This window comes from Schistocerca piceifrons, chromosome 5, assembly GCF_021461385.2.
Source record: "Schistocerca piceifrons isolate TAMUIC-IGC-003096 chromosome 5, iqSchPice1.1, whole genome shotgun sequence".
Taxonomy (NCBI): domain Eukaryota; kingdom Metazoa; phylum Arthropoda; class Insecta; order Orthoptera; family Acrididae; genus Schistocerca; species Schistocerca piceifrons.
Window position 1 is genome coordinate 228,034,858 of NC_060142.1, and position 60,948 is coordinate 228,095,805.

General features: G+C 40.6%; 1 protein-coding gene across 4 annotated transcripts; it reads left to right on the forward strand.

Annotated features, from left to right (window-relative positions):
- The first annotated feature begins 5,366 nt into the window (after positions 1–5,366).
- Positions 5,367–56,983, forward strand: LOC124798350 (pathogenesis-related protein 5-like). 4 transcript variants are annotated; one of them, XM_047261708.1, is made up of 5 exons: positions 5,367–5,483; positions 10,453–10,690; positions 46,114–46,284; positions 46,720–46,953; positions 56,550–56,983. In XM_047261708.1, the coding sequence occupies exons 2-5, from the start codon at positions 10,577–10,579 to the stop codon at positions 56,868–56,870; spliced, it is 840 nt and encodes a 279-aa protein (XP_047117664.1). In that variant the 5' UTR covers positions 5,367–5,483; positions 10,453–10,576; the 3' UTR covers positions 56,871–56,983. The 4 variants fall into 4 exon arrangements, with proteins under 4 accessions (XP_047117664.1, XP_047117668.1, XP_047117666.1 ...); XM_047261710.1 differs by having other exon boundaries at positions 5,379–5,483; positions 10,499–10,690; XM_047261711.1 differs by having other exon boundaries at positions 5,425–5,483; positions 10,486–10,690.
- Positions 56,984–60,948: the final 3,965 nt, after the last annotated feature.

Here is a 60,948-nt window from a genome sequence, read left to right on the forward strand (position 1 = left end):
GCTGAAGCCGTTTCAACTGTAGGAGAACAGAAAAACTTGTTACATTACCAGACCACTGCACAATTTATTAAAATTATGCTTACATGGTGGAAAATTGTAAATGTTAAGACAGTTCACAAAGGTGTTCGACTAAATTCTCTCTTCCAGTGCCCTCTGTCTTTAAGTAATAATGAAGAAAACTTAGTTTTTTTGGAAAAGTTTCTTGTGTGGCTCAATAAGTGGAAGGACTTAAGCCTGAAAAATAATACCCTTTCAAAAGATACACATACAGCTCTGACACACACAACCTATGGTTTGATTGAGATGGCAAGGTACTGTACTAAAGAGCTCGGTTTCACTTATTTTTTGCCTGGAAAAATTCAAACTGATTCTCTGGAAGCAAGGTTTAGCAGTTACCGATCAATGGCTGGCTCTCAGTATCTCATATCTGTGAGACAGATTTTTGAAGTGGAAGCGAAGATGAGGATGCAGAACATGTTACCACTCATGTTGAATTGAAGTACTTTTGGTAAACTGCCTGTTGCAGAAGGGTTCATCTTTAATTGTAATGACGACACAAAAGAGACTATACAAACAGACTCTGAGTTTATGGTTGACATATGTATTTGGAGGAAGATTTCAGGCAGGCAGAAACATACCTTCCAATATTAACATATTTAGCAGGGTATTGTGTTCGCAGTGTAATGAAGAAACAGCAGTGTGAGGTGTGCAGCAAATACCTTCTCTTAGACAAAGAAATGTGTCTGCATGGTGAACAACATCTTAGTTTAATCAAAAATTTGGACAGGAGTGGTCTGTTTTTCCCTCAGCCTGATGTTGTGAATGTTATTTACAATTACATTACTGTACAGAAATTAATATCTGCCCCTAATGAAAAAAAAAATTTGTCATCCAACAGTCAAAGGGTGCTTGTTCAAAATGTAACCATAAATGCTGTTCAGAAGAAAAGTTTCTTCTTAACAGACTTTATTTGCAGTAATGGTCATTTGGCAGATAAAATACTGAAGTTGTTAGTCAAAGCATCCACCAACGCATTGTTAAATAATTACATTAAGAAAAAGAATGACACCTTTACTGCTTCTTTTAAGAAACGGAAGCTTAGCACATTTTAATTTGTGTACAGTTTACATGTTAGGACATTTATCAGGTGTCACAGGAAATTTCTGTTATGTCTCACACATTCAGTTACACTGTATTTGGCCCACTGAAAGCAGAGGCAGGTTCCATAATCCATATTGGTGTAGTACCTTCAACTGAATGCACACTAATAGTCATTTGGTCCATATAGCCTGTAAGTTTTGGATAATTTGCTTCCAACAGTTTCAAATGTCAGAAGGTCACAACTGTTTCCATGCAGACTATTCAGCTGAAGTACATACTTTGTCCAGCACTAATGGCTAGTTTCAAGCTCATCATTGTAAAATTTTATCAGTTTGTGTACACATCCATCTGTGCACCTGATTCTGGCCTAAGGTTGAAACTGGGCCAGTTTTTCCTAGTAAAGTTTTTATGTCTTTCAGCTATTCTGTGCAGAAATATTTACACCTTCCTTTCAATTTGTTGAGCCTGTGCTGCCCAACAAGAGGAAATCTGTTAAAGTAATTCTGTATTAAACCTCATGTAATTCATTATAACTATGTATGTAATTAGAGGCTATTATTTTGGCATGGAGGCATATAAAACTTAAAGTAGAATATTACAATACTACAAAAGGGAAAACCAAAAATGGATTTCTCCCATTTTCCTGAATCAGAATGACACCAGGGTGTTTCCTAATGTAGTTAATTCTCATAACAACTGTTCATCTAAATTTTGATACAAGCTGTCAGTATTGTTGCATATGGGTAACAATTATTGCTTTCCATATATTATTTTACTGAGACATAGTTACATTCTAGTAGTTGCTTATTCCACTCACAGTTTGGAATAGTTTAATATCATCAGACACAGTAGTTGGTCTCCATTCCCAAATTTGCATCTCATCCGGACTGTGACCCTTAATTTGTTACTAATCTTATATATAAACCCTTGTTAGCGTGACGCTGTGTGTCAGGCTTGGACCGCACATGTGTTTAATATGCTAGAAAATTTCATAACAGCACACACTTTGGTACTGAGTGAAAAGTGTGTTCTTGAACTGTTTTTGCCAGTAGCTGTAGAATCTTGTGTTACAGAAAATCACTTCACAGCATTAAAATACAGCTTTTGTGTTCCATACAGTCAGTTTAATTGAAACAGTTTATTCTAAAAGGAATAATGTGAAAGGTGGTGTCTATATAGCAATTAAGGAAAAGTTCTTCCCACCTATATAGATGGAGAGTATCCTCACAAACATTAAGGAGTGTCATGTTGCTGCATTTTATTTGAATGTATAGGACATTATATGCTACACCATTCAGTTTAATTTGGAATCAGTGTAAAATTGTTACAGTTTTGATTTATGTTGTACATCTTTAGTTAATCCCAGAGTTAGTTCCTCTGATTTATTTTGTTTACACTTAAGTTCATTACAAGGAAATTGGCCTACTTCTAGCTTATGGCAGGGTTTTCAACAAATGTTGCATAGCTGTGCAGTAACAATATAAAAGAGTTCTTTCAGTTGTGGATCAGGTATTCAACTGTAATGTGAGGTTGGTCTGATATGTTGTCGTACTCACTATTACTATTACTTATTAGTTTCCAACGACTAGCTACATTTTCACTTCGTTGAATGTCCTTCAGTAGTGCCTCATCCCAGTACACCTTTATATCATGGTGCATACATTCCAACAAATGTTTGTTGCTCTATTACTCTGTCTGAGTTAATACTTTCGTCAGCAACATAAGTCATTGTTAGTCACAATTATTAAATTTTATAGACAGTAAGACTGGTAATGTAACCTGTTATACGCATCTGACATGTTTTGCAACTGTCATTTTTCACAAAATACAATATATCAAATGTGTACAACTAATCAATCGTTCTGAAAGTAGAAAAGGCTTGCTGCCATTTAAGATGGAAATCGTGATCTATTTCTGTAATGGAACCATGTTGTGCCCTGGATTTTGTAACAGCATTTTCAGGAAGTAGATGTACATATGACTGACTTAAATAAATTATAGTTCATTACTTCTAGTGTTTTATAATCCTACATTAACATAAACTATTAATAATTACATTATTTTAAGCATGCTGAGTGCTACCGTTCTCATGTTACAGTAATCTGTCTACATATTACAAAGAGTATAACTTGCTGTAGTCACCAGCAGTGATTTCTGATCTATCCCTGGAGTTACTAAAGTGCTAATGTGAATTGTAGTGTCCCTTGTACTGAAGTTTAATACAATTCTTAGTATTGTATACAGCATTACTTCCCCCCCCCCCCCCCCCCCCTTAATGAGTCACTGTCCCCTGCAGTCACGTAGGTAGACACTTAATGAAATTCTATTACGAAATACAGCTTCAAACAATGGAACAAATTAATCTAGAAGTAGGTTAAATTTATTATTGACATTTTTAGCGTGACACATTGTCTCATTCCAACTGCTGCTGAAGGTTTGTAGATTTTCACTGTAGACTTATATAAAGGTCCTGTTGATAAAACTACTGTCGTTTGCAGGGCTTACAGCATACATTTTGAACAGCTGACCATTATGGTCAGGGATACATCTAAAATTTCACTTAAACATATGTTGCTAATTCTTTTATCTGCAGAGTATTGTCAATCAGGCTAGTAAAGTTCTTTGCAACTCTTGTGAGAAAGTAAACACCTGCACACAGGTCATCAAATGCTCAAAATCTGCCATATTTTTACAGGAAAGAAAATTTACATTACAATAACAACGCATAATTGTTATTGTTTCTGAGAAAAGGTGAGTTAAAAGTGATTGTTTGCTTGGGGAATGTACTCAGCTTTCCTGAGGGCGCTCTATAAACAGTTACAGAATATTTATTTAGGATACTGAAGGAAGAGGAATTTAATATTATAGACTGTATTAGTGCAGAATTTTTCGAGTGAGTGCAAATAATAGTCGTATGGTCCAGAAAATCACAGTGCATTTTTCACAAATGTACCTTGTTTTATCATGTATATCGCAATATTATTTACATCCCGCACTCGTACGTTTTCACTGGCTATTTATAAAGTCTTAAGCAATTACATTACCGGTAAAAAAGAATTATAAACTATAGCTTCTGCTATATCGCGATTGATAAAGTTATGTATTTTAACCATACGGCAAAGTACTCTCCTCTTTGCGTGGTATCATTTGCCAAGATCTCGTTTCGTTATCTCCAGCGGTTTACGAGATATGAGAGGCGTTGTGAATATTTCATTCCCGCGCGTTGCGATCGGAAGTGGAGTTGCTGCAGATGCTCAATTTTTTCGAGATTGGAAGCAGATATTGATCCAAAGTTTTACGAAAATTTCCAAACCTCATCTGTATTTCACACTCAGCAATAGAATGTATAATATGCATCAAACACAAATTCATAGCGCCACCTATTTTTGATGCCAACGTTCTCAAATTTGATACTCATCTGTGAAATACCACAATAGTTACGAACATTATCGAAATGATTGGCACTTCATCGTGAAGCTGCCATATAAAGCTAGAAGTATTTCAGAAATTAATTATTTTTTACGGAACGGGTTCTGTAAAACCGTTTGACAAAGATTTGCAGGCCGTGCGTCTCGAATCCTTAAGCGCAGCGCCAAGCCAACCCTGGTCCGCTTTGCGTGCGTCACAAGAGCGCGCCGCGGCCTTCTCTTTAGGTGGTGGTGGTGGTTGAATCCCCTGCTAAACTAGACCCGCAAAAACTCACAATGATTAGAAAACTAAAAAAACAGAGAAGTAACTAAAACTAGGAGACTCTATAGTCTTACGGCAAAGATAAAAACACATGACCAAAAAAAAACTCTCGCGCACTTTTGATAGCTTTGCACCAGACATGGAAAAATATCACTGCCACAGGGCGGATGGAGCTTAGTTGGGAACGTGGTACCGTCGAACTTCATGCAGGGATGATGTGACCATTAATGATCACAGTATACACAAGCACCTGGACGAAGATTGACAAAAACTTAATTTTTTCGACAGCTAACTGACTACTGTTGTTTTAAATCGCATGTATACGCCGTAGAAAATCTTGGAGCGGTAGGCGTTTGAATTTATCACTGAAGGTTATTTTTGTGCGCACAAGATTTAAACACAATAATAATATTGCGACACGAAAATGGCCAAGCGATACTTCTTGCTTTCATTTCTACAACCATTTTTTGAACAAATAGAGCTAAAAATTAAAATAAGGTAAGGTAAAGCTGTGCTCAACCTCAATGTTTTCTCTTCTGCTAGAATATCCTTGCACCCAATAATTTCCAGGCGCCATATTTGTTTACGTAATATGACAGCGACACGAGGCCAACGAGAAACTCGTTGGCCTCGACAGTGACAGTATACATGTGATGTGTTACTACAGTGAAAGGAACCTTTGACCACTGGAGGTAGTTTTACTTATTTTATGTTTACCGTGAGACATACGTTTAATTTTTGTCAAAAGAAACACAAAGCCATGTTCTGAAATAGTGTTTTCTTTCTCCACGAGACAGTGTCACAAATTCCTCCAAGAACTCGTAACACAACACACATACAAATGTCATACTAACAAATGTAAATCCACCTGATGATGAAGATTTAAACCTTTGAAAAGCGCCGTGGAGATAAATAAACAATGACAGGCAACAGTAAACTTGTTGTTTCATTTAATCTCAAAGACTGGTTTTAACTTAGCTGTGTTTTATTAGGTATGGCCCTACAGCTTAACATAGAATTAGTCACGGTGAAACATGGATTTTACTCATATACACATGGATAACACAAGTGCAATAAGCAATGTGTGAAATCTAAGGACCAACTGAGAAATGAAACCTGAACCTTTAGATTTATAGTTTAACACCCGCACACACAATGAACCCGCAATGTGAAGCATTATAATTCAAAATAATGAAAGATACTTTCTTAAAATCAAATTATTTGTAAATATTTGAATTCAAGATCTAAATCTCAAGATAAATAGCCGAGGTTGAGCAGTTTGTTTTTTGTAGTGAGTTGTCAGCTTCTTTTTTAATCCCTGCACTGGCATGGTATCGTTCATTAGAATGTGAGTACAAATTTCTCAACATCGCAGTAAGAAGACTGTATTATCGGGTCAAGGGTGCTTTTATTGTACAGCATAGTTCTTTCAGGTGAGTAGATTTTATGCACACATTTTTGTGATGAATATATTTCTACCCTTGAAAAGCAAATTTGTGGTCTATTGCGCCGATAAAAAAAAAATGTGTCAACGGAAGCGTCCGATTCCACTCGTCTGCTTTGACCCATGACGTAAGGGTGTTGTGACGTCATTACGACGCGGAATTTATGAGTTGTTTGTTGTTGTAGGTGTCGTCTTGTGTTTGATAGTGCCTCCCTCTCTCCCCCCCCCTCTCTCCCCCCACCCCCCCTCTCTCTCCCCCCACCCTCTCTCTCTCTCTCTCTCTCTCTCTCTCTCTCTCTCTCTCTCTCTCTCTCTCTCTCTCTCTCTCTCTCTCTCTCTGTATTGTGCAAATCCAGATTTCGGCTAGACATAGTATTCAAGTAACTGTGACTGACATTGCATTGAGAATGGCTAGCTACTTGCCGAAATCTGAATTTGTGTTGTGGTGTCACCGCGAGACACCACACTTGCTGGGTGGTAGCCTTTAAATCGGCCGCGGTCCGTTAGTATACGTCGGACCCGCGTGTCGTCACTATCAGTGATTGCAGACCGAGCGCCGCCACACGGCATGTCTAGATAGACTTCCTAGCACTCGCCCCAGTTGTACAGCCGACTTTGCTAGCGATGGTTCACTGACAAATAACGCTCTCATTTACCGAGACGATAGTTAGCGTAGCATTCAGCTACGTCATTTGCTGCGACCTAGCAAGGCGCCATTACCAGTTACTATTGATTGTAAAACATGTACCATCAAGAGCGATGTTCACCAATTGTGGATTAAAGTTAAGTATTCCAGCAGCTACGTACTTTATTTGCTAGTCTCCATTACTTGACCTGTTCCAGACCTCACGCCAGCCTGCGTGAGCTTAACGCGTGCCTTTCGGCTTCTTGTCATAGTGGATTGGCTGTCTTGCCAGTCCACAACATGTGTAATAAAATCTAAAAAAAGGACGACTGATTCCTGAACTCTATAAGTCACATAACAGTCGCTGAGTGCACACTCTTTCCGAGTATAGGGTAACTTGATAATTTTTTTTTGTCTAGTTTTGTCGAGTTGTAATGCTTTTTGTATTTATTGTGTTTTAATTTACGTAGGGGTGTTTGACTTTTGATTTTTTGAGGTGTTGTTTTTCGTAGGTGTTGGTTTTGTTGTATCAATAGTTATGTTTGACCTATATAGGTCAAGGGAAATGACAAGATTCCAATTTTCATAGTTTTATATGTAGGTATTGGTGTTCCGGTATCGTCAGCTGTGGTCAAGGGGAGTGTCTGATTCCAATTTTCGTAGTTTTCGCTGTAGACGTTGGTGTCGTACCGTCAGCTGCGGTAGACCTATATAGGTCAAGGGAAGTGTCCGATTCACGTAGATTTTTGTAATTTTTTTTTTTTGTTCATTTTGTGTGTTTTGGGATCATGGCGTGGTTTTTGTTTTTACTCTTATATTTAGCTTTCCCCCCTCCCTAAACTCTCCAATTTCCCGCGGTTGCCCCATTCTTTGATTGTATTTTTGGAGGGGGTCGTTATTGTGTTATTTATACGTATTTTCGTCTTTGTTGCCGTGTGTATGTAGTGAGATCATGGGCGCCATATTGGAGACGCTTAGAATAGCCATTTCCACCATATTTATGACGTCATGCAGGGTGTATACGACCCGGGACAACCGGGAAATCCGGGAAAAACCCGGGAATTTTTTCATCCGGGAGAAAACCAGGAAAAACCCAGGAATTTTTCGGAATTCCGGGAATTTTTCGTTGTTTTAGCTTTCAGTTAAATTTTTGTAATTTTGACTGCAGAATTGATTCTATAGCAATGAATGTTGTTGTATTCTGCTACTGGAGAGTGATACTGCAGCAATAAAATATAAACGAGAGGGAAAAAATAAAACTTCAGTGGCAAAGGAAATGTGCAATTTACAACAGCAAAACACCGTGCACGCACAAGGGTCTGCAAATAGCAAAAATATGTCAAAGGCCGTAGGGCGCAGACTGTAATGCTTCGTAACAATAAACTGCTTGCTATGAGCATGACGTCACAACTGTTCACGTTAGGTTCCTTTGACCAGTTTCCAGCGGTCTGTTGCGTATCCGCATTTGACTCGCATATAGGCAGGACCTTCTCCCGCTACTTGAAGTTTGGCTGTTAGCTGTATTGGTAGTCGCAGCAAGCAGCCAGATGCAAACGAGAAAAAATTTTCTCCCGCGCCCTAGCTGCCCGATTCACGCTTGCACAGAGTTGTCTAGTGGGGAGGGGGTTAACCTCCACGTGACCCGTGTTTACGTTAAGTGATTTCGCTACTTCTCGTCGTGTACAGCTCCCACGTCAAATAAAAACAAAACGGATTTCTGTGGCCGGGAGCTATCAAGTGAATTAAAATACATTCACATAATTATGGAGGGCAAAAATATATTATTAATTTCAGTTTTCTGATTTTATTTTATTTCCAAGTTAGTAGCAGTCAAGCATTAATCGCCTTACAGAACGGTGAAGCTTTTTTTGCAAGTTTGCTAAAGAAATTTGGCTTTATTAATCTTTCTGCTGAGGCAATCATTTTATTTGAAACGAAGTATTTCCTTCTACAGTATGCCTAGTTCCAACTGTTCGCTGAATTTCAAGTGCAATTTCAAGTCCACGTTATCATCTTCTGCCATAATAAAGAACCAAAAATTAGATCGCAGAGTACTGGTACTCCAACAAAATTTACATCCCAAAAACCACACTGAAAGGCGGGACCTACTTCATTGTGAATCTGGAAAAAGCCAATTTGCACTTCAAGCCGAATTATGCATTTTAGTATGGTTTACGAAATTCCGATGCTCTTTGGAGTATCCTCTGATGCCCTGTTTCCTTTATGGTGTAGTGTAACCTTTGTTAGTGCTTCATACACACGAACATGCGGGCTTCCTACACCACTACAGTTGCACACGCACAATAATGCCAGTTTTCTGGCGCTCTCTGGCAACTGGTAAATCGAACATATTTCTAACAGTCTCCGGATAGTACTGCGAACGGTGGTTAGAAAAGCGTTACTTTCAAAGTAAATTTCTTTTTACGCAAGATGAATTAGGTTACGTGTGAGAAAGTGGGATGGATATCTAAATCACAGAGCGTTCGAAACTGAACAGTTTGAGGACCAGCCACTTACAAGAATTTCGAGCCGAGACATTTGTCAGAATTTTAAATTTACTGGCACATTTGTGTGTATCTTAAAGTATAACACACGCAAAAAAAATTAAAAAAGACCAATATTACATGTGAAAGCTTAGCTTCTGTTGTAGCGTGTTAACCTTAGAGACCAAAATTACATGTGAAAGCTTAGCTTTTCTTGTAGATATACGGTACTGTGTACATTAATGTAAACCGTTAACATTTCCTCTTGCGTGTTCGCGCTATGTAACCAGTGAATTTGCTGTTGGCTGACTATAACACGTGTCCTATGCTCTGAATAGCTGCTGTCATCGTCTGGCGAGATCTCGTGGCTTGAGATATGACTCGCTTACAAAAGGACATCGCAACCTCAGTTTCAACGCTCCGGAAACTAACGCGCTGTGTTTGGTGCAATTCGAATTTATACTTTCGTAATACGAAAATATGCAGCGTATATATTGCTGCAAATCAAAGGTCTTTCCAAAAGTTCTCTCCTTTTTTTTTTATTTATTTATTAAAAGTCTCTCCAAAACTTCTCTGCCCCGTCTTTTCTTTTTTTCCGGGAAGTTCTACGCGATTGTATAAAACGTTAACCATTCAAAGGATTGATAAGTTTTACAGTTCCGATGGAAAATCTACGGAAAACCTACTGTCACTTAGCACAGAAAAAATTGTATTTTCGCACGGGAAAAAGCATATTTTTTAAACGGGATATCCGGGAATAATCCGGGAATTTTTTTCCTTGTCCCCGTATACACCCTGTCATGGGTCAAAGGAGACGGGTGGAATCGGACACTTCTGCAATCCCACTCTTTCCACCTTCAAGCCATTCGTTCTTTGTTTTGTACTGGCTTTCCACCTGACCTCTTAATATTCATACGGGCGCTCTCTTTTATGCAAGGGTCTTCAGTTTTCCACGTTCTTTAAGTTAAATAGTTATGTTATGTTCCTCGAATGACTTCGGATTACAGTATCCGTCGAAGCCATTCGTGGTGAAAATTATTAATTTACAGCTTCAAACAGTGCACAGTAATACTGGTCTCGTCAAGTTCAAGGCAGTCAAACCGGTGCAGGTGGTGGTTCTTTCTGCCCACGGGGATTCACAGCTGGGCGTTCTAGGTCGGGCCAGTTATTATCCAGGAAGAACCGTTGTGTCTCTGCACACCAGTGCAGAAGTGATCGAAAATTCTGTGGCCGATGGCGACATGGATGAGGAACTACCAGCGCTATATAACGCGCTGCGGCTCCACAGAACACCGTCGTCTTTTGGCTGATTCGGTGGCAGCAAGATATCACAGCAAAACCTCCGAGGTGAGTGCAGAGTTTGGGAAAGAAATATTCAAATGATGATCTGACATACTGTATCTCTTCTTACATTCCCTGCTTGCAAAGAATATTTGAGAGAATTTCTGCCTTCTGCATGACACAATCCATTTGTTTTTATGTATACAGCGATTTTCGTTTATTATTGCGTCTCACATAGCCCAGTCAGTTTTTCGTGTTGATATCTTGTCTTGTTTCCAATAAAGTTGTCGTCCACTGTTGTACTAGACATGTTAAAACGCTTACTTTTTCACAGACCGTGTTTTAACATTCAAACACGAACTTAGTTTTATTTTATCGCGAAAACATGGTCTGTGCCTTCAGCCTATGTAGTGTTATAGCTGTATAATGCTATATGATGCTACAGTGACAAATGAGATGGTGTCGCAATGGAATAATCATTCATTTTTTGCATTTATCGTATTTAGATTAAGGAGAGGCGTATCTTTGGTTGCTATATAAAATAACGGCACTGTCGCTTACAGTTTGGTGCAAAACTTCAATACATTTCTCTACACGGGCCAAATTTCCTGTATCTGCAGCAGTCCTGCATTTCGTATCTTGATGCAGCCGCCTTTCTTCTCACTATTGTCTCCACGTTTTCACCCTCTAACTTAAGATTCCATTCACACTACAGAAATGGTTCAAATGGCTCTGAGCACTGTGGAACTTAACATCTGAGGTCATCAGGCCCCTAGAACTTAGAACTACTTAAACCTAAATGACATTACACACATCCATGCCCAAGGCAGGATTCGAACCTGCGACCGTAGCGGTCGCGCAGTTCCAGACTGAAGCGCCTGGAACCGCTCGGTCACACCGGCCGGCTCAGTCAAATACACAAATTACTAATTTCCATTCATCTAAAAGTAATTATGTGGGCTTCTATTGGAAATTATTTTTCACAGTTGAGCTGTTTTTTTTTTATTTGTTCGTTCGCAACACACTTTTATTCTGCTACCAAACTAGCGCTACGTAAATACATATTAACGTAGCCCCTGCAGTTTGTAAAAGAAGTGCATCTGAAAGCAGTTTTCCACACAAAAGAAGTGGCTAATTTAGAGTATGTCACTAAAGGCCATATCCTTGTTTCTTAGAGATACTAATCGAGGTAAAACTATTGACGAAAACAATGGACATGTATTCAGCATGAGCCCGGTCGACTTCCTATATCATATGAGGTGAACACCAGGGTAGTTGGTTTAACAAGCCACAACCGATTCTGGCCCCATCCCCTCCAAAACAAACCTACTGCTTCTTCCCTAATGAATTCGTTCAGGATGGCACGTTAAACAGTAACTTGAGTGTCAGCATACCTTTCGCCCAGAGAATTAATAAAAAGCGTCGTTTGTCAAACATGATGTCCGAACAGTTCATTTCTTGACCAACACACGTGTTGGAATGTCACTACCCTAGTGATAGTGCTTGTAATCACACTTAACGGTCGTAATCATTTTATTCCCGCTTCACGTAGCCCGACGACAGATTATCAACGTTACTATAATAGCGACAAACCTGGTAGGTTTTGTCTAGCCAGCAGACAGAAAATGGGCTTGCTTTAGATTTCTAACGATCTATAGTGTTTCGAAGATGTCGCTAAAGTAGTTCTGAGCGAACATCTCTACAGTAGTCACCCCCTCAGATTACTTTACAAATGTTTCCGGGAAGTAACGGTTGGGAAGTGGGGAAATTTGACTGAAGAATGTCTCGCCTCGCCAGGAACAATTACCTCGACGTACAATCACCAGTGTCACATGCACCAAATGCCACACACATTCTGCAGTCTGACTCTTCAGTGATCCCCCCCTGCGGCCCCGGGGGTTAGAATAGGCCCGAGGTATTCCTGCCTGTCGTAAGAGGCGACTAAAAGGAGTCCATCCCCCTCGAGGGGGTAGTTAGCGCCTGCGTCCGGAGACAGACGGTTCCACGACCTATATTTGTGGTCTTTTTGGTTTTTCACTTCTCGTTTCTTCCTTCCTTTGGTTGGTTCCTTTCTTTGTTCTTCTCCATCTCACTGTCTTCCTTACTCTTTCCCTTGCCTCCTTCTCCTTGCCTCCTTCTCCTTGCCTTCTCCTCCTTGCCTTCTCCGGTCTCCGCCTTGGCGGTTGAGACAGTCTGTCCTCTCTCTCTTCCTTTTCCTCTTCTTCCTTCCTCCCTGTGTGTGCCTGAAGGCCGACCCACGCGTTCGCATGCGTAGCCGGTGACGGGGTAACGCGTAATTCCCCACCCTGGGTAGACAAGTAAGGCACGCATGTACCCCCTGGTAAAGGCCAGGCCCAGGGAGGGGTGATTGCCTGAGCTGATACCTTCCGACCATGCCGATTGGTCCCTCCGTCTGTTTCTCGGGAGGTGTGACTTGAGGTGTAAACATTCACCTCTGAGAGGGTCCCCACAAGGAAGGAGCGCGCCATCGGAGACGCTGGCAATCATGGGGGATTCCTCCGCAATGGATTTCTCTTCTCTCTCGACTTCTGCCCACAAACGGAAACATGACCAGCCACCAGTGACAAAAGTACTACCGCCTGCCCCACAGTTCCTCGTCGTTCCTCGATCTGAGGACGGAAAGGATTTTTCCTCTGTCAACCCTTTCGTTATCCAGAAGGGCGTAGATGCATTAGCTGGTACTGTTAAGTCTTGTACAAGGTTGCGTAATGGTACCTTGTTACTAGAAACTGAGAGCACCTTTCAGGCACAGAAACTGCTTAGAGCCACACTCCTGTACACGTTCCCTGTCAGGGTGGAGGCTCACCGAACTTTGAATTTGTCTCGTGGTGTGGTCTAACTAGATCCCTCGACGGATTGACTGACGAGGAGATTCAGTCTTTCCTCGCTGAGCAGGGCGTGACGGCTGTCCATAGGGTCATGGAAAAGGTCAACAATGACCTTGTACCGACCCGGACACTTTTCTTGACCTTTGATAGTGTTAAGCTGTCATCGCACATCAAAGCGGGCTACGAGGTTATTTCTGTTCGCCCCTATGTCCCGACACCTACGCGCTGCTACCAGTGTCAGTGTTTTAATCACACTCGCCAGTCTTGTTCCAATGCGGCTAAATGTGTCACTTGTGGCAGGGATGCCCATGAGGGTGACTGTCCACCTCCGTCTCATTGTGTGAACTGTCAGGGTGACCATGCAGCGTCCTCCCGCGACTGTCCCATCTATAAGGAAGAATGCTGTATACAGGAAATTCAGGTCAAAGAGAAAGTGTCCACCTCGGCTGCTCGCAAGCTATTAGCTAGTAGGAAGCCCACGCTGCTCCCAGCAGGGAAATACAGTACTGTCCTCGCCTCTCCTCGGACTACCAGGGAGGTGGCAACCCAGACATGCGATCTGACCTTCAGCACCACGTTCGTCCGTTTGGCCAGTGCTAAGATCGCGTGGTCGACGTCTCCTCTTCCTCCCATCACCCCACAGACACAAGCCCCTTCATCAGCTTCTGGTAAGACGAAGACCCAGAAGTCAGATGCACATGCCTTCAAGAAGGAACCGTCCCGTGCAGACTTCCTATGTACCTCGACCTCCCAGCCATCGACCAGTATTTCCACCAAACGACGTTCCAAGAAGGCTCATAGGAAGCACAGTTCTCCTTCTCCGCCACAGCGCCTTTCTTCTCCTGCGCCACCCAGCAGTTGCCGCCCCAGGCTGTCACCCGTTTCGCCTGGCCGCACTGCTGGTAGCCGAACATCTGGCCGTTCACCGGCGGAGGAAGCTCCCCCTCCCGGCCATCTTACCAAGATGGCCGATGAACCTATAGAACCAATGGACGATGACTGTCCGCCTACTGATAGTGGCGGCAGTGCTCGCTTGAAGCCAGGCCTTCAGCGGCCTTCGAGGTGACCCCTTCTTTCATCTTCCTTTTCTTCTTACGATGGCACTTATTCACTGGAATATTCGCTCCAACCGAGAGGACTTGAAGTTGCTGCTCCGCTTGCACCATCCACTCATCGTAGCCCTCCAGGAAACAAAGCTACGCCCATGCGATCAAACTGCTTTGGCACACTACACCTCTGTGCATTTTGACCTACCCCCTGTGGTAGGTACTCCGGCTCATGGAGGGGTTATGTTGCTGGTCCGGGATGATATTTACTATGTTCCCATCACGTTGCACACCGGCATGCAGGCAGTTGCCATCCGAATTACTCTCCCCACTTTTACATTTTCCATTTGTACCGTTTACACTCCATCGTCGTCTGCCGTTACCAGGGCAGACATGATGCAAATTATTGCTCAGCTACCTGCACCATTTTTGTTAACTGGAGACTTCAATGCCCACCATCCCCTTTGGGGCTCTCCAGCATCCTGCCCGAGGGGCTCCCTGTTAGCAGACCTTTTCAGCCAGCTCAATCTTGTCTGCCTCAATACTGGCGCCCCTACTTTTCTTTCGGACACATCTCACACCTATTCCCATTTAGACCTCTCTATATGTACTACCCAACTTGCACGCCGGTTTGAGTGTTATGCACTTTCTGATACATATTCGAGCGACCACTTCCCGTGTGTTATCCATCTCCTGCAGCATAGCCCCTCTCCGTGCTCATCTAGTTGGACCATCTCCAAAGCAGACTGGGGGCTCTTCTCTTCCAGGGCGACCTTTCAGGATCAAACCTTCACAAGCTGCGATTGTCAGGTCGCACACCTCACGGAAGTCATTCTCACTGCTGCTGAATTTTCCATCCCTCACCCTACTTCTTCTCCACGTCGCGTACTGATCCCCTGGTGGACCGCAGCATGTAGAGACGCTAATTGTACTCGTCGACGTGCTTTATGCACCTTTAAACGCCACCCTATGGTGGCGAATTGTATCAATTATAAACGATTACGTGCACAGTGTCGTCGTATTATTAAAGAAAGCAAGAAAGCCAGCTGGGCTGCTTTCACAAGCACCTTCAACAGTTTTACTCCTTCTTCTGTTGTCTGGGGTAGCCTGCGTCGGCTATCTGACACTAAGGTCCACTCACCAGTTTCTGGCTTGACGGTCGCGAATGACGTCCTTGTGGCCCCTGAGGATGTCTCCAATGCCTTCGGCCGCTTTTTCGCAGAGGTTTCGAGCTCCGCTCATTACCACCCTGCCTTCCTCCCCCGCAAACAGGCAGAGGAGGCTAGGCCACCTAACTTCCGCTCCTCGAATCGTGAAAGTTATAATGCCCCATTCAACATGTGGGAACTCGAAAAAGCACTTGCCCGGTCACGGTCCTCCGCTCCAGGGCCTGATTCTATTTATATTCAGATGCTGAAGAACCTTTCTCCTGCGGGTAAAGGTTTTCTTCTTCGTACTTACAATCGCATCTGGATTGAGGGACATGTTCCCGCATGCTGGCGTGAGTCTATTGTTGTCCCGATTCCTAAGCCAGGGAAGGACAAGCACTTGCCTTCCAGTTATCGACCCATCTTGCTTACCAGCTGTGTCTGTAAAGTGATGGAGCGAATGGTTAACTCCCGTTTGGTTTTGCTGCTCAAGTCTCGACGCCTACTTACCAATGTACAATGTGGATTTCGTAGGCGCCGCTCTGCTGTTGACCATCTGGTTACCTTGTCGACCTTCATTATGAATAACTTCTTGCAGAAGCGCCCGACCGCAGCTGTGTTCTTTGATTTGGAGAAGGCTTACGACACCTGTTGGAGGGCGGGCATTCTCCGCCTCCCTCTTTTTATTCATTCCTTTTTAATGGATCGACAGTTCAGGGTACGTGTGGGTTCTGTCCTGTCGGACACGTTTCGCCAGGAGAATGGGGTGCCACAGGGCTGAGTTTTGAGTGTCGCGATCTTCACCATAGCGATCAATCCAATAATGGATTGCCTCCCAGCTGATGTATCAGGCTCCCTTTTCGTGGACGATTTTACCATCTATTGCAGCACGCAGCGTACATGTTTCCTGGAGCACTGTCTTCAGTGTTCTCTTGACCGTCTTAACTCCTGGAGTGTCGCCAATGGCTTCCGTTTTTCTGCCGAGAAGACGGTCTGTATTAACTTCTGGCCCTACAAAGAGTTTCTCCCACCGTCCTTACGACTCGGTCCCGTTGCTCTCCCATTCGTGGAGACAACAAAATTTATAGGTCTTACATTTGACAGGAAACTTAGCTGGTCTCCACATGTGTCATATTTGGCTGCCCGTTGTACCCATTCTCTAAATGTCCTCCGTGTTCTCAGTGGTACGTCGTGGGGAGCGGATCGAACTGTTCTACTTCGTCTATATCGGTCGATCATCCGCTCCAAGCTGGATTATGGGAGCTTCGTATACTCCTCTGCACGGCCATCCATCTTATGCCGCCACAACTCCATACAACATCGGGGTTTACGACTTGTGATCAGAGCGTTTTATACTAGTCCTGTCGAGAGTCTTTATGCTGATGCTGAGTTGCCACTCACCTACCAGTGCGATATACTGCTTTGTCAGTATGCCTGTCGGCTACTGTCAATGCCTGACCACCCGTCTTATCGTTCCTTTTTTGACGACTCTCTCGACCGTCAATACGGGTTGTATGTCTCTGCTCTGCTACCCCCTGGAGTTCGCTTTCGTCGCCTCCTTCAACACCTTAATTTTTCACTTCCTGCAACCTTTCGAGTGGGCGAGAGCCACACACCACCTTGGCTCCAGGCTCAGGTTCGCGTTCACCTTGTAACCTCCCCGCAGAAATGATAATGAAAAGAATTGAATAGAATTGCAAATGGTGCCAAATGTTAGCTTCCCACAGTAATAAAACTCAATGATAATAAAAATGTGCAAAAAATGTTAAGTCCCCACAAAATTAACGTTAAGATCAACCTGATAAATTTTATAAGGGCAGCTGCGCTGACCTTAGGCCCTGTGCAATAATTAATCTGATAAATTGATTCTGGGAGGAAAAGTATAGGAAATATTGTTTCAATTGGAATGATTCTTTTCTTAAAAATGATTGCTTTGAAAACAAAATTATTATTGGGGCATTTCTTGAACAAATTAATTACAATTAACATACATTACATTATCAGATGTGCACAATGCTGCTTCATTACCTTATTTAACAATATACCTCGTCCCGAACCTTGACCAGAGACCCATGTCAATGCCCGCCGACTCCTCACACACAACTCCGACTCAGTACAACTCGCAACTGCAACTCAACTCTCGCGCGGTCAAGCGCAGACTAGCCACGATAAATAACTCTCTGGTCAGAGATTCTGTCATGCCTCGCCATCGCTGGCACACATGAGAAGTACGCGTTTCATAACCCTCCACTGGGGGGGCAAAAATTTGGCAGAGATGGTGAGTCATTTGGACTTCTATACAGATATAGAACATGAAGTAAATATGGTGCACATGCACCAAGTACAAAACATATTAGGCAATGACAAAATGTGAGTACAAAACATATTAACAAATGATATAAGTGCACACGCACTGAAAAACTCTTTAGCATTTTCACACCAAATAAACATAATGGCAAAAAATCATGTTGACAAGTGACATAAGTGCACATGCACTGCAGTTCAGAACATATCAGCAAATCAAAATGTACATACAATGAGTAGTAATCATGTTATAAAATGACAAAAGTGCACACGCACTGAAATTCAGAATATATCACAAAATGTATATACAATAAGTAGAAATCATGTTAGAAAAATGACAAAAGTGCACACGCACTGTAGTTCAGAATATATCAGCAAATCGAAATGTACATACAATGAGTAGTAATCATGTTAGAAAATAACAAAAGTGCACTCCCACTGTAGTTCCAAAAAAAAAAAAAATGTATAGGCCATGAATACAAATGATGTTAGCAAAAAATGATTTTTACTATGTTACAAGAATTAGGATAGGAAAGGGAAGGATTGCATCATGGTTGTAGCACTTTAGGTTGCACGCAGCTGCACTGAAAGTCCATATCTTTCTACTGTAGCACAACACCAAGTCAGACTATCTGAAGTTCTTTTCCCAGAAGTATTTATCAGCGTACCCAAGACACTGAAATGTCGTAGTAATAGTCCATGTTATCATTTTAGCAGTACATTAGGTACACCAAACAGTGGGACCATAATAACGTCTCCATCGCTCACGGTGGTGGACAGCATGTCGTGTCAACACCACGCTCTTACAAGGCACACCAACGTAGAATTAGTGCAAAAACCAAATATAGTGCTCCATGATCAAGAGGATATACAGGACAAATGGATATTGCAGTAATTCAGGGTAGTTAGGTCAGAAAGTGAAGGACATTAAGTCACATACTAGTCTTCATTGGGAATTACATTAGTAGTTTGCGGCATTCATAGCTCAGTTATTAAACATTTCTGTACCATGTACGTAGTATTACAGAAAAATGTTCATTAATTGATGTACAGACAACATTGTCATTGGTCATTTCAATACCGTAATCAGTAGCGTTCATTTCCCAGTCACAAAACATAATCAGTAGCATTCATTTCTTTGTTACAAAGCATAATTAGTAGCATTCATTTCCTAGTTACAAAGCATTATTAGTAGCATTCATTTCCTAGTTACAAAGCATAATTAGTAGCATTCATTTCCTAGTTACAAAGCATTATTAATCAATCATTGGTCATTTAAATACAGTAATCATCTCAATACAGTAATCAGTAGCATTCTTTTCCCAGTTACAAAGCATAATTAGTAGCATTCATTTCCTAGTTACAAAGCATTATTAATCATTGGTCATTTCAATACCATAATCAGTAGCATTCATTATTCAACTGACATATTATTCATAGCTGATCGGCATTACTCAGAACTCTCTTAAACTGGTATCATTATTTGGGACTGGTAATACATTTTTTTGTTAGCAATGCATTGCTTTGCGTAATTATAGGGGAAAGCAAGAAAAAAAAATTTGCTTCTGGGTTGTTGCTGTAAATGAAAATGTGTAACGTCATTCGTCATGAGTCCGCTGTTGCAAGATTATGAAACAAGTAGAGTATATGTAATCACATTCATAAATGACATAGATTTAATAAACAACTGCTTATAGCACATTAATTTCATAAATAATTTCTCCTGCAAAAACATACAAAAATGGATTATTAAACTGAAAGAAGAAATGCATTTTATGCTGAAAAGTAGTGAACTTCGAATTAACAGGTAGTGAAATGTGTATAAAAATGTGTTCCATAGCTGTCCTTTCCAAAACCTTCCATCATTATACTATGCAATATGACACCTGCTGTCAAAGCAAACTGCAACAAATAATTAAATAACTACATAGCATAAATACATAACTTCAACAATATCCTCATCTGTAAAGAAAAAACTTCATTATCCATCACCTCATTATCATAACTCCATTATTATCATCACCTGTAAAGAAAAACTTCATTATCCATAGTAGCATATTCTTCATCATTATTCATCAGCATTCATTATCATCTGCAAAAAAAAATCATTTCATTACTCATTATACAACTATTCCTTATTTCTAGTATATTCCATCACTAAAACTAAGATGTGTAGTTCTGTCTGACAGCCTGCATCAATCGCGTTGTATTCTGAAAGAAAAAATTAGTTAACACTGCTATTCTACGATGTGTATAGTATATTCTTGTTAATGCTTGTTAATCCTGATCCCTTTACTCTTCATCACGAGGTTTGCATCTTCTTTCGTTCATTCCGAAGGTGAAATTCCCATTTCTGTTTAATTTATTTCTTTTACGCATCATTTCTTTCTGAAATTGATGAACAAAGATTAATGTCTTGCATTTACATCATATACTCACTAAATAATGACTGGTTTATGATGACATAATTACGCATACAGCATACCATGACAGAAAACGTAATATGTGAAAAACTTATGTAGTGTTCAGAGGCAAAAATGTACTCATTGTATCACAGTGTAACAGCAAAGTAGTCACGATGTTGAGATCTCATAAGGCAAAATGTCAAAGTCAACTGGTGTTTGCTATATCTTAACTATCTCATAGTGCATACACACAAAACATGAAACAATCGTATATACCTAAGGAAGACAAAAATGTGACGTTCGTTGTGTTCAGCTTGTATGTTGTGTAGTTAATAGAGGCGAGAATTAAAGACTTTAATGGAGAGAAAATTTAATAAAATTAATATGTCACTAGATAACATTGCATAATTATTCATAAGATACGTAAGTTTCTCTGGAAAAAATGTGCACAGTCTGATATGTAACGACAAGAAGAGCTACCTGCTAACCTTACCTTGCCGGGCACTTGCCAAGAAAAAATACGATAATCATCAGTAAAGCAGTCACGTGAATATAATTGCATAGGTGATCATAAAAATTAGCAAATGGCATTTTAGCATGTTAAATCATAAAGTGTTTTCATTCAATAAAAGGCTTGATGTTTGACCAGAGGTGAGTGCCTTTGGATTTTCTGGTTCTCAAAGTTTCGACGTGTACAACATTGGGGTGAGGAATGCTGCGAATCCGATATGGACCTGCGTATAGAAGTTCAAATTTACTGCACCTACCTTTTCCTTTGTTGGATAAATAGTGTGTACGTACTAATATTTTCTGTCCAATGTGAAAGTCACGGCGTGTACAAACCTGTTTTTGCTGTCTTCTCCGGCGCTCTGCGGCACGTTTGATGTTCAGCGTAATGTCGATTATTTCGTGGTATCGTAATCGACGAGATGTAGGAAAGTTTAATAATTTTGTTAGGTGGTTCAACATTTTTCAGTATAACAGCCAGAGATAGCATAGTGGATTCATTTGGAATGGAATTAATTACATCTTGGAATGACAATATGTGTGTGTCCCAATCAATATGTCTTTTGTGGCAGTATATTCTACACAGTTTACCAATTTCTTTCATTAATCGTTCACAAGGGTTCGAAGAAGCATGGTACTTGGATATATACGAGGCCTGTTCAGAAAGTAAGCTCCGATTGATTGCCAAATTGAAACCACAGTGAACATCAGAAATGTTTTACTTGTAACAATTAGCTACACCTTTCAGCTACTTCTCTACGTAGTTGCCGTTCTGACTTAGACTTCTGTCATAGCGTTGTACCAACTTTTCAATAGCCTCATCATAGAAGGCAGCCGCCAGTGCTTTCCGCCAATTCTCCACGCTGGCCTACACCTCGTTGTCTGTGTCAAAATGTTGTCTTCAAAGACAGCGGTTCATGTGACCAGAGATGAAACTCAGGGGGAGACAATTGCGGACTGTATTGTGGGTAATCTCACATTTCCATTTGAAAACGATGCAGGAGCATCTTCATTGCCCCTGCAGAATGCGGCTGAGAATTGTCTTGAAGAAGAAACAGCACGACAGTTATGTAATGTTAGCTGCATAGCTTCAGGCAAAATTTCTCACCAGGCCCTCGTACTTGGCGGCAGACACTATTTTCTAGACATCTTTACGCACTCACTGCGAGCTCAGAAATGAGAAGAGCGACGTGATGCTAACTGGGGTTATACTAGAGACACTACCCAACACATCTGTGCAAAGCTTTATCGGATTTTCATAGTCGTTTCCATTTCGCGACCGATCGGAGCTTACTTTCTGAACGCCCCTCGTAGATCGGAGAAATGTTTCTAGCTCGTAACATACGTGTCCATATAGCAGATCGAAATTGTGATCCATTATCGGAAATTACTTTCAACACATGCCCTTCATGAAATAGAAAATGTTTTACAAATGCTTTCGAAACAGTTTTAGCAGTAGCTTTGCGTAACGGAGTGAAGGTAACAAATTTTGAAGTGAGTTCAACAGCGACAAAGATGTAGCAAAAAGCTCTATTAGTTCTAGGAATCGGACCAAAAATGTCTACAGCGGCCATATGTCTTAAATTAACAGGTACAATGGGATACAATGGAGGAATATGTGAAGTCGTGTCTGACTTAGCTTTCTGGCAAATTTTACATGACGCTAAAACTCGTCGTATACGTTTTTCCATGTTGGTAAAATAACAGTTCTGTCTCAGTATAAGAAAACATTTTCTAGCTCCGTAATGTGCGTAACTTAAAGGAGTATACCAGATTTATTTGTTAACAAGCTCATCAGGAATGCATAATAACCAATTGTTGCTGTCAGGATCAGAGCGGCGAAGTAGAATGTCATTGCGTACAGTGTAATGGTTTCTAATCGTAACATTATTCGTATCTTGCCAGAGGTGTTTAATCTCTTTCCACACGTTGTCTTTATTCTGCTCTTGTGCTATGTCCTGTAATGACGACGAAATAAAATTTTCAAATGCAACTTGTTGAATGTACATGACGCTGAAAGTTGCTTTGCAGAAGTTGGTTGCGATGTCTTGCTGATTGTTGCTGAGAGAACGAGATAGTGCGTCTGCTACAATATTTTGTGTGCCGGGAATGTGAACTATTGTAAAATTAAATTCCTGCAAGTAAAGTTTCCATCTGCTTAATCTGTCATGAGTGAATTTAGCCGAAAGTAAGAATTGTATCGCTCTGTGGTCTGTGTATACGGTGGTATGTCTGCCATAAAGTAAGTGCCAAAATCTCGTAAAAGCCCATACTACACATAATGTTTCCAGCTCTGTAACGGAATAATTTCGTTCAGCAGGTGACAGAATGCGACTTGCAAATGCGATGTTTTTAATTACTGTTGAGCCATGTTCTTCAATTTCCTGAAAAATATGTACGCCTAAAGCGGTGTTGGAACTGTCGGTGGCAATGGAAAAATTTCTGGTAAGATCTGGGTGCGATAAAAGTGGTGCATTCAACAAAGCATGTTTCAAGTTCATAAATTCAGAACGTGCTTGCTTATCCCAGGACCAAATAGTGTTTTTACCTGTCAATTGGCATAATCTAGGTGTGTCTAAAGCAGAGTGATGAATAAATTTACGAAAAAAGTTCATTAATCCCAAAAAGCTGCGTTGTTGCTTCTTCGTTATAGGAACAGTAATGTCACGTAGAGCTTGAAGTTTTTCCGGATCAGGCACAATGCCTTCTGCTGAAATTACGTGTCCAAGAAATTTTATAGTAGTTTTGCCAAAGTGCGATTTACTGAGATTAACTGAGAGTCCTTGAGCATGAAAAGTTTGCAACAGTTGTTCTAGAATCAGATTGTGTTCAGTCCAGTTAGCTTCTGCAATAAGAACGTCACCTACGCACGTCGTGATTCTGTCTTTAAGTTCTGTCGGAAGAATTGTGTTTAAACCGCGAATAAAAGCTGCAGAAGAAATAGTTAAGCCGAACGGTAATTTACAAAATTGATAACTATCACCAAAACAGAGAAATGCTGTGTATTTTCTGCAATTCGGATGGAGCTGAATTTGCCAAAATCCCGATTTCAGATCTAATGTAGAATAAATAGCAGTACCGTGAAATTTCTGTAGAAGTTCCTCTAATGTCTGTGGTCGATCTGTTTCATTAATAATTATGTCATTGATGTGACGTGAATCAAGCACGAGGCGAAGTGAGCCATCTTTTTCCTTAACAATATGTAGCGGGTTTATGTACGGACTAACTGCCGGTTCTATAATTCCTTGGTCAAGCATATCCTGCAATTCTTTCTTAACCTGTTCTCTATGAATATACGGAATAGGATAATGCTTTGCTTTAAATGTGTCGTGCTGTTTGACTTGAAATTCATACATAAAACCGGACATAGTACCAGGAATGTTGTCAAAAACTGGAGCTTGCTGTAAAAGAATTTTGTGTAGTTGCGTCTGTTCGTCGTCTGTATTTGCACTGCTCTGTTTAACTTTATCAGAAATCATCTGTATAACGTCATAGTCAGCTTCGTCTGGAGTATTATAGTTATGTACGTACGTATCCGTGAACAATGTGGAATCACAGTCTATGCTACGTGATACGGAAATGACCTCTGTGCGATTAATTGTCTGTTCTTCTGCAGATAATGAGTGCTGAAATTCCAAAGCCAATTGTACATTCTCGTCCTTCAACATTAAATAGGAATTTTGAAAATCAATAACTGCATCGTGTTGTACCAGAAAATTAGTACCCAAAATAACGTCTGTTGTCAGTAAAGGAACAATCCAAAAATTTGAGTGAAAAGTATGACCTGCAATACAAAATGATAAATGCGTCTGTAATTTAACATCTACTCCTTTACTCGATACTGCTCCTTTCACTTTTGTTTTGCCTAATGGTAATGTAGGATAGGTATTCTCTTTGTTACATTCGTTGAAAGTTTCTTCATTTATTACTGACATAGGTGATCCGGAATCGATTACTGCTGAAAATTTCGATGAACCAATTTTAATTTCGATGACAGGATGTGAAATGGTTTTCTGAACAACTGGTCTTTCTTGCAAAAGAGTGTCTCTGATATCGTCAAAAGTAATAACATTTTCGTGAACAACATTCTGCGTGTCAAAACTAGTGCTTGTGTTATTGGAAGATGCGACCTGTACTGTATCTAGTCAAATTCTATCTGACGTGTCGTTATTGTCAGGACGATTCTGTGGCATTTCGACTATTTGAACTGTTCTATTATTTCTTCCAGACGTATTACGCTCTGGATGATACCTACTGTCTGGTTCATTCATCAGAATATGTTGTTGCTGATCATTTTGCTGCTGGTAAGACCGACTGTTATTAAACGTATGCTGAAAATTGTCCTCATTATTTTTACATCTGTCGTAATAGTCATTTCTATACGGTGCATTGCGATAGGAATTGAAATACTGTGTTTTCTGTAAGTAGTTGTTCCTTTGTTGCCGTGCGTTACTATTTGTTGTACCAGGGACTATACGTCCACGCGGCGAAACATTAAAGTTAGCTTGACCTTGTGCATTGCATTGTTGGTTAGGTATGCTAACCAGCTGGTTTTGTTGCTGTTGTTGTGAAAAACCTCTATTGTTACTAAAATGTGGTTCCTGTTCCTGATAATTTTGACAATATTGATAATTAAAATTGTGTCTGTTATTAAAGTTCTGGTGGTTGTCGTTCCTAAAGCGTCTATTACCTTTGCTATTGAAATTACGTGGCTGATCGTAATTACTGTATGTTTGTTGGCCTTGGTTGTTATATGAAAATTTTTTGTTTACGAAGGAATAATCTGATTGCTGCACTTCTAAAAGCTGCAATAGATCCCTGAACGCCGAAATATTTTCTTTTTGCTGACCCGTTAGAAGTGACACTCTTAATGATCGTGGTAATTTAGAGATACATAATTGAATAAGTGCAGATTCACTGTACGGTTCACTTAGGTACTGGTTTTGTTGGACCATGTGCTCAAAAAATTGCGTGACACTGGGAAAATTTGAGTTCTCATAATTTGGCAAACTAATTAGTTGATCTTTAATTCCGCGTTGTGTCGTCTTCGACCAATACGCTGACAGAAAAGCATTCTGAAACTCTTCTACCGAGTAACATTGTCTCGCGATCGGTCTCATACGAGTTGCCGGTTCGCCTTCCAAAAAACTGCAAATAAATTCAAGTTTTTGTGTTACGGGCCAAGTCGGTGGAAAAGCAAAACTAAATTGTTGTATCCAATCCAGTGGGTGAATCTGTGTTCTGTCATTTTTAAACACTTTAAATTTTCTCACTGACAGAAAATGTTTGTAATCAAAATTATCGTCTCTGTATGATGGAACAGGTTCAGGATTGTAAGAGAATCTGTTGAACTGTGGTTGTTCGGAATCTAAGTCTCATACTCTCTGTAGATTACCCAAATTATACGCGCTGCGTGAGTCTGACAAATGTTCGACAAGTGGCATCTGCTGTGATGTGTTATTAACTGAAATATTTTTCATCTCTGTTACTTCTTGCTGTAAACTTGACAATTTTCTACGTAATGTATTATTAGATGAATCGATCTCATTGATTGTCTGTTGTAGATTTTGGAATTCAGGTGTTTGGTTAAACGAAATCGGTGCAGTATCGTCTGACCTATTGTCATTATTACTTTCGATAACATCAATATGACTGGCCAATTCATCCTATTTTTCAGTCAGTATTTTTGCCTGATCATTGTTTTTACTGTCAGAAGCATTAATCTATTTTGTAATTTACGTGTGGTTTCGTTCAATTTTTTAACGTCAGCTTTCACGACATCGGAATCCTGTGTTAGTTCTAATTGTTCGAATTTGTCTGTCACTGTCTGAATATCTGCTGTGTGTGTATCTGTTTTTGATTTAAGATCAGAAATTTCATCACGTAATTCTATGGTCAACTGTTTGATGGTATTAATTTCGTCGGACACTGTAGCAATATTGTTGTCTACGTATGTTTTTGCCTTCGCAAACAATTTATGTTTGTCTTCTTGTCTCTGTGCTGTGATTGTTACCATTACTTGACGTTTTACTTTATTCTGTTCCTGTATAAATTTACGGGAACGCGTATCACTGTTTTGTAGGTGTTGATTAAAACGTTCGTCAATTTGAGTGTTCTGTTGGTCGAATTTCGCGTCTATCTTTGCATCCATTGTGCTCGAATGTTCTGCTGTCATTAGCTTAAACTCGTCGCGTAATTGTGTTGCTTTTTCAGAGCATTGTTTACCGACTGCGCTAATTTCGTCTCTAAGTGTTTCTGTTGTGGCTGTTTGCATATCCCTTAATTCCTGAGCAACAGACCTAATTTCTTCGCTACTTTTCCTAGCACAAGCCTCAATTTCCACACGTAATTGTTCCTTAGTATCATGACACTGCGCGGCAACGGCTCTAATCTGTTCACTAAGCTGTCTGGAATTGTCTAATTTTTCATTAAGCTGTTGTTTGAGTTTTTCGTTATTTTCACTAAGTTGTTGTTTGAGGTCTTCACTCTGTTGTTTGGAATTTTCATTAAGTTGTTGTTTAAAATCTTCACTCTGTTTAGAATTGTTATCTAGTTTTTCATTAAGTTGTTTAAAAATGCCATAATTTGATCCAACCCAATATTACCTACTCCATTCTCTGTACTGTTTGATGGTGTATCTGAAATTGTCGCGTTTTGTGTGACCATTTGGTCATCTGTAATTTACAAAAAGGTTTGCCAGTCGGATGTTCACTGTCAGTCACTATTTCAGAGTTAAATAAATCCGTCCTACTTTGTGTATCCTGTTCATTTTCATTAGAAAAATTCGTCTGTTCGTTACGTGAATTTTGCAAACCGGTTGTGTTAAGCTGGGCAGCACTCATTGCAACAGAACGCCCCGTGTCATCAGTTGTCGTCAAATTAACAGAGGACACAATTGAATTCGTCTGTTCATCACTACGATCAAAATCAACATTGGTGGTCGGTACATATTGATTGTCAATAAATGGAGGATTGTCATCATTACACTGCGTGTCACAATTACTATCGGCCAAGTTGTTTAATTTGGTTATTTCACTCATTATACCTCGCGATGTACTATTAACAGTTTTTCGCGGCATATTTACACAAATCACCTTTATTCACTAATGAGACAAAGACAAAGCAAAATCCAACAAATACAAATACAACAAAGAGCAACGAATTGCCGATAATCTGAGGAAAGAAAGTCACAAAATTAGTAAAAGCGTTGCGCCAAATGCTAATTATATTTTATTAAATAAGAGCAGATATCTGGCTACTTTTCAGAAGATTCTCAAAGAAATACGATCCTGGTCGGGATGTCGCCAAGTGTAACCTCCCCGCAGAAATGATAATGAAAAGAATTGAATAGAATTGCAAATGGTGCCAAATGTTAGCTTCCCACAGTAATAAAACTCAATGATAATAAAAATGTGCAAAAAATGTTAAGTCCCCCCAAAATTAACGTTAAGATCAACCTGATAAATTTTATAAGGGCAGCTGCGCTGACCTTAGGCCCCGTGCAATAATTAATCTGATAAATTGATTCTGGGAGGAAAAGTATAGGAAATATTGTTTCAATTGGAATGATTCTTTTCTTAAAAACGATTGCTTTGAAAACAAAATTATTATTGGGGCATTTCTTGAACAAATTAATTACAATTAACATACATTACATTATCAGATGTGCGCAATGCTGCTTCATTACCTTATTTAACAATATACCTCGTCCCAAACCTTGACCAGAGACCCATGTCGACGCCCGCTGACTCCTCACACACAACTCCGGCTCAGTACAACTCGCAACTGCAACTCAATTCTCGCACGGTCAAGCGCAGACTAGCCACGATAAATAACTTTCTGGTCAGAGATTCTGTCATGCCTCGCCATCGCTGGTACATATGAGACGTACGCGTTTCAACCTTGACCTCAGCTCGCTCCCAAAGGAGGTTACCCCCGGTTCGGTCTACCACTCCCATTTTGTTGAACTTCGTTCGAAGTTCATTAATATGACCTTCATTTATACAGATGGCTCTAAGACCAATGACCGGGTCGGGTGTTCTTTTATTGTCAGGGAACAAAGTTTCAAATACCGGCTCCATGGCCATTGTTCGGTCTTCACAGCTGAGCTCTTTGCCCTCTACCAGGCTGATCTTTACATCTGACGCCACCGACATTCTGCTTATGTCATCTGCTCTGATTCCCTGAGCGCCATCCAGAGCCTCAGTGATCCGTATCCAGTTCACCCTTTCGTGCACCGGATCCAACGCTCTCTTCAGCAGCTGGTGGACGTCGGTTCTCCGGTTAGCTTTATGTGGGGTCCTGGCCATGTCGGTATCCCTGGGAACGAAGCTGCAGATGCGCCAAGGCTGCGGTCCTCCAGCCTCGGACAGCTTCTTGTTGTGTCCCTTCGTCAGATTGTAGCAGGGTCATTTGTCGGCGCATTTTATCGCTGTGGCATGCCGATTGGGCTGCACTTACGGACAACAAGCTTCGGGCCTTGAAACCTCTTCCCGCGGCTTGGACGTCCTCCTCCCGCCCTTCTCGACGGGAGGAGGTCGTTTTGGCCCGGTTACGAATTGGACACTGCCGGTTCAGCCATCGCCATCTGCTGACAGCTGCGCCGGCGCCGTTCTGCCCATGTGGGCAATTGCTGACGGTCCGCCACATTTTAATGTCCTGTCCGGATTTTAAAACACTGCGTCTTGATCTTGGCCTGCCATGTACTCTAGATGCCATTTTAGCGGATGACCCACGAGCAGCTGCTCGCGTTCTTCGTTTTATCAACTTGAGAAACCTCTCTAATCCTATGCCTGTCAGTCTGTCTTTTATCGTGTTTTCCCTTTTAGTTGCTGTTTTAAACTTGTGCCTCGCGGTGCATTCCTAACGTAGTCTGGGCGCTAATGACCAATGAAGTTGTGCGCCCTAAAACCACAAAAAAAAAAATCTTCAGTTATCCATCAAGCGCTGTGGTACTCGAGGACGGCCCTCGCCAGTGGATATGGGGAACAAATAGTAATTAATTATTTGTTTCATTTATATATAATGAAATCAAGTTTGATGTTAATAGCCTACTGTATGACACACCCAATACTCTCAGCTGGATTTTCAGCTGGAGTCCATGGGTAAAGAATAAATAAATAATCAGAGTTTTCCGAGTTTTCGAAAAAAAAGAAGGAAAAGTTGTATCCGCTATCAAACAGGACATTTCTGTTTATCAAGGGATCACATACTTGTCGAAAGAAAGAAAACCAGAAAATAAAAGAACACGATATTCACAGGAAATCACTTATTTATTGTATGTATCTTCAAAGTTAACGAATTTGCACTAACAATCTGAATATCATTTTATTTATTGTGAAATGGGTCCTTGAATCAGGTACACCATCATCAGTGTTATGTTTTCCAACATTCCACGTTCTATCGTGCCAGATTTTGCAGCATCAAACGTCTTCAAGAAAGAACAAAACAGTTTTCCGGGCGAACGCGTTGACTGTGATTAATTATGTATTCTTTCCAATCAGAATCTAGTTATACATCGCCAGTTGATTCCAGGCTAATTGATTAGTTACTCGCACAGTAAATTCTACAGTCTTAAGCCGCCACTCTCTTCTTGAATGCGATTTATTTGTTATTCCCCTTCGCGTAACGTTACCAGAATTTATAAACTCCATTACTTCCCCACAAGTCTGTCCTGACTCTGGGTGAAAACTGCTCCTTCTTCAAAGACAAGAGGGGGTGGGACGTTCGACAAAATTCACTCTGTGCTGTATTTCTCCTGTTGTGTGGAATCACCTTTCAAGAAAGCGTGAATATAGTGGGCTCATTTTCATCGCTTCAGTGGTGTGAAAAAATCTTAATCGGTACACACAACGACGTGAAAACAAACTAAAAATGCAATTAGACGGGAAGTTGAAAGATACTGCATCTCACGAGGCTTGAGAGTGAGATGTGCAGAACCATTTTTCGAACCCGTCACGTCTGTTCCGCGGACGATGGTGGCAGTCGAGTGCCTCGTATCGCTGCGCTGCTTCGCCTTCTTCCAGCGCTGGGAATGGCGCGCGGCGGCGGCGGCGTCTTCAGAAGGCGGCGGGGGCGGAGCGTCGCTGCCCAGGTCAGCGGTGCCGCGCTGCTTGGACAGCGGGATCTCCAACACAGCAGTCACACAGAATAAAGGAGGCGCAGGAACCAACAACGCGCACACTGGGCTTTCTTCCGGATTTCTGCAACATCTTAGTTCCAACGGGGTCCACGGCCAAAACAAATTTTCAGAATGGCGATAATCTACCACACTGCGTGTCATTACTTGCAATAGAATATCCTTTTATGTAGTACTTTTTACTACGGCACAGTATTGACTGTGCAGTCATTTTCAAGTGTAGGTACGAGGTTTGCCCGAAAAATACGTATAAAAGTTGAATAATAACTTTATTTTACAGTTATTCAGGTATTACAATATGGTCTCCTTCAAAGTACCCGCCCTGAGACGCGATACACTTCTGCCAACGCCGTTTCCACTGTTGATAACTTTACTGAAAGTCTTCAGTTGTGATGTTGTTCAGTTGCCGTGTCGTTTCCGCCTTGATGGCTTCCACATCTCCCAAGTGCCGCCCCCGAAGCACCATTTCGCATTTCGGGAACATGAAGAAGTCACACGGGGCTAAATCGGGTGAATAAGGCGGGTGGTCTGTCACGGTGATTGAGCTTCGGGCCAAAAACTCGTGCAAAACGAGCGACGTGTGAGCGGGCGCATTGTTGTGATGAAGGATCCACTTGCCCTTTTGCCAACTCCGGTCGAACTCGGGACACATGAGCTCTGAGACGTGTCAGAACTTCAACATAAAAATTTCCGTTCACTCTCTGGCCGGGAGGGACAAATTCCTTGTGAACAATGCCCCTAGAATCAAAGAAAACAATCAACATTGTCTTCACATTGGACCTTGAATTTCGCGACTTTTTTGTTCTCGGTTCTCCTGCTAGTTTCCATTCCTTGCTTTGAGATTTGAGCTCCACATCGAATTCGTAAAACCAGGACTCGTCTCCAGTGATGACTCGGTTGAGAAAGTCCCCTCGTTCCTCTGCTTCCAACCAATCCTCACAGCACTCAACCCTCTTTGCTTTCTGTTCTGGCGTCAAGAGCTTCGGTACGATTTTCGCACACAATTTCTTCATTTCAAGTTTTTGTGTCAGGATTTCGTGAACGATTGTTTGGGGGATTGACAGCTCGTCAGCAATCATTCTGACTATCAATCTATAGTCTTTAAGAACACAAGCCCAAATTCGTTCAACATTTGCATCGGAACTCGATGTCGACGGACGTCCTGGGCGAGGGTCATCGTTCACTTCTCGGCCATCCCGGAACCTTTTTAACCACTTGTTCACGGTTGGTTCCTTCAGAGAATTGTCTCCGTAAACCTGTTTCAAACACTCAAAAATCTCACGGCCATTCTTGCCTAGCTTTGCAAGAAACTTGATGTTGACGCGCTGTTCCTCAATCAGAGAGAGCCCCATGCCGACGGCAGGTGAAAAAGGGTAACTGTCAACAAGCTGCCGCACACTCACACATTCACGCAGAGTGCTCTGGCTCGAACTGAGCGTTGATGGGATTGATTACAGCAGTAGTCCCACCTGGCGGTGACTGCAGCTTGTAACATAAAGACATTATTCAACTTTTATACGTATTTTCCGGACAAACCTCGTATAGTTTACACCATTAAGCGGACTTATTTGGATTAGGCGTTCGCGACAATGACGAGGCACAAATAGCGCCGCAGCCACCGCGGCACGCCTGATTTTTGTAGCAAGTGGTATGTAATTAGGTAACCACAATGCCGCGGAAATGCAGCGTTTCGTGCCGCGCTGCCGGCTCGATCGCTGCAGACCGCTTTGTATCGCCGCGCTGCCACGCAGCTACGCCGCTGCACCTTCCCCGTGTTCTTGACACGCACACGGGGACTAAATCTTTCTCAGGCGGCTTAGAGGAGATTGTGAGGTTGCAAAATTTGATAATTTCACATCTCTCACACATCGCTACTTGAGACTCTTGGTTATTAGACATACTCATTATTATGTATGGCATTTAAAAGAACCCATTCGTCGAGTTTGCACTGAAAAAGTATACACTGTTCACACTACTGCACTTTAGGTCATACATTGCTGTACAAGAAACATAGGTAACATATCGAACATTCAATTAAAAATTCTTATATTGTGTAGTATGTTCATCTATATGAAAAGTATTCCATCTTATCGTCTGCAGTATGAAAGCCTTATTCACAAAACAACATATATTGACACTCGTAGCAACATACTAATAGCAACTTAGAGAACAAGTAAATCCAAAAGTGTTTAATAGTGTTCAATACATGTAACGTCTAATCCGAGTGGGAAGTGACATTAAAAGCCAGGTGTTCTTTTTTTGCTATGAATTAACGATAATTTCAGTTCTATTCACAAGTTTTTAAGTTGAAATAAAATAATCACAGGTCATTCTGAAGAAATATAAGTCTTGATAAACCTCCAGAGGGAATACAAGTTCTCACTGCAATCATCTTTCTAAATTTAGGTCATACATTTATTTTTCTGGAGAAGTCCTTAGCACTGATTGCCAACCTTTTAAGTTGCCACTACTGATTCTGGTCTAAGATCGAAACATCTCCCACATAAATGAGTCGATCCTTCCTCCTTTTTTTCATTTTCTAGTGCAGTTAACAGGCAGTAGTTAATTCCCAGTAGGATATTTTTTTCCTACAATTATGTCTGTCTCTGCAAACAGCTATGGCATTGAGATACTTGGGTCAGCATGCATACTCCCCTCTCTGTCTTCTGTGTGTTGATTACTGTATTCACCTTCATTCACTGTCATGTTCTCAAGAGTCAATGCAGCAGTAGTTATTCATTGTCATGAATAGGCTTTAGAGCATAAAGAGAATTTTACAGTAGCTGATTTGTTTTGCAAATTATTCCAATGAACACCCAAAATGAAGTTCGCTGTAGTTGTTTACAAGAGAATTAACTTTTCTTTTATGAGTTAATAATCAATAGATATAGAAAAAAGCTTGACAGGTGCGAGGAGGACTCACGCTTCAGATGGATGGATGGGTGGATGGTTGGATAGATAGAGAGAGAGAGAGAGAGAGAGAGAGAGAGAGAGAGAGAGAGAGAGAGAGAGAGAGAGGTAGACGGTTCACACACCCCAGGAATAGAGAATGTCGACGACTTTTTCCTGTTTCTGACATTCATAGTGGCAAGGTATGGGTCAGGGGAATTCCATGACTTTAGAGAATGCTTTAATTTTGAATTTGCATAACAAATGGAAAAGAAATATTTTGTGGTGTGATATAGTTATACATTAAAAATTTTCTGATTTTTCTTTTTTTCTGTACTTCTACTGTGAAATCTGATTTCTTCCAAATTTCATGATTCTAGGTCAACGGGAAGTACACTAGGCTATATGCTTTGATGAGTCAGTTTGTGAGCATCAAAATATGTGATAAAAATTGCCGTCTCGTTTGATTGGAACAACTTGGGTGCTTAATGTTTTTACACTGCCAAGAGACCACAGACCTTAGTATGTGATAAGTAAATTTCAACTTGATTTTATTGAACTGTACATTAGAAAAGGGCTCCTAACTGAGTGACAGACAGACAGGCAGCTGGATAACAACTGACCTCTTTTTTTCATGTGAGATAATTACAAATTTACAATTAATTTGCATAGATTTAGCTTCAAATGTTTTTAATACAATGAAATATTTTCTTAAAAATATTCATTTGCTATTTTACGTGCTCATGGGTTGAATTTTCAAAAACTGTGAAATCCTGATTTTATATATATATATATATATATATATAACTTTTCATCAGCTATTTCACTCCCTTAGGGAGGTGTTTCCAAAAACATTGAAACTGAAACATGTATTTTCATTATTTCTAACCGAGAATTCAAATACTAATTTTCATAAGTGTAGCTTTAAAAATTCTTCAGTAGTCTACAGTGTAACATGAACACCCTTTCCAAGTTTCAAGTTTCTATCCTCGCATTTTTGGCTGGACGATGATGAAGCAGTGCATCAGTCTGGCCCTATTTCACGTCCTTTGGGGTTGAACTTTCAAAAAGAGTGAAAAACGTATTTGTTCACTTCTAACTGAGAAACCAAATACCAGTTTTGAAAGATTTAGCTTTAAAATTGCTTTCACAATTAAATACTTTCATATATTGTTTCATACCCAATTTCATCGTCCGCCCCTTAGGGCTTGAATTTCCAAAAAGAATGAAATGCGTATTTCCTTTTAATTTCTAAAAAGCCAAATACAAAATTTCATAGATTTAGCTTCAGAAATGAAATGTGTCCATAAAATTTGAATCCCTATTTCACCCTCCTAGGGTTGAATTTCCTAAAATACTAAAACCACAAAGCCAAATACAAATTATCATTGATGTAGCTTTAAACATACCTTAGTTGTTCTTTAACGATGATTTATTTTCAAAAAACTCTTTCATGCCCTATTTCATCCCTTCCAGGTTTAATTTCCAAAAATGCCAAAATATGTATCTTTTTCATTTCTGACAAGGAAAGCAAATACCAATTTTCCTTGTTCCAGTTTCGAAATTGCCTTAAGAACATATGTTTACAAACCCTTTCATCCCTTATTTCACCCCCTTAGGAATGGAATATCGAAAAATTCCTTGTTAAACTATGCCTACAGTATATGATCAATACCCTCTGCAAATGTCAAGTTTCTCCCTCAGTGGTTTGCGCTGGACGATGATGAGTCAGTGAGTTAGTTAGTCGGGACATTGCCTTTCTATATGTAAAAGAAGATTGAGATTAAAGAGCAGCCTACGAATGAAAATGACCGTCTTTAAGAAATTAAAATTTTGCTTGCACTTCCAGTCACCTTTTTTGTCTGCAGTGTAATTCCTTTCCCCATCTCATCACCAATAAATTTAATGATGTTAACAGCAGCTCGCACAGGCATATGCTTAGTCACGTGACCCAATTTGTTCCCAGGTCTATGGTTTCATTTGTCCAGTAACATACTCTTAAAACACATTGAGGTGGGTGGAGTTTGAAATAAACAATATGACACCAAGCATTTTCTGAAAAGCCAAACAGAACACAGGTAACTTCACCACAGCTTGTTCACGAAACATTTCATGTCAAGTTGTTTCTTTTAAAGCCCGGCCACACCACAGTATTTTGACAATGTATGACCAACGTATGTTTTGAGTACAGCCCATATACAAGCATTTTGCGGGTTACGCCACACACTCGAAAATGGCTAACAGCAGGAAATGAGCAGTAGTGCAGAATACGAAAAAAAAAGCAGCCAGTGCAGCAGATAACTGTCACTCAGAAAATTCAGTAAGTAACTCTCACAACTTAAGACACCTGTACACATTTCACGATTATCTCTAAGCTGCAAACTGCCAGCATCCGCTTATATAATGAAACTCCCTCTCACAGACTGAAAGTGTTCTCACAACGATAAATTAATCCATCCATCCTTACATTCCTCACAGCTTGATTGAAAGCTTGTCTGTGAATATCTAATGTAAGGCGTGCACAGATAGCTCACTCAGTTGGTAGAGTGATTCCCAGGGTTGTGGAATAACTAAAACAACATGTGTTATGTAGTGTGTCACAAGGTTCCAGAGTTTGGTCCTATGGTTATGTATCATATCTACTCATCCCTGTACTCAACGTTCATATGAATAGGGGACAAGTTAGTTACCTCATAAGAAAAGCGTTACAGTTGATGTATAGACAAGCGCCATCTCTTAAGGTGATCCATACTTGAAATTTTGCATGCGAGCTAGACGGAGGAACCTCCGCAAATCTACAATGAAACCTGCTAGTCACAGAATGCCAAGACAATTTCCCTGATGTTACAGATCTTGTGTCTTACAAAGTCATCCGTGACATATGTGCCTTCCAATTCTATCTGAATTAAAGCCAATACGTTTCAACGCTGGTCTCGTGTGCTCACAATGAAGTTAATGCACGTGTGTTTGCCATTTACATGTTACTGCTTCAGCCTGTAGTAGATAACAAGGTTTGAACTGATCCAACATCAGTTATTTTTGTAAGTGAAGTAGATACAGAGAGAAAGATGTGCGGTGAAAAGCAGGTAGAAACATTACACTAGTTTATTTTCCTGTCGTTATCCATGTTTTAGATAATTTAAAACAAAAGTTCATTCCAGTATGGTAACTTTATGTGAAAAAGAAAAAAGAAGTTTGGATGCCAACGCTATACTTACTATGCTCACAAGGCACTTCCTAATAATTTGGTCACTACAGCTCCAACAAGTACGGGAAGGATCTGATTAGACACGAATTGTAGTCACACGTATAAATGTATGACATTATTACATGAGCATAGCTTTATGTTTTTTCATCACCAGCAGGTTCACAAACATGCAGACAATGGAGCTCGAAGATTGGCAGTTACTTACTGGTCAATAATTCCGATAACAATTTGTTTAAAAAGCCGCTTCATGCGTGACGGCGTAACCTCCATCGCTGAAAAAATATACATCCTTATCGCATCTCCATCTGAAGAAGTTAGTGTACTGAGACTAGCAATCGGTTAAACTGCTCCTGTTTTCTTAAAAAATCATCTTCCGGGTAAGATGAGTTATCATTATTACTCCTTTGGCTACAGGTATGGTCATCTTTTAGCACCATTACGGATCCCTAGAACATTCTGACTGTAAGGTAGCATTTGATCAATAAATAGGTTCCTTCGGCATCTAGGTTCTTCAGCAACTGTCACTGTATGATATTGCATTATCATCTTGTCTGCAGAAATAAATAAAAAGCGAAGTCTATAAATTGGCAATATGTTCATGTGAAATATTGAACTTGTAATTGTTCAAACTTCGGCACCCTTAAACAGTATCTATGCAAATCCTTCATGTCTAATCACCATGAGTTATAAGCCCACTTTGTCAGAGTATGGACCGTCCGAGGACAATATGGTCTGCCTAGCTTAATGTTCTAAAGTGTGATCATTATAACTTCTAATGATGTCGTTTGTAGCTAGTGATGTTATGTATTGGATTTTGTTTCTCTTTCTCACATTAGATAAATAAATACCCGTTGTGCAAGAAGGCCTTTACACCCATCTCAGACTAATCAGTGTACTATAACACGCTGTGAATGATGTGTTAGAGAAGCCCACGAATTTGATAAACGAGGTACAATAAAAAGTTCTCCATGATCGCAAACTCAGGGTCTCATGCAAAAGACGTCATGTAGCAGTGAAGATGACTCCGGGAGTGCCTCATTACCTGAGCAAAAGCAGCCACAGGAAAGAAAAGATGTGAGCCACGTCGTACTCTCACAGCGACTGGGGGCAAAGTTAGTATAACTGACTAGAGTGCAGCCACCAAGCCCTTCTGTGGCGAGACACCGATTGGAAAAGCCCCTGTCTCCTTGACGTGCCATGGGTGCCTTCTGCATGCACAGCAGGATTTTTCTTTGGCTTCGAGTGCACGGCTGCACTGTGCACTGCGGCAGTGGTGGTACTGACCGCGCTCGCTCCAGTATTTTTGCAGTGCAGTGCAGTGCAGTGCAGTGCATTGTCGCGTGCCCCTGGCTCCACACGCAAATGTGCACGATGGATTGCCAGCAGCGGTGGTGCCAAGTGGGTTCTGCCACCTCCCCCTCCCATCGCCCCCCCCCCCCCCCGCCATCCCTTTGCTAGCTGTGCTTATTTATTACCTGCTGTGCAAGTCTGCTGGCACTGCCACTGCTGCAGATCCTAATGCTTCCTCCTGCAGAATCCACACACTCCTTGGCACACAATACAAATTACTTGAAGAATTGTTATGAAGATTAACTAGGTAACGTTTATGGGCGGAATTGGACTAATTTTCTGCACTGCTGTTGTTACAAAACAGTCTTAATCTGGTCGCCAGCCTAATTTTGGCCTGTGAGATTGGGCTAAACTTGTCACTATTCCAACATCAAAAATAAAATGCCGTGTAGCACTCTGTAAGGGGGCACTCAAAAATATTATGTCTGAGGGCTTTGCTGCGGCGTATATACAACATAGCACAATTCCAATTCAGGTATATAAGCACCGACATGTAGGCAAGGGATTAATGTGGCATTCATATGTTTCCAACGTGCATGCGATTATGCGAAAACGTGAATTATGCGTTAAAGTCCATCCAAACTGGGCCAAAATGATGTTTTTCTTTTCTTGGTTGCCAAAGGACAAACAACGGTTGACATTCATCGGACACTGAAGAATATGTATGCGTCATCATGTTTGTCGAAACACTCCATTGTGAAATGCTGTGCCAAGTTCCATGAAGATCGTGATCTAACACAACAAGCTGGTCGATCTTGTATGCCAGCCTCAGCTGGGAGACTCAAGTGGGGAACACTCATGCACCCATCCTATAGTCCTCGTCTCCCCACACCCCACCTCCCTCCATGCAAAAATCAAGCTTCAGTCCCTTAAAAAAGGTCTAAGATTCCTGTCGGGACAAGGACCTGTAGCAAGCAGTTAAGAACTGCAGTAGGATGAGGTGCTTTACAAAACAGTATCTTCAACCTGGCGCGTTGGTGGGACAATTGCCTCAATGTTCACAGTGAATTTACCTGGTTGGCATACTGGTTCTGGACTGTACGGCCTTCGATCGGAAACTTCTTGATCGTGCCTTATAGTTAAGGACATCTGATCCAAATTGGTCTCTTGCAAATTCCGCAGGTAACCTCCTCAAAGATAAAACAGACAATATTGTAAAGTGCTGAAAAAATGTTATTAGGGAGCCAAAGAGGATGTGGTACGCAAATAGATAGCAAATTCACAGGATAACAAACCATATGCTCACTAGTGAGGGAAGTGTCTGGTCAGCAGCACAAGGTCGACGATATAAAGTCAGTTCGTAGTAAAAATATTTCTGTTTCTGATAAGCCAGATTTATGTGCAGTATTTAACAATCATTTTATGAGTACTGCTGGTGATTTTTTTTTTTTTTAAAAAAAGCTTAGTTTCTACAGAGAATCATATAACTCCCTTGCAAAATGCATTTCCGATATTGATGTCTCATATACTCCTTTGTGATATTGGCAAGGGGCAGATTGAGTCAATAATTAAATCACTGAAGAGTAAGGACTTTCATGGATATAATGGAGTGCCCAGAAGAATATTAAAGTACTGTGCTGCACATGTTAGCTCTATACTTAGCCATATTTGTAACTTTTCCTTTAAGAATGGTCCGTTTCCTCAATGATTAAAGTACTCAGTTGTAAAGCTGCTTTAGTGTGTGTGTGTGTGTGTGTGTGTGTGTGTGTGTGTGCTGCTGACAAAGGCCTTAATGGCCAAAAGCTATTATTGTGTGGCTCTTTCTATTGTGCCTATCGTGACTCAGCATCTCCGCTATATGGTGAGTAGCAACTTTCCTTCTCTCGTATTGTTACATTCCATCCTGGATTTTCCATTGTTTGGTAAGGATAATTGATTATTTTATATCACATAATTTGCTATCAGATGTACAGTTTGGCTTTAGAAGTGGTTTGTTGTTGTTGTTGTTGTTGTTGTGGTCTTCAGTCCTGAGACTGGTTGGATGCAGCTCTCCATGCTACTCTATCCTGTGCAAGCTTTTTCATCTCCCAGTACCTACTGCAACCTACATCCTTCTGAATCTGCTTAGTGTATTCATCTCTTGGTCTCCCTCTACGATTTTTACCCTCCACGCTGCCCTCCAATACTAAATTGGTGATCCCTTGATGCCTCAGAACATGTCCTACCAACCAATCCCTTCTTCTGGTCAAGTTGTGCCACAAACTTCTCTTCTCCCCAATCCTATTCAATACTTCCTCATTAGTTATGTGATCTACCCATCTAATCTTCAGCATTCTTCTGTAGCACCACATTTCGAAAGCTACTATTCTCTTCTTGTCCAAACTATTTATCGTCCATGTTTCACTTCCATACATGGCTACACTCCATACAAATACTTTCAGAAATGACTTCTTGACACTTAAATCTATACTCGATGTTAACAAATTTCTCTTCTTCAGAAACGCTTTCCTTGCCATTGCCAGTCTACATTTTATATCCTCTCTACTTCGACCATCATCAGTTATTTTGCTCCCCAAGTGCAAAATTCTACCAGGCGGCTTCCTCTTTCATTTCTGTCCCCCAATCCATATTCACCTACTATGTTTCCTTCTCTCCCTTTTCCTACACTCGAATTCCAGTCACCCATGACTATTAAATTTTCGTCTCCCTTCACAATCTGAATAATTTCTTTTATTTCATCATACATTTCTTCAATTTCTTCGTCATCTGCAGAGCTAGTTGGCATATAAACTTGTACTACTGTAGTAGGTGCGGACTTCGTATCTATCTTGGCCACAATAATCGTTCACTATGCTGCTTGTAGTAGCTTACCCACATTCCTATTTTCCTATTCATTATTAAACCTACTCCTGCATTACCCCTATTTGATTTTGTGTTTATAACCCTGTAGTCACCTGACCAGAAGTCTTGTTCCTCCTGCCACTGAACTTCACTAATTCCCACTATATCTAACTTCAACCTATCCATTTCCCTTCTTAAATTTTCTAACCAACCTGCCCGATTAAGGGATCTGACATTCCACGCTCCGATCCGTAGAACGCCAGTTTTCTTTCTCCTGATAACAACATCCTCTTGAGTAGTCCCCGCCCAGAGATCCGAATGGGAGACTATTTTACCTCCGGAATATTTTACCCAAGAGGACGCCATCATCATTTAATCATACAGTAAAGCTGCATGCCCTCGGGAAAAATTACGGCTGTAGTTTCCCCTTGCTTTCAGCCGTTCGCAGTACCAGCACAGCAAGGCCGTTTTGGTTATTGTTACAAGGCCAGATCAGTCAATCATCCAGACTGTTGCCCTTGCAACTACTGAAAAGGCTGCTGCCCCTCTTCAGGAACCACACGTTTGTCTGGCCTCTCAACAGATACCCCTCCGTTGTGGTTGCACCTACGGTACGGCTATCTGTATCACTGAGGCACGCAAGCCTCCCCACCAACGGCAAGGTCCATGGTTCATGGGGGGAAGAGAAGTGGTTTAACAACTGAAAATGCTATATTTTCTTTTCTCTGTGAGGTACTGGATGGATTAAACAAAAGGTTTCGAGCGGTAGGCATCTTTTTTGATTTAACCAAGGCATTTGATTGATCACAGTGTTGAGATTCACAGTGTTGAGAATGGCTGTGATGTGGGGGGTCTCAGTGGGGCACGGTCAAATGGGGTGGGGGGGGGGAAGTGGGGGGAGGGATACCCCAGGATCAGTGTTCCTTATTTATATAAATGATATGCCATCTAGTATTACAGGTAATTCTAAAATATTTCTGCTTGATGGTGACACTAGCTTGGTAGTAAAGCATGTTGTGTGCAACATTGGCTCTGTTTCAAACAGTGCAATTCATGACATAAGTTAATGGCTTGTACAAAATAAATTAACGCTATATCACACTAAGACTCAGTTTTTACAGTTTACACAATTCAACAAAACTCGATGTTTTAATTTCACAGAATGAGCATATGATTAGTGAAACTGGACAGTTCAAATTTCTTAGTGTTCAGATAGGTAGTAAACTGCTGTGGAAAGCCCACATTCAGGATCTTGTTCAAAGACTTAAGGCTGCCATTTTTACTATTCGAACGGTATCTGAAGTAAGTGATTGTTCGACACGAAAAGTAGTCTAATTTGCTTATTTTCGTTCACTTATGTCGTATGGTATTATATTTTGGGGTAACTCTTCCCATTTTAAAAGGATATTTTTGGCTCAGAAACGGGCAGTTTGGGCAATAAGTTGTGTAATTTCGTGAACCTCCTGTTGATCGCTCGTCACAAGTTTGGATATTCTGACACTGGCCTCTCAATATATTTTTTTGTTGTTTCTTGTTAACATCATCATCTTATTCCCAAGTATTAGCAGCTTTCATTCAGTTAATAATAGGCAGAAATCCAACCTGCATTTGGATCGCATTTCTTTGACTCTTGTGCAGAAAGGTGTTATGTATACTGCTGCATCCATTTTAAATAAGCTACCACAAGAATTAAAAAATCTTACCATTAATCCACATGCTTTCAAGTTGTAACTGAAGTTTCCTCATGGGTCACTCCTTCTATTCTGTTGAGGAGTTCCTTGAAATATTAAACTGAATCCTATGTTATATTGTTGATTGCATTTACCTAAACTTATGGCTTGTCTTTTATGGGTTCATAAACATTTTATTTTATCTGTTATTACTCTTATATTGTAATTTCATGTACTGAAACGTTCCATGGTCTTAGAGATTTGCTTCTCAATTTGGTCCTACAGATCTAGACGTCAAGGTCAACAGATCTGCCAGTCACAACACCACACTTAAGGTTCCACGAAAAAAATAATAATAATTTATTTTCTTAAATTTTCATCTCTTTCGATGAACACCATCATCAGCTAACCGATAGCCCAATGATTTTAAATAAGGCCTGTGGCTACTACACAGTAACAATCGCCTAGAAAACCAGAAAATAAGAAATAGAGTTCCAGGTCTGCAGATGGGAGTGCCAGTTCTTGTAAGTTTTCCATATTGGAAAAGTAACTTCATTGATAACAAAGGGGAAAAAAAAACTACTGACTCCAAAAATGTTAAACACTTTTAAATATGAAGCCCAACGACTTGCCTCCCTCACCCAGAAGAGATGCTGGGGGTTCCTCAGTTTTGCGAGCTCCCATTTATGCCCGAAAATCTTCAAACATTCCAACTAACCTATAACTATGGACAAAATCATAAAGTATCTGTTTTCTTGAACTTTACAACTTTCAGCACCAAGTCTTTGGATATGAAAGGTGGCCACTGACACTGCAATTCATCAGGAGCATTAGGCTGACAATAATCAAGTACTCTAACCCACTTTCTTGCCATCCCATCAGTCATAGTGTTTCCTTCATAAATTAATCTTTTTTTTACTTTTATTGTTAACCGGTTAACAATAAAAGTAATATTGTAGAACAAAAGCAAACTGGTGCTTTTCATTTATTATAATGTTGTTCTACCAAGAACCGACGGTAGATTCTGTTAATTAAATTAATCTGATGAATTTAAGAATGTTTTCATATCTTTTGCGAACAGAAAACGAATCAATGCACGCATTTCACACCGGGAGCAACATTTTCAGTTATCCATGGCATTATAAATAACCACAAACAACTATGATGATTGCTTCTGTTTGGTGTATAAGTGTAGCCAATAGGTCCAGACATTGAAAGTGCATCACCCACCGCAACAATGCTTCATTCATAAACAATACTTCCTTAAGAAAAAAGAACCCTACCTAGTAGCGTGCCAAGAGCATTGTTCCGAAAACTACAAATGTGATGTCAGTTCATGACTCCTAGACTGTCGATCACATTTGAAGATTGCCTAAGAAGGGGAAAGACATGCTGTGTAAATGTGCTAATTTACAGATTGCAGTAATAGCTGTAATTTTTAGGACCTAACAATAACAGTAATAGATGAACCTTTATTGCCCATGAACATATTATCTCCCAAGTCATTATAATCCCTTACTATTACATGCAAGAGCATTTGTCATAACAGTTTGCACAGTACTTTGGAAGGGAAAATTTTCATCTCAAAGAATTTGGAGTCGTAAACACTCGTTTCTCAAAACTCTGTGCTACACTCCATCAAGGTGTACACAGGAATACTCCCAAGTGCCTTCAGGATTTCGGAAGATGACTACACGAACATTACAAGACATACAGAAAAGAGACATATCAATAGACAGTGTGTCATTACATGTGTGCAGTTCACTGAAGTCGTTGCTGTTGCCTGGGAAGGCGCAAAGACAGCGGCCCGCCTTGGAATTCTGTTCATTAGGTTGCCATCTTGTGGGGTGAGCTAATTTCTTGTGACAAGTTAGAGCCGATGTTTTGACACACCTGTCACTTAGTGGTGTGCTCTGCAACTACACCACATCTTTTATTATGAATTGAAACTCGGAGAGATTCAGTGCTAGGTGTCCTTTCTTGTATGTCGTATGGTTTTTGCACAGTAGTCATTTGAAATCGTGGAAGTACTTATGAAAAACCCTGTATTGAGGGCAAATGATGCACATTTTAAAGTTCACATATTTCACGTTGGTAAATGTGCGTCCTTCGATGTGTAAGTCATGGAATTAGCAGTGACGTAAATTTTTTAGAACATGCTTAAAAAAATCAAGACATAAATCACAAATGCCTGCTCCTTTAGATTCATCCATCCTCTGGTCCTATCAAGATAGTATAAGGCTTGACAAATATGTTATTTGGTTTTGCTGTCATATCAACAGCAACAGCTTCGGCGTAATTACTCATAATATTAGCTAAATAGCGGGTGTTGAAGATCCTCAACTAGATCTCTCTGTCCTAATTTAGATTTTTGGTGTAATGTCACTGGGAAGTATTTCTGTTCAACATGCAGACTTATCAGAATGTTGCAGGGAATGTCATTATGCAGTTTATCAGTTAAAAGTACATTCATAAGTCTTGTGTGTCTTTTCCTTTATTAACAGTCTTACACACACACACACACACACACACACACACACACACACACGTACATACATACGTATACACACAAACAAATCGAGTATCAGATCAGCATCTGTCAACATGAATATGGAGAACTGTCAATAAGCTACACAGATTTGCCATGCTTCCCACATGAACGCCCTGTTCATATCTATGTCGTAGCCAAATGCTCTACCCGCAGACTAAAAGACAAAAATAACACAGGTATATCTAACAGTTCGGGAATGAATTTCCAAAGGTTGTTGCGATATCGTCAAGTCGGGCAATGCTAAATGGTCATTACTCTCTTATTTACATTATACATAATGATCTAGCAGAGAGTTATATCATTCAAATATTGACAATCTTATATTTTAACTGTAGTTCTTAAGCTAGAACTGTAAACTGACTTCATGTTGCACTACACACAACTTTCATCTCCTTTTGATTCCTCCACATTTCTTATCTCTATTCCATCACAAAGTTCTGTAACTTCCTTCTAGTGGCGCTTGTTTCCCAGGTTTCTGCTCCATATCTAGAGCGTACCACGGACTGCTACTGTCCACAGACGTAAGTTAAGAGGCGGAATGAGTAAATGGCTGACAGTGTTCCACAGCATTCATATGGACATGATCATGGTTTTAGCGAACTTCTCAGGTGAAATTTTACTCTGGCTTCCTTTTGTATTCCAGATGAGCGCGATGACATTTTTGTTATTAGTGCTGGGTGTCACCGCCTTGAGTGAAGGAAGGAGTTTAGTGTTCGAGAACAGACGCAGAGATACTGTGTGGGTGGGCACCCTTGGCAGTGCTGAAAGGGGAACTCTCAAAGGAGGTGGTTGGGAGATGCGCCCTGGTTCTTTGGTAAGTTGTCAGTCTTATCACAAATGGTTGTCATTTTTCTGCGATATAAGTTTGCTATAGGAAATACCACTGAATACAAAGGGATACCTAAATAAGATTTTCTATTTTCCATTGAAAAAGAGAAAAGTCATTGTCATCACTTAAACATTACCACATAAAAAGCAGTAATTAATAAGTATTACATTCTCCAATAGCAAAAGATGCTCAAAAGCCTTTATTTCACACAGTCTAATAACTTTATCATTATGTTTAATACATTTACTTATTTGAGAATAAACTGCCAAGAATGTCTTGATATTTGAAGAACGGATATTTGATATATATGGTAGGGGACGCTGTCATAAAACGTGCAGTGTTGAAGGATTAACAAGAATTCCAGTCGCATTAAGAAAGGAAAGTTACAGTTTACATTCTCATCGAGGGGTATATCAACAGGTCACCATCAACATGGACGATGGATGGACAGGCCGCTTCTGGGGTCGCACTGGCTGCTTATTCGATGGCTACGGGCATGGCAGATGCCAGACGGGAGACTGTGGCAGGAGGCTGCAGTGTAACGGCACCAGCGGCCAGCCTCCTGTAACGTTTGCAGAAGTCAACCTGGGCGGGTGGGGCAGTCAGGACTTCTACAGCATCAGTCTTGTTGATGGCTTCAATATCCCCATCACGGTGAGTGCAGCACTTTTCCCACAGTCAATTTGTGTGTCCTTCCTGGGTGTTAGTCTCAAGGCAAAATACTACGTTAGAGTTATGACAAACAGGCAACTGCAGACGGTGTGTCAATATTTATGACTCCAGCATAAAAATAATCTCCTCAGAGAAATATGTAATTATAAGAGGGGTGTTCATGAAGTTTTAACTATCATCTCAACAAACTCCAGATGCGTCCATGAAACTTGGCGATGCTGTTAGTCCTTCTCTACACATCTACTCATCAATATAACACATTTTTCCCAACTACGGATGACGTGTTGGAGACATTGATTGGGAAAGCCTCTCTTTTGGCTGTTCAGGAAGAGTTCCACCTCGCAAACAACTTCATCGTTATCCTGGAAGTGCCTGCCATAGGATGGTTTCTTCACCAGAGGAAAGAGGAAGAAATCATTGGGTGTCATGTCGAGCGATTACGGGGGTGAGGCAAACACTGATATTTCGAGTAAGCACCATGAGTGAGTGTGTCCTGCACAGAATGAGCTCGGACATCATCGTGGTGCATACCCGCACCCCTTGGGCAGCTTCCCACAAACCCTTCATCCTCACAGTTTCCTGTACCCTTGTCAGGTAATATGGTCCTGTGATGGTTCGCCAGTTGCGACCGTAATCTTCAGCAACACACCATGGCCTTCATCTTGCCCAATGATGGTTGGATTTTGGCTTTTCGCTGGTGAACCCAAATGTTGCCACTACTTGCTTTGCTTTTTTGTCTCGGAGTCGTACTGATTCAAGTTTCACTGATCATGGTAACTAGGTGGCTAAGGAATTTGTATGCATTGACCTGACACGGTTGTAACATTTCCGCTGCTGCTCGGTTTAGCACATCAGAAGGCGCGGAACCTTGTGACCTTTGTCAGATTCAAAAATTTTGTCCGAGATGATGAAAACTGACTCGTGACCGATTTTCACTTTATCCACTGTCGCTTCGATTGTGACTCGCTGGCTTCGTAAACCAGGAGCCTGTTTCTATTACTATTACCAGTGCTCCTGAGAAACATAGTCTGTCACTTTGTTCGCCACTATTTGGAGCTCCTGATTGCAATGGAATTGTCTGGGCCACTAAACCATTGTGTCATATAATGATGGTGCAATATTACCATACAATTCCACCATCTCAACATGGATTGTTGCAGCCTTGTTCCCCTTCGGATTTAGAGAACAAATCACTGAACGATACCCTACTTAATTTAATGGGCTGTGCCGTACTAAACTGGCTGCTCTAGCTGCACACTATGGTACTGTGTGCAGGGATTTCATTGTGTACCAGGACTGCAGACTAGTACCTTCAAACAAGCAAAAAAGTTAATTACGCAACTTTTTGTTTTGAGGTGATAAGGAAAACTTCACAACCACCCTTCTTATTTCTAACCTGCTTTGTGAATAGAGGTAATTAATGAAATAAAACTAGCATTTGAAGTAGTAAAGGGTACAGTGTCAGCAGGAATGATGTTTATTGCATATCTAGATTTCAGTCACTGTGTTGCCATTTTCAGCGCAGTAAATGTACATTAAAACATTAAAACTACTTGTATATGCGGATAGTACCAACTTGACTATTCATATCAGAGGCTGGGCCACTCTGACTTCGATACCACTCTGGAAACAAATTCGATAGATACACAAAAGTATACTAAAGTCATGAGGGCACCGCAAAGAGGCACAATCACTACAGGACTTTATCCTAAGAAGTATGTTTAGTCAACGGAGCAGATTCTGTTGACTGAGTCATTAGTTAATGTTTCTGGATCCTACTAGGGCTGATAAATTCAGTTTCTCAACAGTGGTGTGTACTAATGTCTGTTAACCTGTGACGCAAAATCAACATTTCTGTTGCAATATACAGTTTTTCCATAAAGTCCCTTTACAACTTCAAAATTTTATTACAACATTTCTTTTATTGTAATCAGTGTTTATAAAAGTTTTTTTGATAGTGTTTAATAGGCATCTATATGGGCGCCTTTAGTTGCATGAAGCACATCAAGATGGTACTCAATTTCTTGCCATATTTGCTGTAGTATAGCATCATCAATGGTAGCAATGGCATTACGAATCCTTTGCTTCCAGTCAGCAATGTCCCATATCTGTGTTTGATACACAATATCTTTTACATACCCCCATAAAAAAAGTGTCCAAGGGAGTGATACCTGGCGAATGCAGTGGCCAAGGAATTGGCTCATCCCTCCCAGTCCATGTGCGTGGAAACATTTTATTGAGGGACCGACGAACAGGCAGTCCCCAATGTCGTGGTGCACCATCTTGCTGTAAAATGATAGTTGGTTGTAGGTAAATCATTTGTGGTGCTACATATTCGGTCAGAAGTTCGAGGTAAACATCTGGAGTAATTGTTGACTCATTGAAGAAAAATGGACCAATTATTCTGTTGCGCATGATTCCACATCACACATTCACTTTTGGACTATCCCGGTGAAGCTCCCTAGTCACATGGGGGTGTTCAGTTCACCAGATTCTCACATTATGTCTGTTTAATGTCCCAGAAACGTTGCCTCATCACTGAAACAAACTCGCTTAAGGAATAATTCAACGGGACAACTGGGAGGGGTGGGAAAAACACGGGAATTTTTTAGAATTCCAAGAATTTTTCATTGTTTTAGTTTTCAGTTAAATTTTTGTAATTTTGGCTGGTAAGAACCAATACTCTAACAATGGATATTACTGTATCCTGCTACTGCAGAATAATACTGAAGCAATAAAACATGAACTATAGAACAAAACGAAAATAAAAACTTCATTTGCAAAGGAAATGCGTTGCGTATAACAACAAAACACAGTGCTCATACAAGCATCTGTCAACAGCAAGATGTGTCAAAGGCTTTAGAAAGACTATGCAATGCTTCGTAACAACAAATTGTCTCCGATGAACGTGACGTCACAACTGTTTACATAAGATTCATTCAAGCAGTTGCGAGCGAGCTTGTGTGCAGTTGAGTCGCGTATGAGTAGTACCTTCTCCTGCTTCTGCCTACAGAAGTGTGACATATGGCTACACAGTATAAGCAGTAGCAGCAAGCAGCCACATGCTACCCGGACAAATTTTACTGCCGCGCCGAAGCTGCCAGATTCACGCTGCACAGCAGGCCCGGATGTAGGGGCTGCGGCAATTTCAAGAGGGGGGAGGGGTGGTAAATTTGTGTACTTGAGGAAAAAAACCTTGTTTCACAAAGCGCCTAGCATCCAGCGCATGTTGGTCTAGCAATTATTCATATGATTTTGAAACGCATCCGTCGATTTTTTTTAACATTTTTGAACACATTCCTTCTTGATTTCTGAATGAATAAACTTATGATTTTTGTATGGGTGCATAGAGTACGTGATGTGTCTGCCAGAGGAATCCCAATCACATCTAGAAATAAGCTTTTCTGCAGACAAAAGGGGACGAGACTGTACGAGCTGAGTGGAATAAAGCTGAATGAGTGAATGGGTTTGCGAATGATCAGCTTTGTTATAATTACTAGCAAAATCCATAGATTCAGACTACCAGACTGGAAATAAACAACAAACAGGAATAACTGATAAGAAAGATCACGTATTATCTTTTTGGTATCTCCAAGAAAATGAAATTTTGACAGAAAAGTTTTTGGCCAGATCGCTACACTAGTGAGGGCCAGTTGTACAGTCCCTGGCTAGCAGCCGCTGGAGTTGAATTCTGGGAGTAGCATGGAAAACACGTTGTACGAACACGTAATAATGCCTAAGCGGAGAATAAACATGAGATAGCAAAACCGGTGATGTGGCAGAGTTGGTGGAGTTAAACAGAGAATCAGTCTTGACACTGGCAGGAATAGTAACAGAATTAGTGATGACAAGATTTTTTGTTAGAATGAGGAAGGATAAGAAATGGGGACACAAATTATGGAAGAGTGTGACAATTTCAAATTTATACAAAAATTTCTTGCTACTATTTTTCGATCTAACGCTTGAGAAGCCGGAGCGTATGAGTGAAATGTGAAACTATTTCCTAACATAAAGCTTTTTGCTTTTAGTGGACCTAATAGGCATTTGATATTGGTACTTCATCAATTATATTCTTTCGTGCTATAAAAATGACCATTTGTGCCAAAACAGACTCGTTTATTTAGTGTTGTTACAATTGCTGCAATATTAGACAAGCCTATTTCATTTCATCTAGTAGATAGTGAGAAAACATACGTAATCAGATCGAAAACTCACACAAGTCTTGGATATCATTTGTATTAACAGCTTTTTCAGTATTAGACAACGACATTCTGATTTTTCATGTAGCAAAATGTTTGACACTTCGATGAGGTAATAGATTCTTTCGCAGAAAGTAAAGCACACCATGTAAAGCTGTAGCAAGATTAGAGAGAAAAAATGCTAGGACCTAAGGACTGAAGAAATATCTACTATCTTGCTTGTCTCTTGTCTTTATGGTCTTATGTATCCTATTTTTAATTTTATGTCACGCAAAACAGCAAGTTATTAGATAATATGCAATAAAGAGTGCAAACTTTCTGAAGAGTTCTTGTTCTCCCACTTGCAAATAATCCCATCCAGTATTAATTGCAATTTTTTTTTTTTTAAAAATAGGGCAGCGTGTCAAAACGGCCAACTGGGAGCAGGAGAGCCACCACAGGACATTTCAATTTCCACTGTCATGAATCTAGTTTGACGGCACCCATAGCAAAATATACACGTTTGAATTCCACAGAGCGAAATAAAGTGATGCGATTGAAGAATGCTATGTAAAGAGGTGTGGCACTGCACTTTGTCACACTTAAGACCAAATAACATGTCTTAAGTTTTCTCAAACACGTATGCTAAATTTATCAAACTGTTCAGAAAGATGTGCGCTACAAAATAAACATTTTTTGAAAAGTCAGTTTTTTAAATTTTTGGCATCCTATCTCAAATTTTTGGGGGGGAGGGGGTTCGAAAATATTGTAGATTCAGAGCAGACACGCAGAGCAGTCTGAATTATAGTGGGGAGATGGGTAGTCTCCAAGTGACCCCTATTTACGTTTAGTGATTCCACTGTTTCCTCTTCGTTTACTGCTCTCACGTCAAATGAATACAAAACGGATTTCTGTGACCGGCTGCTATCACATGACTTAAAATACATTCACATAATTGTGAAGGGCTAAAACATTATTAGTTTCAGATTTTATTTTATTTCCACCTTTCTGACAGTCAAGCATTAATCGCCTTGTAGAACAATGAATTTTTTTGTCGGTTTGCTTAAGAAATTTGGCTTTTATTAATCTTTTCCGCTGAGACAGTCAGTTTATTTGAAACGAAGTGTTTAATTCCATGCTATTAGCTAGTTTCAATAGTTCACTGCATTTCAAATGCGCATTTTCATCTTGTAGCACGTATGGCATTATGCCATAATAAAGAACCAAACATGAGATAATACAGTACTGGTACTCCAAGAAAATTTATATCCAGAAAACTACACTGAAAAGCTTAATTTCGGGTCGAGGCCTACTTCATTGGGAATCTGGACATGCGAATGTGCACTATAAGCCAAATTATGCATCTCAGTATGGTTCATGAAATTCCGGTGCTCTTGGAGTATCCTCTGCTGTTTTGTTTCTTTTAGGACATAATGTAAGATCTTCCAATGTACAAACATACGGGCTTCCTACGTCTTCGTAGCTGCACAAGCAGTTTGACAACCTTTATCTGGCACTTCCTGCCAACTGTTGAAACTAAGCTATTTCTAACAGGTTGCGGGAAAATATTGCAAATGGTGATTTGAAAAGCGTTAAGCCTAGTTTACACCACGACATTGGGTTGCGCCACTCGTTGCATGGAATGAGTTGCACGCAAATGGTTTCATATATGATGTGGACCCGGCGACACCAGTATACAATTCAGTTTTGTAATTTTGTGAGTTCCTAAGTGAAAGTTTTGGCAGCTGCACGTCGCACAAGTTGTGATGGAGTTAAAGCTTGGTGTATGGAATTGCTGCATAAGAAAAAATAAGAAACATGTTTCGATTCGTGAGTGAATGAAGAAAAGATGTCAGCTCGCTTGCTCAGCAACCTTGATGAAACAATTTATAACGGAAGATCCAAGAAGATCTTTTAATTATCTTATAATGTCACCAGAACTGTCCTTGTTTTTTTCTAAATAGAGTTAATTATGTGATAAGGAAAAGATACTGTAATGCATGAAGCACTGTCGCCAGAATTGAAATTATATATCACATTGCGTGCATTACAATCGAGAACACTCGGCATCCTAGAAGATGCAGTGTAACTTGGTGGTGATGTTTTTTCATTAACACCAATAATTATTAATATTAACTAATAATTGTCAACATTAACAGAAATAATTATTTGAAACAGGCCGCATTAAGAAGAGAATGGTATTATTTAAGCACTTGTCATACCGTACAACTAAGTTTTTAATTCCCTCTTCAAAGTATTCGGCCGCCTGCTCCGACAGCCAAGAGTTCACGGCCGCTTTCACTTCATCGCTTCAATGAAGCATTGAAGCGCTGCCCACCAAGATGGTGTTTGAGGTACCAGAAAAGGTGAAAATCGCTAGGAGCAAGGTCGGGGCTGTATTGTGCATGGTCCAAATCTTCCCAGCCAAAAGAATCAAACAAATCCCGAGTCTTTTGAGAGGTGTGAGGCCTAGCGTTATCATGCAGGAGCAAAACTCCTTTTGTCAGCATGCCACGCCTTTTGTTTTGAATTGCTCTGCGGAGCATCTTTAGAGTTGCACAGTAGGAACCTGAGTCGATTGTCGTTCCTCGTGGCATAAAGTCCACTAGCAAAACACCGCGCCGGGCCCAGAACACAGTTGCCATAATCTTGCACTTTGACAGCGTCTGTTTGGCTTTGACCTTGACGGGTGAAGTTGTGTGTCGCCATTCCATCGATTGTCGCTTGCTTTCGGGAGTGATATGGGATACCCATGTTTCATCTCCAGTGACAATTTGACTCAACATGTCATCCCCTTCTTCCTTGTAACGAATCAAAAAGTCCAATGAAGTGGCAAATCTCTTCCCTTTGTGGTCCTCTATGAGCAGTCTGGGTACCCACCGAGAACACAGTTTATTAAAGTTTAGGTTTTCAGACACAATTTTGTACAAAACCTATCTTGAAACTTGTGGAAATTCCAAAGAAAGAGTGGAAATTGTGAATCTTCTGTCCTCACGAATCTTTGTTTCAACTGCAGCCACCAAATCATCAGTGATCACAGAGGGCCGGCCTGCGCGTTCTTCGTCATGGACGTTTTGATGGCCATTTTTAAACACTCTAACCCATTGACACACTTTACCTTCACTCATTGCGTTCAGGCTATAAACTTCTGTTAACTGACAATGAATTTCTGCAGCTGATACGCTTCTCGCGGTCAAAAAACCTATCACTGACCGTATCTCACACGCGGCGGGCAATTCAATAATCGTAAACATTATAAAGTAGCACAGCGATGCGTACACGTCAGCTACAGAGTTGCAACTTGCATCAGTGTGAACGGGAAGGATGCCGGCAAGTGGTGCGGTGGCTTGTTGCGGCGTCCGCGCGAACTACAGGACTATACGCGCGAACGGCCCTTACTTAAAAAACAACCCTCGTATGTTGCTTATTTTTGTAATCAGCATCACTGAAATCCCACAAACGCCTATGCAAAGCATAGGTATCCCAGAAGAAAACATTATTCTCCGTTCCCACTTCATGTTTGTTTGCCCACACTCTAATAACACACGTAACCACAAAACTCGTGCAACTAGTGTTGCCAAAGTTGGAACACGCCAGTAGTCTTTAGTTTCACCGAGTTGGGCAAACGTGCAGTGTGCGTGCACAATGGCTGGTACCGCAGTTGCCTGCAACCTAGTGTCTTCATGTAAACTAGGTTTTACTTTCAAACTAAATTTCCTTTTACGCAAGAAGAACTATGTGCGAGGATGTAAGATGAATTTCTTAAATCACAGAGCATTCTGCATTCGACTCTAATTGAAAAAATCAACACTTTGAGGACGAGACATTTAGAAGAATTTCGAGCCCAGAAGATCAGACATTTATGTCGTTAATAAGCATTTGACTGGCAAATTTATGTGATGTATCTTAAAGTGTAACACAAAAATCAACATTATATGTGAAATCTTAGCTTCTCTTGCAGCTTATTAATCTATAGGTAGTGGAGAGCGGGCATGGTAACTACGACGATAATCACTCGCACTTCTGTCAATTATTACGAATACTTTAACTCTCGCAGCGTATACACAATGCGTACAGCATAGAGCGCATATTACAGAGAACTGATCTGGCAAAGATACAGTTGTTATTGCTGCGGTAGGGTAGCGATGTTTTTGGGGTGTGAGCCAGTTGTTCTATGTCCTACAAATGTTGGAGACCAATATTTTCTTGTCACGACACTATGTGTATTAATTTAAGCCATTAACTTTCCGTATTTGTGAGTTTGCACTACTTAAGAGTTTTGGTGCTATTGGCTGAGTACATCACGTATCCTATACTCCAAATACACTGATGAGATCACGTGACATGAGCTGTGACTGGCTCGATTTCAACGCTTTGGAAAGTAATGTGCAGTACTTGGTGGAAACCATAGCCATTCAAAGGATTGATAACTTTTGCAATTCCGAGGAAAAGTACACTGTCACTTAACATGCTAAAAGTATATTTTCACCTGGGAGAAAACGTATTTTTAGCCGGGAAATCCAGGAAAAATACAGGAATTTTTTTTTCTTGTCCGTGTATACGCCCTGTTCAACCTCCGAAAGGCGTTCCAGCATGTTGAGTGCAAACTCTGTCCCTTTTGGCTTGTCATTTGGCTGAAGTGTCTGTAACAGTTGCACTTTGTAAGCATACAACCATAAGGTCTTGTGGAGGACCTTATGCACAGTTGAACATGGTAGTTGCAACTGTTGGCAGCAGCGCGGATGGACTTCGTAGGTGAACTAGTGAAGGCGTTTAAAATGTGATCGATGTTTTCCTCGTATGTTCTTGGTCTCCCTTAATCCAACACTGTCCCTGTCTCCATAAATCTTTTGTGCCTTGCACGGATTGAATGGTGCAATGGTGGATTTATTGCATACTTTGTTCTGAAGTTCTGTTGAGTCTGAACATCCGATTTTGTCTCGATAAACCAGGACACACATTGTGCCTTCTCTTCAGGAGTTGCCATTTTATAGAGGTTCTGTTCCTTCCATCAACAGAGTATATGAAACACAAAATTTTACTATATATAAAAACTTAAGTAAACAGTGATTACAATAAAAGAAATCAAAATATTTCAAAACTGCTGCTGTAATAAAATTTTGAAGTTGTAAAGGGACTTTATGGACACCCTGTACATTAGTGACCACCCCACAACTGTCCTGTCAGTGTTCCCTACACACTGTAAGAAAACACCTCTTCTGAAAATGAAAGCCTCAAGAATGAAATTTTCATTGCAATCTAAACATGTAAAATTCGTTGAGAGAAGAAATGGAGTTATTCATATTCTTAGTTAAAGAAGCCTACTTTTCTGTAGTGATGTCTGTGGCAGAGCATCCTGTCTGAGACACACAGCCTCACCCTCCGTTCTGCGTGTTGCAGATAGAGCCCATCGACAAGCAAGGTGGCGGCGACCGCTACCGCTGCTACCCCGCATCCTGCCCCACCGACATAAACGCGCTGTGCCCATCCAAGCTCCGCTCCGACGGCGGCTGCAAGAGCGCGTGCCTCGCCTTCAACACAGACCAGTACTGCTGCCGGGGCCGCTTCAGCTCGGCACAAGCCTGCAGGTCCTCCTCGTGGCCAAGGAACTACCCCGCCTTCTTCAAGGGCCTGTGTCCCGACGCTTACAGCTACCCCTACGACGACGACCGGAGCACCTTCACTTGCGAAAAAACAGCCTACAGGATCATCTTTAGTTGAGCCACTGTTAGGAACACGTGATTCACTTTCCTTCAACAACCCAGGCTTTTAACAATCTGCTGCAACACATTTTTGTAATAAATGAATAAACAAATAAAGTAGATATCAGTTCATCCAAACTTCTTATTGCATGATGAACGAGCACTTTCAATGTATGATACATTTCGTGACTCGATTACAGGAATGAACTCTTCATTAAAACTCACATTTCATTTCATTCTAGACGAAACCTACAGCTCCACTTCATTTGGTTGAATTAGGTGTGGGAATTGTATTAGTCACATTGAAATATGTCGTAAACCACAGTGACAATGAAATCAGATGGAGTTGATATTTGGAGAAAAAATCTGATGATTCTCCAAAAGATATTACATGGAAACAGACCATGTAACAAGACTGGAATACATGTTATAATTTCAGAACAGTGTCTCCACAGCAGTGTTGCCACTATTTAAGTTCCAGCCTATGTATTTAGTTCTATCCAGTTGTGAGGATCTGATGTTAGGTTTTCAGCTTCAAGAATCAGATCCCTAGACAAGAAGAACTGGAGCCGGCTTAACATGACAATCTAAGTAAAGTTGAAGGTTTATTGTAATCTTTGTTCTTCTCAAATCTCCATAAAAGACTTTGCTTATTAATTACTTGGACTGCGCATTTTTAATGTGGACAGTAGATGGAAGAAGTAAGGAGGGGGGAAATAACAAGTGGGGGCTCATCCTGGGGTTAATTGACTAATGATAAAGTTTTGTCTTTTGCAGAAATTGGTTTATTTCATTATTTTTGAAATTTATGTACGAATACTTCCCCCATGAACCATGGACCTTGCCGTTGGTGGGGAGGCTTGCATGCCTCAACGATACAGATACTCGTACCGTAGGTGCAACCACGATGGAGGGGTATCTGTTGAGAGGACGGACAAACGTGTGGTTCCTGAAGAGGGGCAGCAGCCTTTTCAGTAGTTGCAGGGGCAACAGTCTGGATGATTGACTGATCTGGCCTTGTAACACTAACCAAATCGGCCTTGCTGTGCTGGTACTGCAAACGGCTGAAAGCAAGGGGAAACTACAGCCGTAATTTTGTCCGAGGGCATGCAGCTTTACTGTATGATTAAATGATGATGGCGTCCTGTTGGGTAAAATATTCCGGAGGTAAAATAGTAACCAATTTGTATCTCCGGGCAGGGACTACTCAAGAGGACGTTGTTATTAGGAGAAAGAAAACTGGTGTTCTACGGATCGGAGCGTGGAATGTCAAATCCCTTAATCGAGCAGGTAGGTTAGAAAATTTAAAAAGGGAAATGGATAGGTTAAAGTTACTAATAATGGGAATTAGTGAAGTACAGTGGCAGGAGGAACAAGACTTTTGGTCAGGTGAATACAGGGTTATAAATACAATGTCAAATAGGGGTAATGCAGGAGTAGGTTTAATAATGAATAAAAAAAAAATAGGAGTGCAGGTAAGCTACTACAAACAGCATAGTGAACACATTATTGTGGCCAAGATAGACACGAAGCCCACACCTACTACAGTAGTACAAGTTTATATGCCAACTAACTCTGCAGATGATGATGAAATTGATGAAATGTTTGATGAGATAAAAGAAATTATTCAGGTAGTGAAGGGAAATGTAAATTTAATAGTCATAGGTGACTGGAATTTGACAGTAGGAAAAGGAAGAGAAGGAAACGCAGTAGGTGAATAAGGATTGGGGCTAAGAAATGCAAGAGGAAGCCACCTGGTAGAATTTTGCACAGAGCTTAACTTAATCATAGCTAACACTTGGTTCAAGAATCATGAAAGAAGGTTGTATACATGGAAGAACCCTGGAGATACTAGAAGGTTTCAGATAGATTATATAATGGTAAGACAGAGATTTAGGAACCAGATTTTAAATTGTTAGACATTTCCAGGGTCAGATGTGGACTCTGACCACAATCTATTTGTTATGAACTGTAGATTAAAACTGAAGAAACTGCAAAAACGTGGGAAATTAAGGAGATGGGATCTGGATAAACTGAAAGAACCAGAGGTTGTACAGAGTTTCAGGGAGAGCATAAGGGAACAATTGACAGGAATGGGGGAAAGAAATACAGTAGAAGGAGAATGGGTAGCTTTGAGGAATGAAGTAGTGAAGGCAGCAGAGGATCCAGTAGGTAAAAAGACTAGGGCTAGTAGAAATCCTTGGATAACAGAAGAGATACTGAATTTAATTGATGAAATGAGAAAATACAAAAACGCAGCAAGTGAAGCAGGCAAAAAGGAATACAAACGTCTCAAAAATGAGATCGACAGGAAGTGCAAAATGGCTAAGCAGGAATGGCTAGAAGACAAATGTAAGGATGTAGAGGCTTATCTCATGAGGGGTAAGATAGATACTGCCTACAGGAAAATTAAAGAGACCTTTGGAGAAAAGAGAACCACTTGCATGAATATCAAGAGCTCACATGGAAACCCAGTTTTAAGCAAAGAAGGGAAAGCAGAAAGGTGGAAGGAGTATGAGTATATAGAGGGTCTATACTGAGGCGATGTTCTTGAGGACAATATTATGGAAATGGAAGAGGAGGTAGATGAAGATGAAATGGGAGATATGATACTGCGTGAAGAGTTTGACAGAGCACTGAAAGACCTAAGTCAAAACAAAGCCCCAGGAGTAGACAACATTCCATTAGAACTACTTGGGAGAGCCAGTCCTGACAAAACTCTACCATCTGGTGAGCAAGATGTATGAGACGGACGAAAAATACCCTCAGACTTCAAGAAGAATATAATAATTCCAATCCCAAAGAAAACAGGTGTTGACAGATGTGAAAATTACTGAACTAGCAGTTTAATAAGTCACAGCTGCAAAATACTAACGCGAATTCTTTACAGATGAATGGAAAAACTGGTAGAAGCCGACCTCGGGGAAGATCAGTTTGGATTCTGTAGAAATGTTGGAACATGTGAGGCAATACTGACCCTACGACTTGTCTTAGAAAATAGAATAAGGAAAGGCAAACCTACGTTTCTAGCATTTGTAGACTTAGAGAAAGCTTTTGACAACATTGACTGGAATACTCTGTTTCAAATTCTGGAGGTGGCAGGGGTAAAATACAGGGAGCAAAAGGCTATTTACAATTTGTACAGAAACCAGATGGCAGTTACAAGAGTAGAGGGACATGAAAGGGAAGCAGTGGTTGGGAAGGGAGTGAGACAGGGTTGTAGCCTCTCCCCGATGCTATTCAATCTGTATATTGAGCAAGCAGTAAAGGAAACAAAAGAAAAGTTCGGAGTAGGTATTAAAATCCATGGAGAAGAAATAAAAATTTGAGGTTCGCTGATGACGTTGTAATTCTGTCAGAGACAGCAAAGGCCTTTGAAGAGCAGTTGAATGGAATGGATAGTGTCTTGAAAGGAGGATATAAGATGATCATCAACAAAAGCAAAACGAGGTTAAAGGAATGTAGTCGAATTAAGTTGGGTGGTGCTGAGGGAATTAGATTAGGAAATGAGACACTTAAAGTAGTGAATGAGTTTTGCTGTTTGGGGAGCAAAATAACTGATGATGGTCGAAGTAGAGAGGATATAAAATGTAGACTGGCAATGGCAAGGAAAGTGTTTCTGAAGAAGAGAAATTAGTTAACATCGAGTATTGATTTAAGTGTCAGGAAGTCGTTTCTGAAAGTATTTGTATGGAGTGTAGCCATGTATGGAAGTGAAACATGGACGATAAATAGTTTAGACAAGAAGAGAATAAAAGCTTTCGAAATGTGGTGCTACAGAAGAGTGCTGAAGATTAGATGGGTAGATCACATAACTAATGAGGAGGTACTGAATAGGATTGGGGAGAAGAGAAGTTTGTGGCACAACTTGACAAAAAGAAGGGACCGGCTAGTAGGACATGTTCTGAGGCATCAAGGGATCACAAATTTACTATTGGAGGACAGCGTGGAGGGTAAAAATTGTAGAAGCAAACCAAGAGATGAATACACTAAACAGATTCAGAAGGATGTAGGCTGCAGTACCTACTGGGAGATGAAGAAGCTTGCACAGGATAGAGTAGCATGGAGAGCTGCATCAAACCAGTCTCAGGACTGAA

Excerpts from the sequence above, each read along its gene's own strand:
- LOC124798350 (XM_047261708.1), top strand. The coding sequence starts at position 10,577 with ATGGCGACATGGATGAGGAACTACCAGCGCTATATAACGCGCTGCGGC. Across the intron at positions 46,285-46,719 it reads AGATGCGCCCTGGTTCTTTG|GTCACCATCAACATGGACGA; the intron begins GTAAGTTGTCAG and ends GTATATCAACAG. Across the intron at positions 46,954-56,549 it reads GCTTCAATATCCCCATCACG|ATAGAGCCCATCGACAAGCA; the intron begins GTGAGTGCAGCA and ends TGCGTGTTGCAG.